The sequence below is a fragment of the Diachasma alloeum genome, unplaced genomic scaffold, assembly GCF_001412515.2.
Source record: "Diachasma alloeum isolate Michigan unplaced genomic scaffold, Dall2.0 Dall_scaffold_00213, whole genome shotgun sequence".
Lineage (NCBI taxonomy): Eukaryota > Metazoa > Arthropoda > Insecta > Hymenoptera > Braconidae > Diachasma > Diachasma alloeum.
Genome location: NW_021680378.1, coordinates 1,342,116 through 1,400,589, shown reverse-complemented (window position 1 = coordinate 1,400,589; position 58,474 = coordinate 1,342,116). Strand labels below are relative to the sequence as shown.

The window sequence follows — 58,474 nt, the reverse complement described above, 5'->3', positions numbered from 1 at the left end:
AATATAAAAATTTTTATAAGCAAAGAGAACCTCCAAATTTATCAAGAGCAATGGAATTAGTCTTTCCAAGAACGGAAAATATTATCGGTTACATTCTAAAAATATTACCGAAGGATGAAATTATTGAGACATAATTTTCGGAGTTTGAAAATTTCCCGCACTGTGACGCTATACCTGCTCAGTTCCCTCCTTCCCCCTCTTGGCTACTCCAGACCGGGAACAATGAGGCCCAGGTACTGTTAATACTAATGCGACTAATTGGGGTCGGGAGTAGCAGTTACTCAGAAAGTAACCGATGCCCATCCCTGCTCTCTACTAACTGGATGGCTGATCCCCTGAAGTACGGTTGAGGCAAATTGAAGCGCCCCTATTACCGGATAGGATACTAAGTTTGATGTTCATGCGCATGCGGGGCTCTGGTGGTGCGGAGTGGAGCGTGGTCATTTTACTATCAGGATTGAGAAATGTTCGTCATATTTTATTTTGTGTCAGTATTTTACTATTTCAATACTGTACGAAATTTAAAAGAAAATAGATATTCTTTATTTCATTAATGTACAATATGTGTTTGGAGACGAAAAGCAGATATGAGGATTGGAGATTGCTTAAATCTATTAGTATAGAGATCAGTGGTTCCATGGATAGCTCGGAGATCTCTGTCCAACTAATGTGCGCGTAATGTACCAGAGATTCTCTTGCGGCGCGAGTAAAGGTTCTCGGTGAAATAGCGCGAGTGCTGACGAGTTCAAGATTAAAGATCGTTGATATTTAATGAAAAAATAGTCTACGAGTATTGAGTCGGTTTCGATTAAAGGACAATCCGCAACCGATGATAAACTCGCCGATTTTCAGCCATGTTGCATGTATCTGCATGAGAGGCAAAACCTGATCGGGGCCCGATGCTTCATTCAACAACATTTTTCACTCGACATACTTTGTTCAAGGGCAAGGACGGTGATCACACTGATTCCGTAGTTGCAGTAGAATTCTTGATTCCAGTCATACTTCAATTACTAACATTGTGCTGGGGTGGTAATCTCTCTCTTATTGAGAGTGACAAATCGAGCAATTCACTTTATGAAGCACATTGTTACGAGAGAGACAAAGAATTTCGGGACAATGCGAAAATATTTCTCGGCGCTGTAAAGAATTCACTGATAATCAGCGCTGGTGGTCTCTATGATTTGTCAGCTGTTACTTTCAAAAATGTATGGAATTATTTATTCATTCCTTTCCTCATCAATAGGTATTATATTTTTCATATTCACGATTATCTATGATTACAGCTGCTCAGCAAAGCTTACTCAGGAGTGGCAGTTCTAAAAAATTTGAATGAATGAGAATTCGGTTGTGAGACAGGTCTGCCATACCATTTATACTTCTGTATACTGGATTGCTTAAACGATTCTAGTTGCGAATAATTGTAGAATTACATTCACCTAGCAATTGTATCACTTAAAATTTGTACTGAATGGACTTGGTTATTCAACTTTTCATTACATTGCATTTTGGAATTTATTCGAATTTTTACATTTATCGAATTTGTAAAATAGGGGAGAGGACGATAAGAAGAAATTATTCATCATCCTTCGAGTTTTAATTATGAGATGAAGTGGATTTATTTTCTATATGTACAGACTACGTTCAATTTCTAATTGGATTAACCCTCTGTGGTAAATCGGCATTTCGTCCATTACCCATGTTACGACACACACGAGGAACAGGGATAGAGGAAAAACGTCGTAGATGGCTTTAATATCGTCTCTTCAATCTTTTAATCACGCACTTATTTATGGAAATTTAATCGAGCTCCTTACGTACATTTGCACTGTTAAAAAATTACTCCTGAAATTTTAAGTAAAAAATCTTAAAATTTTTAACAATCACTCATTCACGTGAAACTTTCATGCATTTTGTTATTGGAAAATCAATTGAATTCTGCAGTATTCATGAAATTGCAATTTTCAGGTCCACATGATAATGAAAATGATTAAATGATTTGAAAATTCGAGCAACAATTTTCCTGAATTTTCAATCCACTGAAAATTCAGTTCGATGTGATGTTTAATTTCCGTGATGGATTCTAAAAATTCAGATGTCATTGAAAAATCAGTGATAATGGAACGTGGAAAACTCACTTATTTTGAATTTCTGACCTGAATGAGAGATTCCATGAACGAGTTGATCTTAAATTGAACACAAATTCACAACATTGAGAATTCAAATGCAATCATTGCTTAATTTTCAAAACATTTCTAACAGTGTGGGCAAACTGCGATGGATATTAATCATGTGGTGTGGGACTGTGACAAATCCATTTAAATTTTCAATATTCTGAACGTGAATTCAATTTCGGACTAAATTGGTCATGGAATTCAGGATTAATCTTGGAAATTCAATAAAATTAAGTTTTTCATGATGACTGATCATTGAATTTTCAATGACAAATTTGATTTTCAAACCTATCACGAAAATTAAGCAACAGATTGAAAATTCTCAAGACAAATTACCTGAATTTTTACGATTTTCAGTAATTTTCATTGTCGTATGAATCTGAAAAATCAAATTTCATTGAATATTGAAGAACATAGACTGATTTATCAATAACAAGATCGAAATTTCATGTAAATTATTCGTTATTAAAAATTTCAAAATTTTTTACTTTAAATTTCAAGAGTAATTTTCTAACAGTGTTCTATTCAACTATCATAAAGTAAGGTATGCAAATGGGCAGTGATGGGTTATTACGTGAGTTCCAATAATTCCTTAAAATGATATTCAAGTGTTTCAGAAGATCCAACTTGCTCACCACAACTGTAGTTTCATAGTTCATCAGCTCACAACAGATAGCTTCATAATAACGTCAAATCCATATCAAAGTGGTAGAGCACATACCATCAGATGCATTATTAAGCATTGCTATAAATGATGAAGTATCTTTATTCTCTATTCATAAGGATCCCATATTATATTCATAGGACTGTTACAGTAGCATGATTTCTATAGTGATGACGCAGAGTCCATATCACATCACATGTCTCAGTATTTCTGCGCATTTCGACAGCACAAGATCTCTCTGAAATTCGTCATGAGGAAAACAAATTCCTTTCCGCTGGGGAAAAGTTACTTGCACTTTAATTTTCAGTGTTTGAGCTGGCTTGGTAGAGAAATTACGACCGATTCTGAATGTTTGTGACGTGAATGTTGGAGTGGTTCAAGACAGGCACGCAATCATTTTTTTATCATGGAGTCATCCATGATTATTATGATGTGACATGTCGATTTGAATCATTCCACATTCTCATTCTGCTATTGGCAATTCAATGAATTTTTATAATATTCAGGGATATGGAACCCGTACGAAGGAGGACTGAAGTACTGGCTTTATCAAGTTTATTGGGTGTACGTTATTAGTGTAATAATGGCAATGAGACTAATGAACATATTGGTGCGAGGAATTAATGCCGAGAATTCAGCCCAATTTCTTCAAGAATTTTCAATGCTGGCCGTGGAAACAGCTGACACCATCAAGTATATCGCATTTTTATTTCATCGAGCTGAAGTATTGGAGTTGTCCGAGGCATTCAATTGGGAGAGACACTTGTTAGGGACTAATGAAATTAGTGAGGAAATTACCAAGGGCAAATTAACTTAATTGAAAAAGAGCTGACGTAACTGGAATATTTGAGGTGTAATAGGGTTCGTGAAAAAAAATTTCCATTTCTTCAGAGTGTCAACCTTTTCAGAATCCAAAGTCATGAATCACATGAACAATCAAATGAACCTTTGACCCCTGTGTTTGGCCCTTCAATTTTCGCTTCATTTATTTGACCCATCATATTCAATCCGTCGCATTTGGCCCTTCATATTTTTTCATGAAATTCGAAGTCTTCAGGACACTACATCCACTATACGTGTTTCGTCGGCCCTGGAACTCTATTCTTGAATCGGTGAGTGGTCAAGCATAGAGATGCGAGGTGACGTAACGAATGGGAAACCGTCCGATCACAAAAATATGACCGTCATTGACAATAAAAAAAAAAAGTCCATTCAAAGAGAATTAAAATTTAGAGAGAAAAAAATCCCGATCCGCCCAGCCGGGATTCGAACCCGGGTCTCCCAGTTACGCGCCGGGCACTCTTCCAACTAAGCTACCGGGAACCACGGAAACTCTTTCACTCCAAATTCAACTCAGCACGCCGCCTAACCACCTTTAGGCATTAAATAAATTCAAAGAGAATTAAAATTTAGAGAGTGTCATGTCTTCTCTTGTCAATAAAACGATGAGATAAAATTTTGTCATTGACAAATTATCTATATACATGCGATATGAAGGTCATTTTTTTTTCCGTGTCACAAAATTTTGTCATGTTTTGCCATGTTTCGTCACGTGATTATCCATCAGTTCATTCGCTCAGAGACAGGAGAGGTTTATTCAATGAAAAGAGTAGATTTATCAAAGACAATTAAAGAATAAATGATCAGAAATCAACATTGTCGCCATTTTCTAACTACTTCGGGGTGACATGGGATTACAGCTTCGCCAACTTTCAGACAAAATCGGAAAAGAAAATTTGGACATCTGAAGTGGCGCCACCACTTCGATGCGATATGACCGTCATAACGTAAGTCGGTCACATTTTTGTCATGTGACAGTAATTGGTGATTCGTGAGTCGGTAATGTGACATGTCACATACCCGTCATGTGACATGCTATGAAATTTGCTCGCACCTCTAACGGAGCGTATACGTTTGACTCGTATACACAATTGTGAGCGTATACGTTAGGTCGCGTTTGCTCACGCCATCACTCATGAGCACGTTCGTAACGGCATTCAAATGCCGCCAAATGAATGGTCATGTGTCTGTCATTCGTAAATCAGTTATTAGCTACTTAGTTAAAGTAGCTCTACCCCTACGGCTGGAGTCATTGAGTCTATTTCACAAAAAATACATTCTAAAAATCAGTATTTCTAGCTCTAAATTATTAAAATAAATCATAGAGGTCATGAGCATAAGTATTATCTTATATCAATTTTTTTAAAATAAAGTGCACATAAGCAGTTTTTCAATTGACTAGCTTGCAAATAACTGTGGCAACGCCGTACGATCATATGGGAAGTTGGAGACGAGCGGAGCGGGCGCCATCACATGGTCACTGTTGTCATTTCTATTCCTGTTGCCAGTATTATTAATAATAAAAAAACTAAACGATAAATCGTTATCCAACAGGTGCCAATATTTTTTATTATTTTTTTCTCGTTTTCAGAAAAAAAAATTGTATTTTAATCTTTGTTTTAACCGGAGTTGTGGTAAATTCTGCGTTTTTCACATAAGACCCTGTGTTAAATAATGGATTGTCAACATTTCCTTTTAGAAAAACTTGAACGACAATTAAATGAGGAAAAAAATTACGATTCCGAATCACACCGAGTTTTTAGGCGATTTGTTGTAGTTTTTAAAAATCTTTGAATTGAAATATAACCCCAAAAGGGTAGAGCTACTTTAATAATAACAGTGAGTTGGGAGTGAGTAACGACAGTATATAGTAATTGGCGATTATCAGGAGTCAGACGATTTATCCTGAATGACGATGGCTTATTTGCCGTTCATGTTGGAGCATATGGATGCAACAATAGAAAAGCCGGAAAACGAGACATGCCTTTGAGTGAATGAACTACTGAATCTGCCAGTTTTTAACTCAGTCCACCATCAATTTTTTTGCTGGGAGGTCATAACCTCTCGAGATTTCTTCTCTTCTCCTTCTTTGTTCATTTTGTTTTTTGCATCTCTTGGCATTCTATTACTTGTTCATCGATAATAGTATAGTGTGCCCCTAGGGAGTAAAAGTATTTTCTGACGAATGGAACGTTATAACCCGAGCCGAAGGCGAGGGTTATAATCACATGAGTCAGAAAATACTTTTACTGCCATGTGGCACACGATATTTTACGCCTCGAGGACTGAAAACCGCGATTTAACCGAGCGAAGCGAGGTTAGAATCGCGGTTTTCCGTCCCTAGAGGCAAAAAAGGAATTACGCTACACATATTCGTAGTAATTATGACATCAGGTAGCACAAATTTGGAAGGAGGAGACGACTAACCAGCGTATACGTTCACAGTTGCGTATACGAGTCGACCGGATACGCTCAACCACTCACCGATTCGCAAATAGGTTTCCTGATCAGGCAAATACTTGGCTGAGAAAAAAAATCACATTGATTATAAATTTTTCTCTTGCAGCACAGTACCGAAACACAGTGCTCACTAGTTCATTGAGTTCTTCCAAAACATTCACCATTACCATCATGATCACTCTCATCCAATACTTCACGTTTTCGTTCTACTCCGCATTCTGTGAGGCTGATTATAAAGCGGAAAGACTTCCCATAAGGTAATACAGATTAATTTCATTTAGAATAATAACTTGGATGAAATATTCATGTTTTTCCTTTTATTTTCAGTGTTGCACCGATGAAATACTGTTTCGTACTAACGAATTTCTGGGTTGCTTTCATCAGTGACTACCTAACATTCACTCTACTGGGCCTGATTGCCGTTGCTCATGATGCATTCATCATGGCTGTGATGATAAATGTCGAGGCGCAATTGAAGATACTTAATTTTCGGTTGGAACGATGTCATCTGACAAATCATCACAATCATGATGCCACCAGAAATGATGTCGATCCAGTTGTCATTCATTTCGAGTGCGTTGAAAGGTGCACTCAAAATGCACTCAATCTAAATGCAGAACTTATCAATTGTATCAAATTTCATCAACAAATTGTGAGGTAATTATCACGCTTGTGTACTTCAGAACATGAAAATTATTTTAAAATTTTTCTTTCAGGATATTGCGAATATTCAAAAAAATTTATGACAACGCCCTCCTACCCCAGCTATTCATCAGTTTATTACTAATCACCGCACTTCTATTACAGATGATTCTGGTCAGTGACCAGATAGCATTGTTCATAGCAAAAAATCGTTCTTCCACCATTATTTCAACTAGATATTTTTGTTCAAGGGCAGGGAAAGTAATAATACTGATGCCGTAGTCGCGCTAGGATTCTTGATTCCGGTTATACTGCAATTACTGACATTCTGCTGGGGTGGCAACATCATCTTGGTTGAGAGTGACAGGTCAAGCAATTCACTTTACGTGTCTCATTGGTACACCAGAGACAGAGAATTTCGAGATAATGTGAAAATATTTCTCGGTGCTATCAGAAATCCGTTGATTGTCAGGGCTGGTGGTTTGTGTGACTTGTCAGCAGTTACTTTCAAAAATGTATAGAATCATTCGATTCCTCGTTCTTTTCCCAATCTGTATTACATTTTTGTCGCACTAATGATGAGTATTTGTCATTCCAGATCATCAGCAAAGCTTATTCTGGAGTGGCAGTTCTACAAAATATGCAGAATGAATGAATGAGGATTTCCTAGTTCTCAGGAGTTACAATAGTCTCCGAGAATTGATTACGCTTCATCATTCGAACATGATAGTCTCTGAATAGAAGTGGTTGTGAGAGATATTGACTTATGCAGTTTTCAAGAGAATTTTTACTCGTTAGAAATGTTGAATAAATAGAAGATAAAGACATGGGCCTCTTTGATGACTAGACATTCAAGCTTAGTGCAAATTTGGTCTTCGTTAAAACATGGGAGGTCGTCTCGTTTTCTCGTTTAACCACCATTGAGCATTATTTTGATAGATGATAAAACATACAGGGGTTCGAGGCTATTCGACAGAAGACATGTGGCCGTTACTTTTTGGATCTTTAGTCTCTTCCTTTTTTTTTATTTCTATCAATTCCATTGATAGTAAGCTTCCGAATGGATCCGTAGCAGTTCTTTACCGTTGTGACAGGCATGCAGACATGCAGATAGGCCGTAACCACATACAAAAGGTATGAATATCTCCGATATTGCTCGCGCAATCTCCGATTGCGCCTATTCCAAATGCCAACTTTCAATATTGTAAGAGCAATAATCATACCAAATCTCAACTTGCTATCTCCATTTTTTCTCAAGTTATCGTGCGTACAAGAATGAAAACATTTTACGACGACATAACGGCAATATTTCGAAAATTTGGTATCAATGGGTATAGATATTTTTATTGATTTTGGTAGAAGCCGCCGAGACGAGTATTTTGAAACGAGAAAAAAGCAAATCCGTTGAATGGTTTCTGAGATATTTATCAAAATATATTTACACAAAAGGGTGCATATCTCAGTAACCGCTTGGCCGATTGCGCCCATCCAAAATACTAACCTTTAGTATTATAAGAGCTAGAATCGTACCAAATTTCAACTTGCTGTCTCCTTTTTTTCTCAAATTATCGTGCGTATCAAATTTTTCATGAAAAACAGAAAAACGGCAATGTCTCCAAACTCTTTTTTTTAATTGTCATTTTCCATCGCTGCGATAAGGTTGAGTATCTATCCGTCGGGCTATCTCCAAGCTCTGTATTAAAGAGTCTATATATTCTGATTAACGTACATACAGTCCATCGAGACGAGTATTTGGAAAAAAAATTGAAATCGGTGCAGTAGTTTTTGAGATATTGAGAAAAAAACGAAATTTAAACAAGTGGTTATTGGGGACGCTTAATAACAAGACGCCCTCTATGAATGCCTGCGTTAAGGGTGCACATCTACGATACACAAGCAAATGGGGGCTTGTGTGAGCGCGTGTGTGAATACCTCTTTGACGGCCATATTGGCAAAAAACAGCGCCCTCAACGATATTTCCTGTTCCCAATATCTCAGGACCTCCTGGACCGATCGGGCTGAAATAGCGCGCAAAGTTGAGCTCAATAATAGCTACAATGAGCCAAAACTTCAGATTTTTATCTACAAAATTCACCGCAGTTATGTTGAATTTTCTAAAAATTAATCACCAAAAACCCAAGTTGTCGGATACATACATACAGACATGGCCCTAAAAACATTATTCGTTCACGTTTCATAATATTCTAGACCATCTGCAATCAAAATGAGAAACTCGAAAGATCGATCAAAAACAAGTCGTCCATTCAGAAGCAAAGAAACATGGTTTGCATGTTTGAATCCAAGCCTGATTGAAATATCATAGCATTGACGGAGAAGCATTCAGAGGCAATTGCTGTAATTCCCTTCACCTTCATCATTGACCCACTGATACATTTACGTTTAGCTATACCATCTGCGATCGATGATGTGTAAGGGTACCTACGGCCGGCGACCCTTCCGATACAAAGTCATCCCCCTGTTCAAGAGATCAATCGCCTCTGATCGGCGCCAGAATTTTCATCGTCCTGTCATCGCTAGACATTTTTTCATGAATAATGAAAAAGTTGCGATCGCTAGAAAATGATGGATCACGTGCGTTCGGATATTGTCCCTCAGGTAGATACAACAACTTTTTCTCAGTTAGAGAACTTTTCATTTCCAGGCGGTGGGTAATGACAGGGAGCGATTGATCGTGAATACTCGATGATATTGGGGGATTCCCCGGGGGTCGGCACGCTGGCGGTGGATCAGCCGTGGACAGTAGCCATTGAACTGCCGCGCGGAACAGTAGTCTCTTGGAGGCTTGATACAGCTTTCACAATAATCACTTGGAGCACTGATAAAAAGGATTAGTTATTGTTAACAAATGGCTTTGGTTGAAGTATAGGGGCTACTCGGTTTCACCAAATCTTCATTCGTTAATAGTCAACAAATACACATTTGAGGAGCCTTGTTTGACTTGACTTTCACCTTTCAAGTGAACCAGTCGTTAACTATTAACGAATATTTATTTGGTCATATTCATCTCTACTATTCATTAACAGTTAACGAATCTCGTTTGAAATAAATGAATCATTCTATCAGTAAGTATAGTCTCTTGTGATTATACGATCGTTCCGATATTGACTACTTATAGACATGTTGATCAACTCATTTTGTGCGCGACGTGTCAACCATCACAGAATTGTGGAATATGAGGAAACTTTGATGTGATTATGAGCGGGCGGAAGATAGAGGCGCTCACAATGCTTTTGACTGACTCCTCCGGAATTGTGGGGTCAAATTCTCATTGATGATTGATCAATTGAGAGTTTACTTCAATTCTCCAATATTTTTAGCATCTCTTTTTTCTAAGATCTTCTGCGTCGAGGTTCATTAAGAAATGAAAATTAGTTCAATGAACAAAAAGGTGACAAGGCTTCTCTACGATTCCTTTGACGACTTCTACCATGGAAGATGTCCCCTGGAGTTCACCAGACTGAAAATGTAAGTGAGAATGGTGAATTCACATACGAGATACTTGATCATCACCGGTATCCTTTACCAATCCGATCCTTCGCAATTATGTACCTTCTGTCTCCAATTTCCTAACGAAAGCCTTGCCCACATCCTCTTCTCATCTGGAATCATTCTTTTCCTTAACAGCAATGAGTTTCCTGATACGAGATTTCTGTATTTTTTTGCAAAAAAGTGCTTTCAACTGCGTGCCCTGCAATTGAATGACTAGGACTGCCCGACCTAGTTATGATTGAAGGGGATGGTCTTTTGGCTTTTTGTAACGTAGCTCCAGCTAACCACTGTCGTATCGCCTCTGGCTTACTGCTTATCACTAAGTTCCTGATTGGTCTTCTCAAAACTTAATCTAACTTAATTTCGACTTATTTGGCATATTTTGTTATTTTTATTTCAAAATCTTATTCTCTTTCTTTTCGTATATTATTTTTCTTTTTCGACACTTGCTGCACACGATATCTCATACAATGTATTATGAATTCCCCTATAATAATAGTACCATGTACCAAAGGCAGTAATATATATATATATATATATATATATATATATATATAAAACTAGCTTAGCGATTGATTTTAATAGGAGGTGAGGTAGAGTAACATTACACGTGAGAATTCAATGTTTTGATTTCAGAGGAGCTAGAGGGAAAATTCTGTCGAAGGCTTCCATCCTTGCTCCGTTCACATTTCTCTTCATTGTGAGTGTTCCATTGATTTCGAGGTACTTCTTGTTTTCAGGTGTAAATCTGTCCCACTTAATGCCCCTGAACAACGGATTATCCCGAGGGATGGGATTCCCAGTTTTTGCGAAACTCGCCCACATGGCTGTCAGGTGTTTGACCGTAGGAATTTCTGGTGCATCGGGCTCGAGGTAGGGGAAGAAGACTTTCATGAAGAAGAGATACATCAGCTCGTCATGATGACCAACACCTGGAACCAAGAAGATTGCTCGTTCCAATTTCTTCATTTTATTTTATACTCGATCATGGATACAGTCTCGCGTCAAGTGTTTTGATAGAAGACACTTTGATGTGAGCACTCCGAAAATTAAAGTCTCGAGCCAAATTCTGATTGAAGTCTCTTGAATTGAGTGTATCTTACCCATAGGTTTCCTTGTGTCAGTCCAAACGTAATAACTCCTTCGGCCTTGGTACACAAAATGGTAATAATATACCGGTTGATCCGAGTGCGCAGCGACCAAATTCACCATGCGATTTACTGGAAATTTCACGATGGAGTCGGAAAACAACTGAATTCAGGAAAAAAGTAATTAATTCTTGCCGGAATGGATTGCATTGATGAATCCTCTTCGTTCATTTCACCTGTCCTAATTTTTCCCAATTAGCCAATCCAATCTTCTCTCCCTTGAAGTAAAAATCCCTCAGCTCTTTACTGATCTGTTTCGACTTAGTTGTATTTCTCTCGTAACTGAAGATGATTGGAGCTATGTCATCCCAATTCTCATTCAAATCATCGAATATGGAATTGTTACCTTTTCTTGCTTCAACAACAGGTACTACGAAACCAAGACAAAACAATGAAATGGAGAATATAATTCAATGGGAGGCCCTAACTCTAGAAATAGACTGCGGTCAGGTGGTAAATATTGAAATAGACATGGATAATAATGCTTTGTTACGTTCTTTGTTTTTCAAATAGACGCCGAGAATAACCGAATTTAGCGAAGCGGTAAACCGGGTCAAGTCGATTTTGACTTTTGGTCAGTTTTTGAGGAATATCTCACAATCTAAGAGAGATAGCAAAATTTTTCTCATGACCTTTTTTATAACCCTCGATTGACCCAACAAGAAAGGTCATGACAAAAATTTTTTTATCTCTTAGATTTCGAGATATTCGTCAAAAACTAGCCAACAGTCAAAATCGACTTGATCCGGTTTACCGCTTCGCTACTGAATTGCCCTGATGAGGCGTGAGATTTACCACTCGAGATATTGGCAAAAGTAAATGGATTTTCTGTTTTGAATCATTGTGGAAGTTAAAATAGCCGCACGGAGAGAAATGTTCCGTAAAAATTACGGAACTCACAGTTCGCTCACCGATTACGGAATCGACTTAGAAAATTGAAGTGACGTTATCGTAATTTTTCACAGGAGATTCAGGTAAAAATTACGGAAGGCTCTGGAACAATTCCGTGATTTTAGTTAAAAATTACGTGACAGTTCCGTAAAATTTCCTAAAACCACATTTCGCTCTGGAATTACGGAAAAGATACGTAATTTTTATTCAATATTTCTCTCCGTGCGAGAGCCGCGGAATGGTCTGGAGAAGGATTAGGAACTTCAAGTAATAGACAATTGAAAAAATGCTCACATCTGGCCAAACTTGCAAATTCATCCCGCGTAGTACCCGCCATATACGGCACCTTGTGAAATTTTCCCTGCCTGATCAATTCATCAGGCTGTCCAACAATGAACCTCTCGACTCCAGGAATATCAGGCTCAACAACCGGACCCCAGACGCGAATGGGATTATCATGCCACTCCATGAACTGCCCAAAGGTCGAGACCATTTTCTCGTGTGGAACCTTCTCCATGCACGAGAGAATCCTCTCAGTACTGTCATTAGGACATCCAACCAGAGTCGCCTGTTTCTTAGCGATTTCCGTTTGCTCATAAGGCATAGGTGCTGGCTTGGTGGGGGAACCACTCATGGAGACTGCCCGATGAAACAGACCTTTTGACATTGGTGAGAGCATGTGAAGAGCTGTGCTCCACGCGCCTGCACTGTATCCAACGATTGTTACTGAATCGTGATCGCCACCGAATGGAGCGATGTTTTTTTGGATCCAGCGCAGGGCCTCAACTTGATCCTTCAGGCCCAAATTACCGGGAGATAAGGCGTCACCAGTGGCTGTGAATCCTGCAGAAAATTGAAAAAGTACAGTCAACTCTTTATTTAAGATACTTACAGTAGACGAGTAGAATTATGGCTTGCATACATTTTATATAAGACTAGGGGGCTATGACTCCCAGTAGGACGCCGATATAACCTCATATGACTCCCATGACCCTTATTTGCACCCCCTTGACCATTCTGACCCTTGTAACCCTTAATTTGACCCTCCTGACCCTTATATGAACCGATATAACCTCATATGATGCCCATATGAGTCACATATGTCCCCCACATGACCTTCATATAGCCTCATATGACTCCCATGACCCTCCTTGACCCTTCTCACACTTGTAAACCTTAATCTGACCTTCGTGACCCTTATTCTGACGTTTGCGACCCTTAATCTGACTCTTATTTGTTGACCCTTAATTTTGGAGTCTTAATTTTGACTACCAAATTTTCATCACCAGCAGTCGATTTGGATTTTTATATTATAGAGAGAAACAATTTTAAATGGAATGACGTCACGATCTGGTAACACTGTTTTCTTATTTTTTTGTGAGACCTGCCTCAAAAGTGAACTTTTCGAAACGGTTTAGTATGCGTAAAGCTGTTATTTTCTGCACGGCGTGCATAAAGTTCACTTTAGGCATGCTCTTGACGCACTCATGTACAAAAAATGAGCACATTACTCCCATTACCGTTCCGAGCAGCGAACTCGGTAGGTACCACACAACATAGAACGTGTTACACGTGCGTGTGAAAAAGTGGACCTTTACGCACTAGTAGCACAATATACTATTTTAACATGACCAGATGTGATAGAAACACTGGTCCTTTGACCCTTATCACTTTGTTCGTCCCTCTTGCATGACCCTTAAATCCGTTTGACCCGTGCGATTACCCTTTCTTTAAAAAAAAACCTGGGCCGTCAATTTCTTATAAAATTGCAGGCAGCTGTGTTTTCGATACAGCAGTAATTGTACGTGGATACGGCCATGGTCTTTCCTTCTTTCTCGAATTTCCTAGAAACTCCTTGCATTCCCTCGAATTTTCTGGAAATTGCTTGAATTCTCTCGAATTTTCTAGATACTCTTAGAATTCCCTCGAATTTTCTAGAAACTTCCTGAATTTCCTCGAAATTTCTAGATACTCCTTGAAATTTTCCGAAATTTGAAGAAATTTCTCGAATTACCTCGAAATGTCTAGAACTTTCTAGACTTCCGATGGATAGTGCTGCACATAAGGACCGTTTCGCAAAATGATCCCTGATATTGAAACCATAGACGTATCCACGACAAAAAGGACACTGAAATGAAGAGAATTTTATGGCCTAGGATGTGAAAAACTTCTGAAGCTTCGAAGTAAGAATTTAATTGCACTCGACTAAAGAAATATATGTCTCTGTTTCTTCTACCTATTGCACCAAGGCGAAAATTCACGGTGACCAGAACAATATCTTCGTCCATTAGATACTGAGGCCCAAAAACATAACTCTGTCCAGAGAATCCAACAAATGCACCAGGATGGAAGAATACTATGACTGGTCTTTTTGTTTCAGGTCCCAGCTGGAAAATACCTCAATCGAATCAGTTGTATAAAAGGCTCCAAACATGGTGATCTCCACAATAAATATCTTCTGTTGAAAATTCCTCTAACAAACAAATGCGCGGGGAAGGTGCGAAATTTTCCAATGGCATCGACGAAAAACTCAGAATTTTTAATGGATGTCCATTTGTCTCACAAAAGCGCTCGGGTTTTTTCATTTTTTTTACACCTAGATATGTGAAGGGTACCTTGGTGCTGTAGACATTCAAGCGGAGGCAGTCATCGCTCTTGTTTTGTCCGCCCTGTCTGGGGCAGGATGGACCCTCTTCAGAGGCATCAAAAACGTTGGTCCAGGGTTTAGCTGGTACTGCAAGCTACGGAAATTCATATGATTCTCAATGAAACTCATATCCATTCACTACTTGACGTAGAAATCCGTATCCGTAGAAAAGGTTCACATGTAATGTAAAAAACGATTTATTTCATCTTTTCTTTGCGTTTAGTCTAGTAAAATTGATCTAGACAATTACAATTTGAGCTCCCCTAGAAGAATTGTATTCCAGAAATATCAAGATGTTTCATACCTCGTATTTTTCCATTTTCATGTCCACTTGACTCTAAATGTCAATTTTTCAGAATTATATTCATTAAGCAGAAGTATTTTTGTCTTTAAGTAGTTAATAGATTAGGTAGTTTACATAAATGTGTCTGCTTTAGAAAAGGAACCACAGCTTAATACATCTCGTACGTTAATCTAGGCTGATATTCGTATGTATTCAACGAATTCATATTTTGAGAAAATTATTTACTAGTCTACTGTCTGCATATCACTTATCAATTGATTGGATGGGTCTAGTTTATTGTCTACATTTAATTTGAGAAGTAGAAGTTGAGGGTCCACTATCTCCCATATATCCACGATAGAAATTACCTTGAATCCACGGGAAAACGTCCCGTATATCCGCGGTCAATGTTACTGTGGAGCGTGCAATTCAGTGGTGAAGTGGTAAACCGGTTTAAGTCGACTCATCTCCCAGTTGAGTTCTTGAGGAATATTTCCGAATCTAACGGAGATAGCGAACTTTTCGTTATTACATTTCTTATAGCACTCAATCGGCTCTATAAAAAAGGTTATAACAAAAATGTTGCCATCTCTCTTAGATTCCGAGATATTGATTGAAAACTGGTCAGTACTCCAAATTGATTTATCTCCTTTTACCACTCTTCAAGAGAACAATAGATTCCTCTCCGTCCCACCTCCCACATGCCCATCCCGTCATAAATACCTTAACTCACTCGTAAAACTCTTAATTTTTTTTAATCTCGTGCTGAAGTGTAAACCCCCCTGCAAAAAGGTACCATCTACCTCGTACAGTAACAAATCAATCAATCAACAGAAAAATCTGGCACTTTCTTGAAGAATAGACGCAATAAACAGATAGGATTTTCGAATAGAATTCAAATCAAAATTCAATAAAATTTCTTAGAGAAAGCGTAAGAATTTTCTATCATATTTTTCGTACGTTTTGACTCATCAGAATTGTCTGATTGGATCATAAGATATTGATTATTCAAGAAGGAATATTTTACCTCATTTTACTCTAAAATTTAAAAACTGTCACCTTGAATCGAAGAGGCCCAATCGGTCCCTCAGCATATCTGAGTCCTCTGAAGGCGTAAATTTTCTTGCCTAATCGAGACTCGAGTAGCGAGCCCTTGACCTTGCCCAAGCTAAAGGTCACTTCAGGGTTTGCAGACGCATCCTCACAATTTACTGACCCCAACGCGAGCACGGAAATACACCCGAGAATAGCAATGAATTGACGAGCCATTGTGCCTACAGACTGAAGAAATCTGGCGACAACAAGCCAGCTATATAGCCAGCTCCATGAGGAAAACCTCAGGGATATTGCGATAAAAGTATCATTATGTATATTTGTGACGTTATTTCAGTGAATGTAACTCAGCCATTATCTGAGTTTAGTGGAAACTTTTAATTACGAGTCCGATTATCTCTCATTCTATAAATCAATTTTTTACGAACCGCAGAAATGATTTTGTCGTCCCAATTAAGAGGAAAAAGAGGTTTCTCTTCTTCATCGTTGAAGAATGAGAAATGTCTCGAACTCGAGAGACGAAGCCTCGTTTGTTATTGTGGAGTTTTTATCATCGATAACAGATATTTATACTCTTCAGGAATGGCAAAAATTCCGCGAACATTTTTTTTTAAGACTCATCAATTTAAAAATTTAAAAAACATCATGAATATTCAGCGTCATTCAAATAACATTTTGCACAGAATTATTATTTTTTTTAACATTCGTCGTGTATAAATAAATAATTGAAATTGTTTGAACTTTCGGAAACCTTATTAACTTCCCGATCTGAAGGGAGGAGGTTATTGTAATGATCCCAAAAATCGATTGTGGAAATTTCATGATTTCTCCACGTTTCATGACCCCTAGAAACTCTCCCGACACTTTTTAGAGACTGGTCTGTAAGCATGTGTGTATATGTAACCAAAATTTTGTGCTACGATTTCTCTCGAACAAACGATGCGATTCAATTTTTTTTCACGAAATCGATGCGTTTTCATGTAACTTAGAACTGGTTAGATTCTGAACAACATCGCCTCAGCGGTTCAGCGGTTCTCAGATTTGGCAATAAAACTTGTGAAAAAACGTCGAAAAACGACATTTTTTTACAAATTTTAGGATTCCTCTCGGAGAAGCGACGAGATTGATTTCTTGTCATCATAATTGATGTAACTTTGTATAATTAAGACTGCAGTGAAATTTCAGCAAATTCGTCTCAGCGGTTTCGGAGTAATTCGAACATGATTCTTCGATATAGGTCAATTTTTTCATTATTATTTTTTTTTTCATTCTATTTTTCTGTTTTTTCATTAAGAAAATCAAACAAAAAAACTTGAAAAAATTTGAGCCGAGGAATTTCAATGGAGAATATCTCAACAGAATAAGTTGTATAGAAAAATCTAATTCTAATGGATGAAGGAAAGGTAATTGGTCGGGAAGTTATTGGTTCGACCCGTCATGGGTCACATCCACTTTAACCCACTCGCAATAGGAGCGAGCGAAGCGAGCAACCAACAACCCAGTCGAATTTTTTTAGGCATGAAATCGTTTCCTGGTAAAATTATGGACATGAATAAATTTGTTACAAATAATTTTTATGATGGAAAATTGATTGTTTATAAATTATTTATAGCAACCGCAGGTAGTTATCAAAACGTGCAATTTTTTAATTATTTCATCAACTTTCCTTCAAATGTAAACTTTCTGATTTTTTTCTGATTTTTTACATGTTTTCTAACGATTCACTATCGCGATTCAAATTCAGACCTGCAATGTTGAAATAAAAATTTCAATGAAAAATAAATTTTTCGATAATATACAAAATTATTTGATCATTTTTCAATAGAAATTTGACTGAAAAGTGCCCTAATACGTTGAGTTGTGGAGCCCAGTCTTGATTTTTCATTGAAAAAAATTCATTCATGCCCTCAATAACAAATGACACCTGACCCACGCAATTTGACTTGTGTCGCAATTCACATGCTACAAGTCAAAAAATTTTACCAAATATTCTTAATTATCACATCGTACAATTTATTTCTTACCGATATACTATTTTAATGAGGAATTCCTGACTGACAGAAGTTTCATCCTTGATAATCTCCCAACCCATCCAGCCAGTGATTGCTAAGTGTCAAAAAATCGTGAAGTGCCCAGGATAACCCTTATTCACCCATACTATGACGTCTGGAACCAGTCACAAGTTCAAATGCGATATTACGTAATTTACTGGTAAATATTCAATCAAAAAAAACTTGCCAACGCTTCGAGTTTTCCATTTCACGGGATTCTACTGCCCAAAAAAGCCAATGGAAAAATTAAAAAACTTCAATGGAACGAGTTCAATATTATGACACATATCATATATAGCAAATATGAAGGGTCTAACGTAAGGGCTGAATTTTGAAAGTTGAATATTAATTGTTGAAACCCCTAAAGCGAATATGAAAGTTCACACACGTATGAACAAATTTAATAGAAAAACCTAGCGAATTCGCTAGACAGTTCTATTGGATTTCTATTGATCTTTCTATTTGCTTTTGGCCGAATCTATTGAAATATTCAATAGAAAAAGCTAATAGATGGTGAGTTTTACACAAGTCATTTTATTCAGATATTTCCTACAGATTTTCCTCGGCTCCAATTTTCCAAGTTTTTTTCATTCTATTTTTCTTGTCTTTTCATTGAAAAAAATCAAGGAAAAAACGTGGCAAATTTGAGCCGCGGAAAATCTGTAGACAATATCTCAATAGAATAAGTTGTATAGAAAAATCAAATTCTATTGACTTTTTCTATGGAACATTTTCTATTGATTAGTTCAATAGAATGGGCCACAAACTAATAGAAGTTCACACTGTAGATTCAACCATTTTCAATTATGAAACTTGTCAATTAAATTGCGTGAGAAATATTTTGAAAAAAATCATAAATATTCAGTGGCATTAAATTTTGCACAGAATTATCATTTTTTAAACACTCATTGTTTATAAATAAATAATTAGAATTGTTTAAACTTTCGGAAACCTAATTTTTTTAGACGTGAAATCGATTCCTGATAAAATTATGAATATCAATAAAATTGTTACAAATGATTTTTATAGTGGAAAATTAATTGTTTATAAATCATTTATAGAAAATTCTCGTAATTTTCGGAAATTACAATTTTAAAACTATTTCCTTCAAAAATATAATCATTTTTCCTTCAAAAATCAACATTCTAATTTTTTTTCAGATTTTTAAAATGTTTCCTAACAATTCAATATCGAGATTCAAATTCAGACCTGCAAAGTTTAAATAATAAAATCCTCGTAAAATGTCCGGAAACTGAGGCTCAAAGGGGTTCAAATGAAAGCTCTGATGTTCGATTACAGTAGAAAACCATTTCAGTGGAGAAAAAATGGCCAATAGTACTTGGATATCCTTAAAATTAATATCAGAAACGAATTGATAATCAAGTTGACTCCACATTTGGCATTGGCCTCGCCAAAGAAATCCTAAAATTTCTATTTTTCGCAAAATGCTGCCATTCCCCATCAATGATTTTTATCATAATTTCCAGCCTCTTCTGTACTGTCATGTACACATCCAGAGGCTCCTGCGAAATTCCAAATGTCCCTGCGAGCTCCCAGAATCCTTCATCAGTGTCGTCAGTCCCCCCAAAATCCCCTCATCACCGATTCCTCCTGCAATACCGGCCGAGTGAGTACCTCAACCCTTGGAGTGCCTACCAGAGCCCCCACCGTTCCCTCATGACCCCGCAAAGACGACAAGTCAACAATAGAAGCTATCTCCGCCGCCAAAACAACGGGGATTCCCCGTACTATCCTCCCAACATTCGGAGCCAGGGGTCCCACCCCACTCTCATGAAAAGATGGAACTTATTCCACCACGCGACCGAGGCGCCGGCCAATTCTTCATCAAGCCCTCCTCCAAGTACTCCAACCACCCCTGAACACCCCCAAAACGTCACGAATGCTTCAAGCACCGAAAATTACCTGAACACGTCGACGAGTGTTCCCCTGACCCCTGCCAACGAGGACTACAATATCCTGAATATCCAGAGTCGAGATGTCCCAGCCTGGCAAGTGCCTGAAGACTCAAGACTGCAAGAGCCCCTCCCCCTCTACCCAAATTACGGAATGAGTTCATTGGACTCTCCGGATGATCAGCAGCTAAACCTCAATTCAGACGAAAATGCAAATTTCAAAAAATTGGAAATGCCGAATTCCTTGGATTCTCCCTCGAAATTTAAGCGTGGATTCAGATTGCTCCCGGTTTCCAATAATTTATACGTCTTGAAACAAGACCCCGTGGTACTGGGATCTGAGAATACCAACGACAATCAGAAAACTGGAGATCTGAAGCGTTCAAATCCGCAATTTGATGATGGAACAGCGGATTTATTGGCATTCAAAGCTCACATGCATCACAGAGTTGAAGACATTGGGAAGACATTCTTGAACAGGGAAATGAAGAAGGATGTATTGTCTTCTGGAGGTGAATCGATTGGAGACAGTTTGGATTCATTAGACCCAGGAGTAGATAGTTCATGGGGGCCAGTGGGTGACTCTCCAGCCCTCGGGCAGTTTCTGGAGGATAGTAACGCTGGTCTTCAGGGGTTAAATCGCCCTGTTGATGCTCTTCAGAGTCAAGATCCACTCCTGAATCCCCTAGAGTCTAACCCCGAGGGCCTAAAGTTGTACGAGAATTCGTACGGTTCTGTGGACGCTCCAGGGTCCTACTCGGGGGTCGACCTGTACCAGCCACACTCGATGCTCACCAAGAACCTCTACCAATTCGACCCAAACCTTCAATCCAATTTTTATCCTCCACCAGCCAACCAATGGCCTCAAAGCTACCTGAATCCAGCTGGTCTGAATCCCCTCGAAGACACTAATCAGCAAAACCTCGCTGAAGAATACAACAGCGTCATGGAGAACAGCCCCGATGACCTCGACAGAGGGCCCCGAGGTGACTCTGAAGAAGGTCATCTGGGATATCTGGATAATTACGCCAGAGCGGTGGAAGCCATCAACGACAACTGGAATCTAGCTCAGGAAGCTGGTGATGGGGGTGGCTCTCGACCTGGAGACATTATCAAAGAGACTCTAGCGCCAGTCAGTGAACAGTTGGTGACATCAGAGGCACCGAAACCTGAGGAAAATTCTGATAAGACCAACGGGACGTCATTGGCAATGGTGATAGAGCCCTTGACGGCGCAACTCCAGAAACTGCTCTCGTCAATTCAACAGGTCAACGAAAAACTGATGAGCGATCAGGACAGTCGTGAGACGCCTAGCGCAGCAGACTCTCTCCGGAGAAAACGAGGGATTGACAAAGTCTCTGTCCCTGAGGGTGAATTCTATGATGATCTTGATGATGACCTGGATGATGAAGAGGAGATACGTGAGGAACGATCAGACGATGACGATCAGGATGAGGACATGTCGTGTCCACCTGGCTCGCCAAGAAATGGGAAGAGATGCTCCCTGCAGAGACCGGAGTACGTGAGACCTGCGAAGAGCGACGAGAAATTCGACGCCTCAGCTGATGACTTGCAAAATGATTCAGTCAATACCTCTCGCCCTTTGAGTCCTCAAAAGAATAAGAAGGAATCGAATAGTTCCATCGTCTCATTCTTCCAAAAGACCTTTGGCACGGAGAAGGGTCAATCAACTCAAGTCCCATCAAGAACCACCTGGAACTCAATGGGACTGGCTACAGACCCCGAAGAGACGACTCTTGACACCGCTTATCGAGAGCACTTCGTCAACCCTGGCTTCTTGAATGATGTTGGTGAAGCTGTTGTGGTGCAATCCACAATGGCAGTGACACATGATAACACACAGCCACCCATAACCCTCAAAATTTCTCTCTACCCCAATGAGGAGCAGACCAGACAGCCAGAAGTCCAAGAAAAACTAAAATCTACTCCTGAGGTCACGAATCTTCCAACAACGTTGCCTCAACAATCAGAAGCAACAAAAGAAAATTTCCAAAAAGTTCCAACAGCCCAGATAACTCAGGGAATTCCCGGAGGCGAGAAAAAAATGGCGGGATATTTGAATTATGAATCGATAAAATCTGTGGAGTCTCCTGCGGGTGTCAGGGGTCAGGGGTTGATTGATTCCACAGTATCTCCAGCGAGTGATCTGGAGACAATCAAAGTTGCTATAGAACCTCTCCCAGAGTCTCCAAATGATAATAACAGAATTTCGAATCAATTGCTTAGAACAAGCTCGAAGGATTTACTAATAAAATTATTACCCCCCGAGATAATTCAGAACATAACAGATACCGGAATTATTGTCCGAGTTCCGGGAGAAGGGAATCTTAAAAAAACATGGCTCTCTACCTTACCGACATCCAAGTCACCAGATGACCTCCAAGGGAACTCGTTGTGGCTTTTTGAGGGTCAAGGCCACATAAACCAGCCCCAAGATAAAAAAGCTGTGGAGAGCCGCTCAAATGGAGATGTTGGTGACAAGCCCAGGGGAAGTGATGCGATGGTAGCAGTTGGAGATGATGATGAAGAGGCAGGCGACACGAAATTAACCATTAAACTGCGATTGCCAGCTCGGAGTCATCCGTCTAGTCACAGTGTCCAGAAGGCACAGAGAAGCATAGATGATAAATTGGATCAGAAAGCTGGGGAATTTTCCCAGAAGACCTTGACGAAGAGGTCAGAACCAGTGGAAAATTCGGATGAAGAGTATGAGGAAGACTACCAGAATCTTGAGAAACGAAATATCGACAAGATTGGGAACGATTATCTAGATGATTTGGAGGAAGACGAGGCGGAGTTTGAGGACTATGACGATGAGGAGCCTGAGGAGGACTACAAAAACGAAGTGAAGAGGTCTGGGGAGGTTTCGGGGGTGAATCAGAGCTCTCCGGCGAGTGTTCCGAAGATAGTTCTTCGGTTGAGATTCCCAGAGTCCTCGGCGGCGCCATCAGCTATCCTCAAACGGTCCTCTTCGAGAGATAAGAAGAAGAAGAGGCAACAGGTGATTAAGAAATCACCAAAGCAAAACGTCAGGATTGGGAGGTCCCTGAAGTGGGTGACGGATGAGCCTGAAGAAAGTGAGGGTCGCTTCGCACGTGAAACGGATCTTCTGCAGCTGACTAGTGCGATGAGACCGGAAGATGAAGATGTCTCGGTGACTGAAGAACAGATTGCAGCTATTCCGATTGAAGCTACGGCTTACAGTCATCTTCTAGGAATGATGGGGACTTTTCCAGACTCGGAACGTCAGTTGATGAGTTCAACAGAGGCCTTGCCTACAGGTTCATTCAGCGAAACTTCTTCGGATGAGAACTTGAAGGGGGAAGCTAGCACTGAGGAGAGCACCTCTCCTATTACAGAGAGTGAGATGACGTCATTAGCTGGAACGTCTGAAGCGGTTTCTACAACAACAGAAGTCGTTGGAACCTCCACAGAGACGTCATTGACTTCTGAAACGTCTGAATCATCAATAGAAGCTTCAGGAATGACGAAAACGTCCACAAAAACGAAGCCAAAGACAAAATCAGGGGTAAACACTTCGAGTACTGAAACTGGATCTCTGTCAACATCAACTGATGAAGAAACAACGAGTGAATCGACCACCGATTTTTTCTTCTCCGTTTCTACTCCAGAAAGTTCAAGTACCAAATTCTCCTCAACATCATCCAGTTTTCTTCCTGGAGAAAGTATGGAAAATGAGAAACTGCCGACCGATTTTTTTGTTACATCTAAAATTCCCAAGGATGTAATGAAAGAACTAGAATTAATGCCAACGAGGGAAGAAACATTTGGGACTGATCAGTTTCCCTCGACACCTGAGACAACAGTCCTCTCCACAATTTTGGGAACCCTCTCCGATATTTTTTCAGCGCTCACGACTTCATCTTTGACATCAACGGAATCTTTTTTAGGGAATAGTTCCTTGCAAGGTCAAGGCACTTCTGAATTTATGTTATCAACGAGCGAAACTGTGGAGTCTGGACAATCTGGAATCGAGTCAACTTCAGAAACGACTTGGGAAGTTTCTGAGACAGAAAATAGCGAGAAGACTTCATCAGTTAAAGGCAAAACAACGAAGAAAACTTCTGACAAAAAAACAACTTCATTTCAAACTTCAGAATATTCGGAAGGTGCTTCACTTGAAAAAGAAGATGTTTTGGAATCATCGTCAATGTCGTTAGAAGCAGAACCAACTACGTTGCAAGGAGGAAAACAAACGAAGTGGAAAAAAGGAACATCAGTGAAGTCAAAAATCAAACCTACAGCTCCATCAGCTCCTGCTTCCAAGGGATTTTCAGAAGGCAGTGAGGAAACATCGGAATATAGTTCAACCGAAACATCTACAGAAAAGAGTATCTCCTCTGAAAAAAATTCCGAGTCAGCTTCCACTTCATCATCCAGCAAAGCTAAAGTCTCTCGAACTGAAAAGTCACGAAAAACTTCAGAGAAATCAAAATCTTCATCGGCCTCGTTTTCATATTCAACTTCTGCAGTCACTGAAAAGATGGCGGAAACAAGTAGCTCTGAAACTTCACGAGAAATGATCAATTTCACGGAAAGATCAGAATCATCAACAACTACTTCAACTTCAGAAGAAGCATCTGAAACACCGACAGGCGAAATCACTTCGCCTGAAGAGGCTTCTGCGCCAATTTCCAGTTTTCCATCCACAAAAGAAAAAATGACGAAAACAAAGAAGCCACAAAATACCTCTGGGAAGTTCAAATTTTCATCGGATTTATACTCATCTTCAACTACTGAAGTTCCTCTGGAGTCAACGGAAGTCAGAAGTCTGTCTTCATTTGAAAGCAAAGAGACTTCTGAAGTCACTGAAGAGACGATGGGGTCTATTACCACTTCAACTTCAGAAGAAATGACTAATGTCTCGGGAAGTTCTGAATCATCCTCCATTTCTTCATCGATCAAAGGAAAAATAAGTAAAACTAGGAAGCCACAAAAAACTCCGAGCAAATCAACATTTTTTCCAAATCTTTTTTTATCTTCAACTTCTGAATTTTCGTCGAAGTCAACGGAACATGGAACTCTATCTTCAGCTGGAGGCGAAGAAACTACTATTACTACTTCAACTTCAGAAGAAGTGACGAATTTCACAGGAAGTTCTGAACCATCCGCCATTTCTTCACTGAATGAAAATACAATTTCAAGTACAGAAGAATCATCTGAAACAGCTACAGTTGGAGTCATTTCAACTGAAGAAATGACTGAATCAGCTTCCACTTTTTTATCCGGCACAGCAAAAATGACGAGAACAAAGGAGCCACCAAAAGTTTCAGGAAAATCAAAATCTTCATCAGTTTCATTAGCTGAAGTCACTAAAGAGATGACAAAGGAAGTTATTTCAACTGAGGAAACACCAAAGTTAACTTCCACTTCTTCATCCACCAAAGTAAAATTTCCAAAAACTAAGAAGCCACAACAATCTTCAGGGAAATCGAAATCTTCGTCATTTTCACCCCTATCTTCAACTTCTGAATTTCCTCCGGAAATTGATCTTTCATCTTCAACTGGAGGCGAAGAAATTTCCGAAGTTACTGAAGATACTATTAGGACTTCAACTTCAGTAGATGTGACGAATTTCACGGGCAGTTCTGAATTATCCTCCATTTCTTCACTGAATGAAAATACAATTTCAAGTACAGAAGAATCATCTGAAACAGCTACAGGTGAAGTCATTTCAACTGAAGAAATAACTCAGTCAACTTCCACTTTTTTATCCGGCAAAGTAAAAATGACTAAAACAAAGAAGCCACCAAAAGGTTCAGGGAAATCAAAATCTTCATCAGTTTCATTGACTGAAGTCACTAAAGAGATGACAGAGGGAGTTATGTCAACTGAAGAAACACCTAAGTCAACTACCACTTCATCATCCGCCCAAGTAAAAATTCCAAAAACTAAAAAGCCCAAACAATTTTCAGGGAAATCGAAATCTTCGTCAGTTTCACTCTTATCTTTAACTTCTGAATTTCCTCCGGAAACTGGACTTTCGCCTTCAACTGGTGGAGAAGAAACTTCTGAAGTTACTGAAAATACTATTACAATTCCAACTTCAGAAGAAGTGACAAATTTTCCAGGAAGTTCTGAATCATCCTCCATTTCTTCACTGAATGAACAGACCATTTCAACTACAGAAGAATCATTTCAACCGTCAGGAAAATTAAATTCTTCGTCAGTTTCATCCTTATCTCCTACTGCTGAAGTTCCTACAGGGTCTACGAAAATTGAAGTTTCGTCTTCAACTGGCGGCGAAGAAACATCTGAAGTCACCGAAGAGACGACGCAGACCAATACTACCGAAACTTCAGAAAAAATGACTAATTCTACAGAAAGTTCAGGCTCGTCCTCCACTTCATCTGTCACTTCAGAAAAAACAACTGGAACAGAAGAATCTTCTGAAACAAGTGCAGTAACTTCTGAGATTACTTCAACTTCAGGAATGGGTTCTGACGAAAACACTACAGTAACGAAACTTGGTGAACGTCACCCAAAAAAATCAACAGCAATGAAACCGACAGAAAAAACAAAAATATCATTAGCTGCAGAAGAAACATCCGAGTCCTCAGAATCGTCATCTTCTCTAACCAGTAAAACTGCGAAGAAAACGACGAAAACTGCTGGAAAAAAATCACAATCGACTCCAACAATTCCAGAAGAAGAAATTTCTACAAGTCCATTTCATTCTTCAGTGACTCCTGAAATACTTTCATCAAATGAAGCAGTATCAACTTCAGAGTATTCTTCCGAGTTGACTTCAGCCACGCTATCCTCAGAGACAGAGAAATCTACTTCATCAACATCAGGATTATTGAACGACAATACTTCTGAATTTATTTCACCTTCAGAAGTGGCAGTAGAATTTGGCAGCTCAGAAGTCACTTCATCAATATCAGAAGAAATAGCGACGCAACTCAACACTTCTGGAACATCGATTTCAACTGAAGTAGGAGAAGAAGAAATGAGCAGTACTGAAGAAATCACTACAGTAACAAAAGTTGTGAAACTTCAACCGAAAAAATTCACTCCATCAAAAACAACAAAAATGTCAAAGTCTGCTGAAGCTACTGAAGATACAGCCGAGTCCTTCAATTCATCTTCATCTTTTTCGAAGTCGCATAAAAAAACGACCAAATTGTCAAAAAAAACTTCAAAATTTCCTGAAACTACAGAAGAAACATCACAGCCCTCAGCATGGTCTTCATCTTCTTCAAAATCCCGTACAAAAACGCCCAAAAAACCTATAAAAACTTCAGAAGAAATGTCTGAATCCAGTCCCTCTTCAACATCCCCAAGAGAAATCTCCGCTTCATCAATGCCTTCAACCGAAGAAATATCTACAACTTCAGAGGAATTGCGAACGATTATTGAGTTCACTAGAACAACAATTTTCGAAGGTACCCCAGAGTTTCCAATGGAATCCTCAACAATAGTTGATAGGACTACTTCGACAAAAGCCACTCATGCATCAAGTGCATTTCCGGAAGTGACGTTAATGTCAATAATCACCCCGTACTCAACCAAATCAACCGAAGAAACTGAAGAAACTTCATCAAATACTTCAGGTGTCGGAGAACTGTCTTTGACGCAATCCTCTGTAACCACAGAGAAAGTTGAAATAATTTCAGAGCCAACGTCAGAATTATCCTCCACCGCAACAGAGTCTGAAGAATTTGAAACTGAATTTTTTTTCAGCGAAACCCCAGCCGAATTTGAAGTATCCGCTTTAACCGAAGAAGACATTTTCGAAGATTATGAGGATACTTCCACTACTCATGAAGGGAAAGAGACATCAAAGAGTACCTCCTTTTCTCCCACTTCGGAAAAGCCTTCAAAGTCTTTTTTATCCTCCACTGATTCATCCGCTCGAGCAAAAATGACTAAAACTAAGGGGCCACAAAAAACCTCAAAAGAGTTGGCAAATTTCACACGAAGTTCAAAATCATCTTCCACTTCATTGAGTGAAACGACCATGTCAATTACGGAAGAGTCAACTCAAACTTTTACAGGAGGATTCATTTCAAGTGAAGAAACTTATGAGCCAGCTTTCACTTTCTCAACCGCTAAAATAAACATCTCAAAAACTACGACGCCAGCAAAAACTTCATCAGTTTTATTCTCATCTCCAACTTCTGAAGTTTTTCCGGAGTCTACCGATATTTGGAGTTCGTCTTCATCTGAAACTTTGCAAGTAACTGGAGAGATGACAGAGACCATCACCACTGAAACTTCGGGAGAAATGACGAACTTCACAGGAAGCTCAGAATTATCTTCCACTTCATTGAGTGAAACGTCCATGTTAATTACGGAAGAATCAACTCAAACTTCCACAGCCGCCAAAGCAAAGATATCAACGACTACAAAGTCACCAAAAACATCGGAAAAATCAAAAACCTCATCAGGTTTATTCTCATCTCCAACTTCTGAAGTTCCTTCGGAGTCTACGGAAGTTTGGAGTTCGTCTTCAGCTGAAACTTCGGAAGTAACTGGAGAGACGACGGAGACCATCACCACTGAAACTTCGGAAGAAATAACGAAATTTACAGGAAGTTCAGAATTATTTTCCACTTCAGTGAGTGTAACGACCATGCTAATTACGAAAGAATCAACTCAAACTTCTACAGAAAGATTCGTTTCAAGTGAAGAAACTTCTGAATCAGCATCTACTTCTCAAACTACCAAAGCAAAGATGTCAAAAACTAAAAAGCCACCACAAACGTCGGGAAAATCTACGCCTCCATCAGTTTTATTTTCATTCCTAACTTCGGAAGTTTCTCCGGAGTCCAGCGAAGTTTGGAGTTCGTCTTCAGCTGAATCTTCGGAAGTTACTGAAGAAACGACAGAACCCATTACCAGTAGCACTTCAGAAGAAATGGCGAACTTCACCGGAAGTTCAGAATTATCTTCTGCTTCATTGAGTGAAACATCCATGTTAATTACGGAAGAATCAACTCAAACTTCTACGGGAGGATCCATTTCAAATGAAGAATCTTCTGAGTTAGCTTCCACTTCTTTAACTGCCGAAACTAAGATGTCAAAAACTGAGAAGCCACCAAAAACTTCGGAAAAATCAAAATCTTCATCAGTTTCATTCTCATCTCCAACCTCTGAAGTTTCTCCGGAATCTACGGAAGTTTGGAGTCCATCTGAACCTTCGGAAATACCTGGAGAGATAACAGAGACCATCACTAGTGAAACTTCCACTTCTTCATCGTTTGGAACTGATGTTTCAATTACAGAAGAATCAAACCAAACTTCTACAAAAGAATTCATTTCAAATGAAGAAACTTCTGAGTCAGCTTCGACTTCTTTAACTGCCAAAGGAAAGATGTCAAAAACTGCGAAGCCACTAAATACTTCGGGAAAATCAAAATCTTCATCAGTCTTATCCTCATCTCCAACTTCTGCAGTTTCTTCGGAGTCTACGCAAGTTTGGAGTTCGTCTTCAGCTGAAACATCGGAAGTAGCTGAAGAGATGACGGGGACCATCACCACTGAAACTTCCGAAGAAATGACGAATTTCACAAGAAATTTAGAATTCTCTTCCACTTCTTCTTCCTTTGGAACTTCTATTTCAATTATAGAAGAATCAAGCCAAATGTCTACAGAAGAATTCATTTTAAGTGAAGAAACTTCTGAGTCAGCTTCCACTTCTTCAACCGCCAAAGGGAAGATGTCAAAAACTAAGAAGCCACCAAAAACATCGGAAAAATCAAAATCGTCTACAGAACTTGGAACTTCATCATCGGCTGGAGGTGAAGAAAATTTTGAAGTTAGTGGAAGAATGACAGAGACCATGACCACTCAAACTTCAGAAGAAATGATGAATTCCACAAGAAGTTTAGAATCAACTTCAACTTCGTCATTGATTGAGATGACCATCTCAACTTCAACTACAGAAGAATCTACAGGAGAATTTACTTCGAAGGAAGAAACTTCTGAAGTTGCTTCCACTTCTTCATCTACCAAGGAGATAAGGCCGAAAACTAAAAAGCCTGAAAAAACTTCGGAGAAATCAACATCTTCATCCGTTTCATTCTCGTCTTCAACTTCTGAAGTTACTCCGGAGTTTACGGAAGTCAGAACTTCATTTTCAGATGAGAGCGAAGAGACTTCTGAAGTCACCACCCCTCAAACTTCAGAAGAAAAGACTAAATTCACAGAAAGTTTAGAATCCTCGCCCACTTCTTTACTGAATGAAACGGTTATTTCAACCTCGGAAGAATCATCCCAACTACCTACAGGAGAATTTATTTCGAATGAAGGAACTTCCGAGTCAGCTGCCACTTATTTTTCCACTAAAGCGAAAACGGCTAAAACTAGAAAGTCACAAAAAACGACAGCGAAATCAAAATCATCAACAGTTCCGTTCTCGTCTTCAACTACTGAAGTTTCTCCGGAGTCTAAAAAAATCAGCAAGTTCTTCCCTTCACTTCAAACAATTTCAAGTACGCCCGCAACTTCAATCATCACCGAGGAAAAATTCGGAATCGAAACTTCTGCAGCAGCTGAAATATCTACTCCTCTTGAGAAGACCACTCAAAAGCGAGTGACGACCGAAAAGACAGGAATCGAAGATTATGAAACAGAAATTGAGACTGAAGCAGGTCCTGCTGAAGAATACGACTTTGAAGAAGAATATGGAAGTGGACAGCTGACCGATTTTTTCGAGTACACGGAGGAAGGTGTCACTCAACCTTGGGGAACCTCATCTTCGGGGACTGTTAGTACTCAGTTCTTTGAAACATCAACTCAGACTTCTCGAACAACTTCTGAGTTTGTCCAAAGCTCAGAAATAGTTTTAGAAGTCTCGGAGGCACCATCCACGAGTCCTAAAAGTTTCCTGACATCGTCAGAACCACCTGAGACGACTTCCGAACTTTTTACGCCTGCTGCATCAACATCTGAGCTTCTTCAGAGTTCTGGAACTACTCAACAGGCACTCACAACCTTGAAAAGCAGCTCGGAAACCTCCAAGACGACTTTCGAACTTTTCACAACTGCTGGATCAACAGCTGAGTTCTCTCAGAGTTCTGAAACCACTCAGGAGGCACTCACAACCTTGGAAAGCAGTTTGGAAACCTCGAAAACCACTTCCGAACTTTTTACAACTGCTGGATCAACACCTGAGTACTCTCAGAGTTCTAAAACCACTCAGGAGGCACTCACAACCCTGGAAAGCAGCTCCAAAATGTCTCTTATGACTTTAGAATTTTTTATAACATCGTTACCAACTTCTGACTTTACTCACAGTTCGGAAACAACCCTTGAAGCACTCACGTCTCCGGAAATCTCCTTAAAAACTTCGGAATCTTCAAGTTCCTCATTTTCAGCCCCAGAAATATCAACATCACCCTTACCATGGGAAACGCCAGGCTCAACGGAACAACTAACCAGTATCATAACCGAATACGAATCGACACCTTCCGTGATGACTCTAGCACCCAAAGAAGCGATAACTGAACGAACAACCGAGTTCATCACTTTAAGAGATACGGAAGGCTTCGAGTTCCCTGAATCTTTTCCCGACTTCGAGGAGGGATCAACCACTCCAGGGTTTGGAGAAAAACAGATTATGGTTGAGTCAACCACGGAATTTGTGATGAACGTCAGCATGCCGAAGTTTCTGGAACGGCCTGAAGAGTCTGCCGAGGATTATAACGAAGAAATTTCGACACCAGAGTCTGAGACGATCATTTCGTTAGCCAGCTCAACGGAGACCATCATCCCTCACGAATTTTCAACAGAAAGTGAACCCCCACTGGGAACATCTTCGAAAGAACTAGAGGCATCTTCAAAATTTGGTCCAGGAACAGAAATCATTCTGTCTTCTGTATTTCCAAGCGAGACTTCGGGACCATTAACAACTCCGGCGGAATTTTTTTCGTCGGGAACAACAGCTTCAGGGTTCATTCAGGAAACTCAGTTCACGTCTTCATTAGGGCTTCTTCGAACAAGCACTGAAGAACATCTTGCGATCCGCCCTGAGACGCCGATGACCATCATCAGCTCGATGCAGACAATCCCTGGCATTCCCACCCTGTCTTCAAGTGAAGAATATGAAACGACATCTTCAGGATTCTTGGAAACTCTAGTGACGGCGTCTCACAAGCTTTCAACACTGTTTCCAATGTTCTCTTCAGCATCAGCATCAGAAATCACTGAAGAAAAATCATCTCACCATGGAAAAGGAATGACAAAAACTCCAGAGACATCGATGGATGATGAAGAGGAGTTGGAGAATGCGGAGCAAGAGCAGTTAAACCGTCGCAGGAAGCTGGAAAAAAAGATGAAGGAACTGGAGGACAGAGAGAAAGCTCTACTAGAACGAGAAGCCGAGTTGCGACGTCGCCAGGAGGAGTGGGAGCGTGAGAAGTTGCGTCGCCAGCGAGAGAAAGAACGTCTCGAAGAGGAAAAACGTCGGAAAATGATGACGACAATCAGAACAACTACAACCACCACTGAAATCCCCACCACGACGATTGACTACGAGAAATTGAAGGAACTCGAGGAAATGAGGCGGAAACAGGCGGAGTTGGAAGACGAACTTGACCAGATGGAGAAGGAGATAGCTGATAAAGAGAAGGAGCTTGAGGAGAAGGAGAGGGCCTTGGAGGAGGAGGAGAAGAAGCACGAGAAGGAGAGGAGGGAATTCGAGGATATGTGGAATGAAGAGAGTGAGCTCGAGGAGAAAGAGAGGAGACTGAAAGATAAGGAGAAAAAATTGCTGGAAAAATCATCATCAACTCCGAGCGAATTGCTGTCAACCAGCGAGGAAGATGAGTCAACTGCGGAAGAGCTCTCCACAACTGAAGAAACTGCAGCGTTTGAGCAACCTGAGACATCACTTCCACGTGGCGAAGGCGATGAAGAGACGAACGAGTCATCAGGTGACTATGTCTTCGACGAAAACGAAGAAGTGTGGAAAGAGAAGCCGCCTTCCGACAACGACCGAAAAACCACGGAAGACTACGTGGACGGTTGTTCAAGTCCAGAGTCAACAGATGCTCCAAGATCGAGAATTGCTGAAAACGATGAAGTAGAGTCTGATAAGGAAACGGACGCCGAAGAGAGCAAACAGCTTGACGAGTCGTCTGACTCAGTTACGAAAAAAGTTTGTCTTCACGTGTTGGACGAGGCAATTGATCCTGCGAATATTGACTCCGACAAATACGTGACTGAAGTCATGTGTATGCCTAATTACAAGCACCTTCGGCTTCAACGGAGACGAGCACGAAACCGGAATTCCCGACGGAGAAGATTGATGAACGTAGAGGAGGCATCAACGGTTCCAACAGATCTTGTCAAGGTTGAGGTGGAGAAAAGATCCAAGGACGTCGTTCATGACTTGAAGATCAGGCCGATCGCTTCTCTTGATCTGATGCATGGCGAATGGCTGCACAACGACACGACAATGCGTCTCCACACACCTATTGGCTTCACCAGGGTCTATGAAAGCTGGTCAAGAGTGCCAATCGAACCATTCACCTTCATGGAGGACTTCACCAGGAAAGGATTTCCTGTCAGGGACGAGACCTTCATGCGGAACAATTTTAAGGTCAACAAGTTTGATCAGAGGATTCAACCGACGCAGGTCAACAGATTGGCGAATGATGAGTGGACGGAAGTTCCAGTTAAAGGACCTCGAGGTGAAGGTACATCTGGACCTGATAAGGAAAAAGAACAGGGTGATCAATCAGATAATGAAGAGGATGAAGACCAGCGGAAGCGGAAGAGACGGTCACGAGAGGACGACGAAGACGATGACTCCGGAGTACCAACTGAATTTCCCCCAGAGTACGAAGAGAACTGCCTTCTTCAGCAGCATGGCCGTAGCAAAAGTGAACGCTCGGATCTTGAGGATGACGACGAAGATCGGAATGATGAAGAGCAAGTCTTCGTAGAGCCGGAGGGGAAAGCCGGAGGAGACGATGCAGACGAAGATGTAGTTAACGTTGAAGATGAGAATGATGAGAGGACTATTCCACCCCCAGGTGATCAAGATGATTCTGGGAATGCAAACAGCGAAGATGAGTCACAAAATCATGGAGGAACTACAGAAGTCTCCCAGAACACTGAAGAACCAGATGGTCATGAGAAAAATCTTTCTGATGACAGTCACAGCGAGAAAGGACTAGATGACACGAGTAATGGTAACACTAATGGTTCCAAAAATGCAGAAGAAATATCTGGAACGAATTCTCCCGCTGTTCAAGATGGAAAAACATCACCCAAGTTTTCCACGACTACCCTAGAGCCGACATCGTCATCGTATTCCTCAAAAGCCTCTCAAAAACCCCAGACGATCCAGTCCCTTCCAAAAACCACAGCAGGTGATTACGGGGATATTGAGTACGTCACGGATGACACCCTTGAGCCCTCTGACGACTACCCAGATGACGACGAAGGTATGGCCGAAGACAATTGGCAGGATTACACCGATCAACCTGAAAGCAAAGGTGACATGAAAAAACGGGAGGGAAAACTCCGGAGCTCTCTGCGATCCCTAATCAACACCAAGAAAATGCTCATGGATAAAAAAAAATCCTTATTGCGGCGTGAAAACATGTTAAAGCAGAAGGAGAAGATCCTCAAGCAGTCGGAGGCCGGTCTTGAGCACTTGAAAGCGAAGAGATCAAGACGAAAGACGAGGAAAACTCGCAAACAGGTGACATCATGGCCGACAGAGGGTACCGGCAGGTATCACCTGGGAGGCTACGACAAGTGGCAGTCGGGACTTCTTGAAGACATACCCCAGGAATTTCAGAAGAACAGACAAGCCTTCACAGTTAATGTTCTCCGATTGGACTATGACGAGGAAGAGGAGAACCACAAGCTAAGGTGTGATGAGCCTGATAAGAACGATCTCATTATCAACCAGGGACTGGTGACCAGAAAGATTGAGGAGACAACGTTGAAGAGGACTTCAGGGAATCTTGAATCCACGACCAAAGAGTACAAGCTCTACTATGATCCGAATGCCGAGGCGGAAGTGGTCGCTGATGAGAAATCGTTCGATGTTCATGTGGCAGATGGAGAACTAGGGAAACGAAGGAAGGAATCCAAGAGGACCACCAGGAGTCGAAATCCACCTGGTACAGAGTGGCCGACGGAGATGACGACGGTATATCATGTGGGCGGGACAAAATTTTGGGACAAAGAACGGACTGCTACTCCCGACAACGGGAATTACAGACGAAGGAATGTCAGAGGCTTGAGTTACTACGAAAACGATGAAGAGGGTGAGGCGCTTGAAGACGGAGATGAACGCGAGGAATACGTTGATGACGTCGGAACCACCTGTATGAGATTGCTTCTCAGAAAAGAGGATGCTAAAGTCTGGGAGGAGAAAAGAAGCGCCGAGGAGCAGATCCAAGCACCTGAGGATGTTGAGGATGATTATGACGAGGATCTGATGCCCCTGAAGCCTAAATTGAGGACCATCAAATCGATAATTCAACTGGCGGCTGAGTCTCCAAAGAATGTTGATGAAAACGATAGGAAAGTTCGGAGATCTGACGACGTGGGTCTCCAGGTAGATTCACCTAAGCTGGTGACTCCTCCGGGACATCAGGAAGCTACGAAACATGAGGAGAAATATCTTCAGCCTAAAGAGCCTGACCAGGACGCCAGAAATCTACCGGTGCTAATCAAAGTGAACAACACGAAAGTGATCAGAATGGCCAATTTTGATCGCCCACCGAAGGAACTCTACGTCATGTACAGATGTGGACCTCCGGAGATAGTCGCCGTGTTCGATCCAAAAGCAGAGGGTTCTAATAGAGAAAAGTTTGAAGACTCCTTTGTGACGCCATCAACCGCGGCCAATCATATCAAGAACAAAGAAAATTATGAGCCAAAATACAAAACAATTTTTCCCTTCAATCGCGCCCAAATTTCTGAAGTTACTGCCGCCCCGATTGAGGCGCATGTTCACGGAGAGCTGAATCCCTCCGCGAACTTATTCAAAAGAAACTCGAGGAAGAAAAAGAAAAGGAGAAAAGGAAAGAGAAAGGGACACAAACGGCGGAGGAAACCCCGCAAATATTGGAGGAGAAGGATCTTCAGTCTACCTGATGATCTGCTCCATGATAACCCTCTGAACACTTCGGAACAAGCATCTCGATTCCAAACCCATCACGAGGGGTTTGGAAGGTCCTTGCTATCCTTGAAGCACTCCAAAAGAAGAGCAAAAGTTTTGAAGCACCACAAGAAGCCTCACCCCCCCAGAAAGCCGAAGCCGAAGAGGCAGCAAGCCAAGAAAGTCCACAAGCGAGAGACGCTTCCCTCGGAGAATATTCCTAGAACCCCTGGACACTTTCAAAACACGCCTCAGCTGATGAACAAAGTCCTCAGGATCATCAAGACCCCGGATGAAGACCTTCACCACAAGTCGAAAAGCCCTAGAAGCATCCTCGACAAGATGAAGCAGGTCATCAACAATGTCATCGGCAACGACAGCTCGAGCATTCCTGAGCCACGTGTCAATATCAACCCAGATGAGGAGGAGGTGAATGACGGCTACACCGAGATTGTCCACCAGTCAGCGGCCAGGTTCATGCCGACAGAAGACGTCCCACCGACCCATCATCATGGCGGTCGAAGACGCCACAGGAAGAAACATCGGCATCATCAGGAGGCTCATTCCCCACATCATCGTCCGCACGCTTCTCACCACCACCATCAACGCCATCACGACCACAAGCTCAATCACCCCCAGAAAACCCACTCGAAATCTCATCACACAAGTCACGCACATCTTTCAAGAGAGACGGCTCATGCTCAACCCTCGGAAACCAAAAGAGCTGATGTCCCTCACGTTAACCATAAGTCATCAAGATCCCCCGTTAAACCTAAACTGTTATCATCCCGGAAGATCCCCGTCATTAAACACAAACCATCATCCCCGAAGCTCTCCATTACCAAACATAAGCCGTCATCACTTCCGAATGCGCTCAAACCTTTGGAGATCGCTCAGAACGACCAAAAACCTCTGAACATCAGTAGCATAATTCCAACGGTGAAAAATTTGGTGGAGAATCAGAATCTAGGGAGTTTGGAGAAGATAATTGTTTACGTGGATAAGACGGAGGGATTGAGGAAGAAGAAACGCACAACTGACAATTTTCCCGTCAAGATGAGACCCGAACATGAGAAGCAGAAGAGAGGTGCGAAGAGGTCAAAATCATTGAACAAGTCGAATCTGGAGGAAGTCTCCTTCGATGGTGAGAGTCTGGACGAGATGATCTCCCACGTGGCTGATAAAATTCTAACCTCAGTATCTGGATCATCTCTTCATGATCTAGATCCTCATCTATCCGTCAAGGTCATCCAGGAGGTGCCAGATGGCGCGGGAGAGCCGCACGAGGAGACGAAATCCGAGTTCTCGATCAACTTATTGGATTCTAACCTGAAAAAGCCGGAGATATCGCGGAAGGAGAAGAAATCAAGATCAAAGAAGACATCTTCCTCGAATCGATTGACTTCAGGCTCCAGCAGACGGAAGATGAATCTGAGAGGGGCTCCAGGGAAGAAGCGAAACCTCTGGAAGAGTAAAATCAAGAGGGAGAACATTGTTGAGGAGATCAGGAAGAAATTGGAGGGGGAGTTGAGGAAGAAGTTGAGTAGAACGAGAAGAAGAGTGCCGGTGGAGAGTACGGAGGACTCGGAGAAGCCCCTGCCCCATCATCTAGATGATTTGGACGAGAAGATCCGGATTCTCTACGCGATGCATCACAAGAAGGAGGCGAAGGGCGGAGGGGACAATAAGAAGAAGAGGGGACAGAAGAATCACAAAAGATCGAAGAGGGAAGACGACTGGAGGCTGGACTACCTCGAGTCCAATATTTTTGCCACTGAGAATGACAAAAAATCGTTGAGGGGTCTGATAGAGCAGATCATCAATCTCCAGAAGAACGTCAACACAACCCTGCAGATCATCAGGCGACAACTGGACGAGTCCTCCAATATTATCGCTCGCAATCTGACACGAAGAATGATCCCAGACTCGTCTTCTTCAGGAGAAATCGATCAGCAATCGAATAAAAAATCTAAGAAACAAAATCCAAAGAAAAATAAGGGGAAGAAGAAATCCCCCAAGACCAAGCCGACGAAGAAACCCACGCCCAAGCCGGAGAAGAAAGCTGTCAAGCCGAAAAACAAGAAGCACCAGAAATCGAAGGCCAAGAGTTCAAAAAAAAAACTTGAAATGAGTTACGGCGACGAGCAGGTTGACAAAATCGGTAACGAGATTCAGGAGATTTTGAAGGAGGAGGGGGAGGGAAAAATTTCGAATAAAAAAAAGAGAACGAATCGGCGGAAAACTCGAACGCTGAAGGCATTCGGTGGGGACGACTCAGATACCCTTAAAATTGGTCGGCACCTTTGTTCGAAGAATATCCATGATCGGCAAAAGAAATCGGCCGCAAAAAAGTCTAAAAAACCTAAATCATCTTCTAGAAAAAAAAAATTGACTCGGAAAAAAAAATCTAATGCCAAAAAATCGAGATTAGCATCGAAGAAGACGACTAGAAAGGCTAAACTGATCGTTGGAAATCAAAATAAAAAAATCCGACAGGCGGTGCATGAGAATTCATCCCGAAGCAATCACGTATCGGACAGAAATGCGTCATTGACCAGTCATTTCCGGTCAAATCGTTCTGAAAATTGTGAGGGATGTCTCTGTGACCTTGGGAATGTTGTCTCGAACCTTCGGAAGATGCTTCTGATGAGGAATGATCTCCTGGATCGAATATCGACGTATACCTGCCAGAAATTCGTCGGAATCGGTGATGAGTTAATTCTGACGTCTTCTGGAGTCCTTGGAGATGTTCTTCCGAGGTCTCGCAGGCAGATCGCTGAAGCGAGGGGCCTAAAGTACATCAGACCTGGGGACCTAGAGGATCTACTTGAAGGCGACGAGGTCAGGGGCCATGGTAAGGGCTAATTCTGGGCCTGAGAGACATTAAATTGATTTTGTTGCCTTCCGACAGAACATGAGATCCTGTCCTTTCCCGGATCAGACCTGAATATTCCCTGCAATCATGAGGGCAAGGAAATTACCTGGGTCATGAGCATTAGCCGACCTAATTATACGTGGACAAGAGTCGATAGTTCTCCTATTTCTGGTAATTGAGAATTATTCTCATTCTCTGAGCAGCTCGAGCCATGCGCAAACATCATGTCTTGTGTTTCCCATGAAATATTGCACTCGACATATCTGAGATTCGAAGGTAATTTCGTGACGAATGAAATGATTTTTAATTCATGTCTGTACAATTTATAATCGTCGAATCGTTGACGCGTAAGTCAGCCGCTCAAAAACTTGAGTTTCTGAGCGAGCGCGGACCGGGCGGGGCGCTTCTGTCGACAAACGCCCATATCACGAGAACTATAAGTCGTAGCGTCGGGAGTAAAAAATCATTTTGTTTGACATGAAATTCCGCACATTTCGTATGTCCACGAATTCTCAATAGTTATTTAAATATGAAAAAAAACTGATCCCATTTTTTCCCATCTGTCATATTCAATTTTTGCGTTCTCTCATTCTCAACTCTTTGGACGTGGATAGCGCCATCTGTCGAAATTCTAGAAAATTCTAGATTTTTCAAGAAAATTTTCCGGCTTTACAGAACAATTGTGAAAATTATCGGATTTCCTATAACATCACACATTTTCCAAAAAAAAATATATTCAGTTCACAAGACACGGACACGTCGACGCAGCCGCTTGTAATTTTTCTCATCGTTTATTTCTATTTAATATATTTGTCAATCGATTGTGAATGGACGATGCAGGAACTATTCGGAAAAACGGAAACCTAGAATTATACGATGTTGATGCAAAAGACGCTGGGAATTACTCTTGTATCGTGACGTACGTCGACCCAGACAACGAGGAGCTCGTGGAGAATATTTACCAACACAGTATCCAAATTGTGACCCTTCCTCGTTATTCCCTACGAGGTGGAAACCGTTACAAAATGGATATCTGTGAAGATCCAGAGCTCGACATTTTGTCCGTCTATTTACCCTCTAAACTCAACGAAGTCCTCTGTAAGAACTCCATTTGCGATGCGTTCATCTTCGCCCCCCACTGTCACAGTCATCAAGTGAGCGAAAAAATGAGTTCGCCGAAAATGATGAAAAAGGAAAGATGGAGCAAAGTATCAAATTAATCCCAACAATTTTTTATTTTGCTTCAATTCCCCTAATTTAAAAAATGAATTAAAAATTTCAAAGTCCTCTTTAGGTGTCCATAAGAGTGCTCGTCGTCCCTACAAATCCCTCAAAATTATTCCCTATTAGTTCATCCCAATGTGGCTTGAGATGTCGCAAAGCTGTGCAGGACAAACTCGCTTTTCTACTGACCCAGAATCTACGAATTATTCTAAGAAAAACGAGTGAGTTCATGTGGCTGCGTGTCAGGGAGATTCTCAGACGATTTTCTCTATAGAAAACTTTAACCACAGTTGTTTTTAGGTTGCCGAATCGTGCCCAGGACAGGCTCGTACCAATTGAGAATAGATTTGTGGATTTTGGAGGTGGAAGAGGCAGAAGAGCTTATGAACGGACCAAAAGAAGGGACAGGGGTGATGCTGATGGTGAAGTTGGACTTCTTGTTGGGTGTCCTGCGGGATATGGTCTTGATAACAGTCATTGTGGTATTAATAATTTTTTCGTAATTTTGATTATGTGACCTATGAATTTCATATGATCTTCATTGGTCATTCACATGACCTTCACGTGACCTTATGATCCTCTTATGACCTTCATATGAACCTCAAATAAACTTATGACATCCAGACTAAGATTACATGACCATATGATCCCTTTATGATCCTCATCCGGCCTCCATGTAACACTCAAATGACCTTGTCATCCTCTTCTGGCCTTCATATGAACTTCATATGACCCTCAAATGACCGTATGATCCCCTTTCATAACCTTCATCCTGCTTTCATATGACCTAATGATCCTTTTATAACTTTTCTTTGAAAATTATACGATTTTATCATTTTCTTATGACCTTAAGATCCTCTTACGACTTTTTTCAGAACCTCAAATGACCTAATGATCCTTTTATGACCTTCTTGGGAACCTTCTACGATTTTATGACCTTATGACGTTTATATGGCCTCCATACGACCCTCAAAGGACCTCACGATTCTCTTATGACCTTCATATGACTCTCACATGACCTTATGATCCCATTTTATGACCTAATAATCCTTTTATGACCTTATGAACCTTATATGATTTTATTACCTCCTAATGACCATTATATATCCTCCATACGACCTTCAAAAGACCTTACGATCCTCTTATGGCCTTCATATGATCCTCAAATGACCTTATGATCCCATTTTATGACCTAATGATATTTGTATGACCTTCTTATGAACCTTCTATAATTTTATGACCTTATGACGCGTATACCACCTCCGTGCGATCCTCAAAGGACCTTATGATCCTCTGATGTCCTCCAAAAGAACCTCATTTGACCTCATGATCCCCTTATGACCCCCATACAGCCTTCATATGACCTCCCTATGACCTTATGATCCCCATATGACTCATATGACCTCCTCACGACCCGCATAATTTTCCTGGCCCTTATTAAAAATAAACGATTTCGAATGTTTCTTCCCATTTTAGTTCCTTGCTCCCCTCATTACCACAGTCAAGACCTATCGGCGAGGTGCAAGAGGTGTCCTCTGGGGACCCATCAGCCTAGCACTGGTTCCAGGGTGTGCAAATCTTGCACGAATCCTTTTGTAGATGGATGCTATGATATGGTAAATAATAGATGACAATGAACGCATTCGAAAAAATTTCATAGAAAAATCTATCAAATTTCCTAAAAAATTCTATTGGATTTCTACTGAATTTCATTGAAAATTCTACTTTCCAACGTTTTGTCACCGTTTTTCGCGGCATAGCTTAGCTTATCATCTGATGAACATGATAAAATAATATATGAAAATAAAAATATTAAAAAAAAATTAATTATGTGTAAAAAAAATTCAAAGGTCTAAAACTTCCTGTCGTCTTCCTTTATCGTGTCGGATCTCATTGGAATTTTGAAATGGCATTCTTTATCCCTCAAAATTCTAGCTCTGGACGACATCATCAGTCCTCCTGGCAGTCCTCGCTTCCCTCCTCGCAGTGATCCTAGTCTGTCTGATAGTTCTCTGGACCATTTGCTGTGGAAAACCTCGGAAGCCCGAGGATTCCTTGAAACAAGAGACAGGAGACTCCATCAAACAGCCCCTGATTCCACCCCTGGACAGCCAATCAGATCTCGAGGAGCTGATCTGGGAGAGGCCCAAGAAGAAGAAGAAAAAGAAATTGATGAAACGATTCCTGAAGGCGAAGGAGGAGGAACAGCCCCTCGTCTACGGAATCAATCTCTTGCCGAGGAAGAAAAATGAGAGGGAGCGGGAGAGGGTCAAGACAATTCCCGTTTGCTGCATCGACTCGTACAGATCCCATGGGGGCCACTGTCCCGAGTGCAAACATCCTTACGTGACTAATCATGGAACTAGAAGGGCCCATGGGAGGCCACCAGTGCCTTTTCCTGATTTCGATAGATGACACGAAATTAATCGAGAGTTGAAGAAAAAATATTTCTCAGTGAGAAAAATCTGTGAATGACTCTCAGAATTTTAATCATGATGTTTGACATTCTGAAGGAAATTGCGACGTTTCACATATCTTTGGGTATTTTTAGAGTAGTTTTTACGTGAAGGAAAATATTTCAAGTGGAAGTGGATCCGGGGGGGGCTCGAGGAGTTTATTGAGGATTATTTTATAGGCTAGAATTTTCGTTTAAAATATTTTTTATGTAGGTGTTCAGTGGATGAGGTACCGAGGGGACTATTTTTATGAAATTGTGGCAATGTACTTTTTGTAAGAATATTAGGAGATAGTGACATTTTTTTATTGAATAAAGAGATCGAGATTTATTATTTTTGAGAGTTTATGGTTGTCCCTGTGACACTGTTTTATTTAGTATCTAGGTATATACATGGTAAGGGAATTTGCTGATCTAAGGGCACGTTCTTATGGACTACTCCAGTGGGGCTCACCTGGAAGAAAAGAGAAAAGTGACTGGAGATTATTTAATAGATTTGGTGAGAATAAATTAGGGACAAGAATGATAACGAATAAAATTATTGTGATAAAAAAAATTGAAAATACTATTTTATTCGTAATTTTTCACTCGGAGAGGCTAGTTCATTGGAAATATTTTGAATGAAGATTTAAATCGTCAAGAAAAAATTGTAGATTTCAGAAAAATCTACTTCGAATCAATAAAAATAAATTGCTCCCTTGAGGTCGAAACAAATGATTGAAAAAATAATGAAAAAAAATTCTTGTATTAATTCTCCTAAAATTTTAACAAAAACACTAATAAAAATAACGTAATTTTATATTCCTCCATAAGAATCTTCATTCGTAATATTCTAATGTAAAAAATGTCGATTTAGTTATTATAAATTGAGGATAAAAATGATTCCGAATAAAATTTTTGTCATGAAAAAACTGAAAATACTAGCTCATCATGAATATTTAAAATAAAGATTCAAATCGTCAAGAAACGATTGTAGATTTCAGAAAAATCTGCTCCAAATCAAGAAAAAAAATTAAAAATTAAAAAATTTATAAAAAATACACAAATAACTTCCCGTGTGAAAATATTTATTCGTAATATTGAAATGTAAAAAATATCGAACTTACAAATTACTTAAGCAGTTGGTGGCGAACGACGAGGAAAGGTGTAGCAAATGCACTCCCAAAGTACAAGATGAAGTACACCGTCAACTTGTACCTGTTTCCAAGTGTGAAGGGCAGATTCTAAAACACAAAAATCCAAATAAAAAACAATCACCTCCAATTAACAATAAAAAAATTGTTCCCAAATTGTTTAACTTCGCAAATCGACAACGAAAAATGGGTTATGCAACAGAGAATTCTCCGGGACACTCACATGTCCGGGTTTCGCTCCGACTTCCGGGTTTCCTGACCTGCGAAGGGCACTGGTGGCGAATCTCCTCACCAATTGTTGTGACAGCATTTTTAAAATTCAATTTTTCCGAATGAATCAATTGTTCCTTCAAAAATACGTTCGACACTGTCGGAATAAAATGCGACGATCGATCGAAGATGGCGTCGACAAAACCTAGGGAATTATCTGGTAACCCTAGCACGACCTGGCGATTAAATAGCATTCTACTTCACCATCAACAACGAGAGGAATTTGTCCTACCGATCGTCAATCGAGGACGTGAAAAGAAATTTCTACCTTATCTAGTGCTGATGAAAATATCTGGAATTTCCAATAAAATTAAATTCAATTTTTTTTTAGAACATTCTTTTATTTTGATTTTTAGAAAATTATAACAATTATACCGGGATTTATTGCTGCATTTTAACCAGGGTTGGCCATCTGTCGATAACCGCAGTTTTTTACATGAAATTGTAAAAACCCGTAATTTGCGTAATAAATTTAAACAATATAAAAAAACCGTCGAGGTAATTTACATAAATTACGTCGATAAAAAACGGTGCAATTTATCAACATAATTTACATGCGCATCCGTGATTTTAATGCATGGTATTATTATTTATAAAATTGTTTAATATTATTATTTATAACATATTCTTTTTTTTCAAACGAAAAAAACTATAGACTTATTAATTGAAAAAAATTGTGTAATAGTAATTCATACAATTACATGACATCACGAAAAATTGTTATATTTATTAATGAAAAAATCCATGACAATAAAACGCAAAATAATCACAAATTCCCCAAGAATTCAATAAGATCTAGGGGATTATCGGGCAACCCTAGCAAGACCTATCGATAAAATATCAATTCACCTTACCATCAACAGCTAGAGAAATTTGTGTTACTGATCGTCAAACTAGAAATTGGTATAAAATTCTTTTTTACCTAGTGCTGACAAAATATCATATTTTGAATTTTCAAATAAAATTAAATGAATTTTTCTTTTCTGCAAACAAAAAATTTTTTTATTTCAATTTTTATAAAATTATAACAATAATATACTGAGTTATTGCTGCAATTTAATACACGATATAATTACTCATAAAATTGTTTTTATAATAATAATCATAATAATTATTATTATTATTATCATTATCATTATTATTATTTATAACATATTCCTTTATTTTTCAAATGAAAAAAATGGTATAGACGTTTTTGATAAAAAAAAATTGTGTAACAATAATTCGTATAATCAGATGATATCGTGAAAAATGGTCATATTTGTTAACAAAAAAAATCCATAACAATAAACCGCAAAATAATAAAAGATTCCCGAAGAATTCATTAGTATTAGTTGCACTAGTGAACGTCCGTGGTACTGACGTAATCTAAATCGATTTACAGCCCGTAGCTGTCGCCCACAGTTATCGTAAGTGCAAAGTGAGGTATATCCGAACGCTGGAGTTCCGTTACTCTGGTTGTTCCCGTGGCCACCCACGAGGACCATAGGAAATGAAGCTAAAAACAGAGAAAGAAAAAAGTGGATGAGAAAGTGTTTGACGGGGCGGAGAGGGAGGGGGGGCGAGCGTTGGAAAAAGAGAGAGAGGGAGAGAAAACGATATAGTTGGGGTGAAAAGCCTGGTCTCACAGTTGCGGAAACGTAAAAGTCCTCCACCTCCGTTGTGGCACTTGAAAAGTGACGGAAAAAGGACGAAACTGTAGAACTAGAGGGCGCACTTTTCTCTAAAAGTAACGAACACCGAAGAAAGCATAAAGAGAGGAAAAAAAAGGTGTAAAATTTCGCCCGTCGACTTTTATTTGAAATTCTCCCGAGAAAAAAAAATCATATTTCAGGAGTCGAGGGATAAGGATCTGGGGTTCAGCAAGTTCACTGACACGTGAACCTCCAAAATGCAAATTAGCGAAGTGGACAATGTCTCTCTCACGGCTTGACGTGAACAGTTTTCCATTTCTGCAATTTTTTCCTCCGTGATTTCCACCCCTTCCCCTCCACATTTTCCATCACGCCTGTCAGAATTGTATATATATAATTTTTTTTTTCATATTTTATTTTTCACAGCGGCTATTGCGTCACAGAAATGCCACTGGGCTGATTCTACATTTATGTATTCTATTATGCTGCAACCCGTCCAAACGATTCAAGCGCGTTCCTTCCCAATGTTATTGCTGGGTTGAAGATTTTACCATAACAATGAAACAAGAAACTGTGGTCATTGTTACATCGGAAAATATGCTTTGCGAGTGAAAAGAATAATGAAGGTGAAAAAAGATTTTAATGTCTAGCTTCAACGGTATTATGAGGAAAATTATCAATTTTTCATTTTCTGAAAGGATTGAGAAACATTCGAAATGAGAATCTTGTGCATACTTATAAGCAGAGTTGGGCAAGTAGAGTAACACCAGTATTTTATCAAGTTTTCTACATGTAAAAAAACAAGTAATTTACCAAGGAGGTTTTAGAGCTGTTCTGGCGCGAGAACAACCCCGGCGACAGGGTTGCAAGGGCCATGCCTTACAACGGTCAAACATCGCAATGGTTATACCTTGCTGAGGGTCAAACGTTGTGACGGTTAAACAACAGAGGTAGGCAGACGACAATCTCAAAGGACAAAGGTCAGAAACTACAATCTCAACGGATGAAATTATTTTTTGTATTTATGACCGTCGCAAGTTATATATTTTTTGTGCCACATGACCGCCATTTTGTCGGCACATGACGCAGTCTGAAAAAAACGGTGATTGTGCATTTCTTCCAATTCCAAATTACCAACGCATTAGTCTCCGAGATATAGTGATGCCGCGAGCCATTTCACGAGTACACGGAGAGAAATTTTTGATAAAAATTATCCTACCGTTCTATAAAAGTGTATTATGAGTCATCGTTTCCTCATTTCTATCTCGAAATTTAGTAAAAATTAATATATGATGATCAAATTTTATTCTACGTTAGAGAAATTTTATCCTGATAAAAAGAAAAATTACCGTGCCGGTAGAGTAAAAATTACTGTACCGGTAGGGTAAAATTTACCAACCGTTCTAGAATTTTCGTTGTTATCTACATAAAAATTATTGGACTGGAAGGGTAAAATTTATTATGCGTCAGGATAAAATTTCTTAGTGATGCCGCGAGAGACTTTACGAGACAATATGTTGGGGAGATGGTCTTGGTCTCAAATTTTCCGTATTTTTAATGTAGAATCTTGGTTTATGTCTCGATTTGTCTCGTCTCGATTTTCTACATAAAAAAACGTGAAAAACTGGAAACCAAGGTGAGATAAATTGACTCGGTGTCATCACGAAAGGAGTCGATACTGCGCATTTTGAGACTGAGACGAGACCAAAAATTTCTGCGTTCACTGCGACCGAGACAATCCCTCCAAAGTATTGTCTCGTAAAGTCTCTCGCGCCATCACCATTCACGAGACAATACTTTGGAGGGGTTGTCTCAGTCTCAGTGAACACGGAAATTTCGGTCTCTCAGTCTTGAAATGCGCAGTATCGACTTCTCCTGTGATGACTCTGAGTCAATTTATCTCATCTTGGTTTCCAGTTCTTCGCGTTTTTTATATGTAGAAAACCGAGATGAGACGACTGAGACAAAAAACGAGATTTTACATTGAAAAAAACACGAAAAAACTTGAGACCGAGATGAGATAAATTGACTCGGACTCATCACGAGAGGCGTCGCTACTGCCTATTTCGACACTGAGACGAGGGCAAAGATTATCATGTTCACTGAGACCGAGATCATCTCTCCAAAGTCTTGTCTCGTAAAGTGTCTGGCAGCATCACTACTGAGATATTATTCTCCGTGTCACCATTTTGAAAAATTGATAATCCCCCACCTCCCAATCTCCATAACAACGAATATTATCAAACTTTCAATCAAAACTTGGAACAAAACTTTCCAATATCCCAGCAAGATTATTCATTAATCCCCCATAATCGATGAAGAGAAAATTACAGTTGAAAGTTTCAGGTTAGTCTCCTTGTAATACTTTCATCGTCCATTTTATCCCGGAAGACAGTCCTACCAACTTTGCCCACCGATTGCCGAATGAGCTCCTTAAATCCGCTTGAATTACTTCAATAACCTAAAAAGCCTTCAACCAATAGATGTATTATTCCCGATTCATCTTAAAAAGTGGAGGAGGGAAAAGGACGCTGGAGGAAGAGAAGATGGCGTGGATGATGAAGGGCGCTGGGCATTCGATTTTCCTATCACCAATTGTCAACTTGAAACTGCCATTACTAATTTATAGATGAAAAAGGCACTTTGCAAAATTTAACGATTAAATTTCCTCCCAGGTTAAATTTATCTTCATAGCCTTTCTACGACTGTACTTCTAACTGTTCTGTGATCGTTCCCCATTAAAGCATTTCAACAATTAATTCATCTTCACCCATTCCGCCCCCTCGTCCCGCGGCCGCTCTTAACCAAGTATCACTGTCTCGCTCTATCCCCCTCAGCCATTCTCGCTTTCGCAGTACGTAATTAACGATGCCATCCATAAATTGGAATTTATTCGAGTATACGGGCGGGAGGGGGGTTTTGTTCACGTATAACCACAAAAACCGCAGTTTCAACAAATTTCATGTCTTTTTCACAGTTTAATTAAAATTACGAGAATGAGTCTGTTCGAGGTCAGAGAGGATGGAGATGTGACGAGGTAAAATGAATGCTATTGTTGAGGGGGTGAAATTAAATAATAAAAAAATTTCCTTGGTGGAATTGAAATAAATGTTTAGAGGTATGGTTGAATTAATTGGGGGCATGATGTCCAGAGATGGTTCCGGAGTTCGCGTTTTGAAAAAATTGATATTTTGGAAAATTATTTTATAAATGAAAACAAAACAGGTGGGAAATTGATCTTTTATTGCATGTAGTATAGTTATTTTTGCTAATACATTAGCAATATGCTTTCGAAATTAATTGTTCACTTCATTTTATTAAATTGAATGTGATCACTTTTTAACTAACTTTGTCAGATTTTCAACTTAGTTAAACGTTATCATCATTATCCTTATTATGCTTCCCCTCAGCCCTTCGATAAAACGTTAATGGAAAAATTTTATTTATACATACTTGAATGAATTTGAAACATCACATTTGAAGAAACCATCAAAAAGTTCCCTTTCAGGGAAATTAAAAAGAAAAATCGAAATTTCTGCAAATTTTCAAATAAATCAAAAAACGATTATTGCTATCGCTTTCATCTTCGACCTCGGTCAAAAGGACATCCAAACAAATTTTTTAAGCCATCATTCAATCAATTCAGAACATTTTTTTTTAATTATCGTGAAACAACCGATTTTCGAAAAAATTAAAAAATTGAAAAAACTAATGGATGAATTAAATTTTAATTAATGGCGATCGATGGGGCTCAACAATACCTACATTTGAAAGAAATAATTTAATACCATCCATTCATTAGCGAACAATGGGAGAAAAACTTTGTTACATACGCACACACATGCACACACGAACGGACGAGATCTAAAATATGTATTTTCGTACTTTTTGAATAATACTGGGTCGATATAATACAAAAAATCCAAAACTTAAATTTGAACAATGACAAAGTTTCCATTCGGAAGCAAAAACTCCATCCAAACTTGATCCTCGGTCAATCCATTTTCAATCATTTTTCAATTAAATGCTATCAGTAAATAAAATGTTTATTCTTTAACAAATAAATGAATTTCTTATTCAATTTCATTTGATTGATTTATCATGAAAAAAAAAAATCTCGTCACGCAGAACATCTCGATGAGTTTTGAATAGTTATCGAGATATTTAAATTGAGAATGCGGCATTTCTCTGGAGGAGAAATTTACGATGATAACGCATGTATAACCCAGGACTCTGGCATTAGTATTTTTCCTTGAGGTTATGGAAATGACCTCGAGAAACTCCGATGAAGTAATTTACGTTTAAAGTAATAAAAATTAATATTGAATTTAAATTAAGTTGAATTCACTCAGTTTTTATCATTTTCTCGCGGCTGTTCATATTTCCAGTGGAAGTAGACAAAATATTCATACGACAAAACTTGTTCCATATTTATTCATAAGCCCCACACTTTTGATGACAGTACAACGGGTTGTCTCCCTGGTATACGGAAGGTATATCTGTAGCTGTACGTGGAAGCTTTGCATTTTCACAATTTATTTTCCAGATGCAGTTTTACGTGTTGAAAAGAGTCGGGTAAACTGTCTGAGCATTTCTCAGAGTCCAGCGAGGCCATTTAAAACTCTACCCCTCACTACTCTTCAATTCTACAGTCGTTAGGTTGAGTTTTTTTCGTCTCTTCAGCTTTTGTGAAGTTTCTGGCGACATCTTAGTTTCGCCATTTGCATTTTTACTGGTATTTCAAAATGGAAATAAGTCCTTGAATGAGGGAAGTGAATAACAGGCTAGTTTTTTCAAAGCTTTGGGGGATTCCCCGGGGCCTCATGGCGCAGAATTTTGGGGTTATGTGAGATACAATGCACTGGAAATTCCAATTAATTAATTGATGGATTGAGACGGCAGATACCAGCCGACATCTTTTGAGTAATTCTGAGAAAAATTTTCAAATATCGCGCAGTGTCCGACCTATTACTGTTGGAGCTGAAACGGCGGGAATTTTAAACGAGTCTTAACGCCATTACCCAACTCTTAGATACTGCGATGAAAATTTTTTATCGATACTCGTGCGAGAATAATGCAGCTTGATCGAAATTGCATCTAACAGAGGAGTTGCGATATTTTTATCGTCATAACGAATGAGTGGAATCGAGTGAACAGTCGAATGGATTAATTTTGTAAAGTTCCTGGTGACATTTTAGTTTCGCCATTTACATTTTTACTGATATTTCAAAGTGGAAATAAGTCCTTGAATGAGGGAAGTGAATAACATGCTAGTTTTTTCAAAGCTTTGGGGGATTCCCTGGGGCGCCACAGCGCAAAATTTTGGGGTTATGTGAAATACATTGCACTGGAAATTCCAGTCAATTTATTGATGGATTGAGACGGCAGACACCGGCCGACATCTTTTATGAGCAATTTTGAGAAAAATATCTCAAATATCCTGCAGTGTCGACCTATTACTGTTGGAGTTGAAACGGCGGGAATTTTAAACGAGTCTTAACGTCATTACCCAGCTCTGAGATATCTCGATGACAATTTTTTATCGATACCCGTACGAAAATAATGGAGTTTGATCCAAATTGAGTCTAATAGAGAAGTTGGGATATTTTTATCGTCATAACGAATGAGTGGAATCGAGTGAACAGTCGAATGGATTACTTTCCTCGTTCGTTTAACTTTAATGGTACTCCGGGGCTCGGGCAAGATGGCTGATTTGCCTGGAAATATCTTCGGCAAGGAGTTCAGAAGGGGGTTATAGTTGGGTTGCAGGACTAGTGGGGCTTGGGGGTGGAGGGATGAGGTGGAGTTGGTCTGGGAGTTGCGAGTCAATCGATAGCCTCAGTAATTTTCCTTGAGCGCGTGCTGTGGAGTGAAGTGAGGACTGAGAAAAATCACGTTTAGATTGATCCCGGGTGAAAAGTCGAGAAGCTCGGGAAAAATTGAAGACAAAAAAACTCAGAATCAATTCACCCAACAAAAAAATTAACAATATAAATTCAATTACTCATGATTATGCAAATCGTCGAGATAACTAGCCCGTGAAAAAATACTGATATGAATCATCTGAACTGGAATGAATCATATTTTTCTATTACAACGTTCACCTCAAAATTTCTCATACATTGGGATTTATTTATCCCCGTTGAATTTTATTTCATTCAAGCCCTGGGAAAAATGTAAATCAAAGATGTGATTACATATTTCCCTGCGGACATCAAAGGAAAAAAAGAACGCAAGAGAGAAACACGTATAACCTAGAAGTTACATAACAATTATCCAGTGGAAACTAAACCGTGGTAGTTTGAGTTAGAAAAAGCACACTGTAAAGACTTCAATGAGGTCGATGGTGAAAAAAAAATGGGAGAGGAAAAGAGTTATGATGAAAAAGGACATGCTATGATTGAAGAAAAGATATATGAGAGATATGAGACTGCGGTTGAGGCGGAGGCACGGCTCTAAGGTCACGCAGTTTTGCGTGCGAAGGGGGGAGGTTGTGAAAAAAATATGTCAAAAAAAAAAAACAAGGAGGTGTCACTGTTACGCTGACCTATTTATGGATATCGCATAACGTGAATTCGTGCGTTCTCATATGACAACATGGATTACGTAAAGTACTCGATAGACCTCGTTACCTCTAGACAAATGATGAGGGATTTTCTTACATACCTTCGGCATCAGCTGAATCCCCATATTTTACTTCATTTCCCGAGATCAACTCTGCGCTTGGTATTAATTTTATGTGCGTACCTGCGGTGAGGATAATCATTCGTTCTCACGGAGGTAATTTTTATGCAGTGGATATTGAAAGGGAGTGTATCAACTGAAACAGCCTTGAAATCGGTGACAATTTTTCTGAAATATCATTGTTCAGGCGGAAATACACGAAACGACAAGCATAAAGTCACAGCTACGCACTTGTGAAGCCAACAAAATGCAATTGACTTGATTGAATTAAGTGTTGACTTCAAGGATTTCAATAAAACGCATGACTTCAGGCATTATCCGCACGACTGCAGCCATGATTTCATCCGTGACGATACACTGTGATCACCAACCGAGAGACAAACATTCATTTCAAACTGAAGTCGCAATAAAAACTTTGACAATGTGACATTTTAATTATAACAATTTTGCAAATAAAGTTGAGTCCTTCATCACCAGCTGCTGCTGTCCCCAACTTTTCACGCCTAATTTCTTTTTTTTCACCCTGCTGCCGCCCTGATTAACTCACACACCTGAAACTTTGCTCACCTTTTTATTAAATAACCCCACAATGAGGGAGCCAATTTGGCCAGGTAAAAAGCAAATTTCAGGCGTAAGAGTATCATCATGGTCCTCCATCTTGAAGAAATCCTAAGGATATGAAAAAAAAGTGGAAAAAACCTCACCTATTCTTTCCATTCTTTCATTCGAATGAAAAAGATGGTCGTGAATAGCACTTGAAGAAGAAAGGACCAGTTTAAGGATTTGGAGTTGGTGAAGAGGAAAAGTCAATAATACAGAGGCCGTTGTTTCAGCGGATCGACCAATTGTCTCATTCCCCTCGAACGAATCGGTGGCCATTAGCAGAAAATGTTGGATAAAAGAGGGTAGAAATGAAGAAAAAATGAAAAAAAAAAAATTGGTCAAGTACGCTGAGCCCAACATCAATAATTCTTCATACTCCACTGACTCCATCTTTCTTGGACTCCTAATTCCTTATTTCTATCCTCTTGATTCATGTTACAGCTGACATTAAGTGTCACAAACACACCTGAAACTTTGCTCACCCAGAATTTTAAAATACACGGGTAGGAGCAAGGAGTCAGGCACGTTCGTGACACTCAAAACATCATTCTTCTTTTTCTCCTGTGGTTCCATAAGTGGATTATCCCTGACTCGTTGGATTTTCCTTTATTGTCATTTCTATGGTTCTCGACATGTCTGAGCTACCAAATTTGACGTTAAAAAAGTATACAGCATCAATCTTATTTTATCCAGTCATTGTAAGTTGGAAAATTCATCACTCATGAGAATCGAGAGTGAGAAGCCTTGCCTTGGGCAATGGCCAATTGTAAACAGGGGAGCCAACATTACAAAGAATCCCGTTAAATAAGAATGATGTCTTTGAACGTGTACTTGAAGGACTCAACGTCTACTCTAAAATTCCCGAGACGATCTCTCCATCGTCTTCTTTGTACACACTCAAAGCATCTATTCATAAGCAATAAATAACAAATGATGATTCTCAAAACGTTTTATTGGATAAATTCAACAACTTTCCATAAATATATGAATACATCCTACAAAAGCTACCGTAAATAACTTGGATAAAGGTATTTCACTGACTGAAGAAGGCGGTAGTTTCACAACTCCAATTAGGAGTTTGGTACTAACGATAAGTATGGTTTAAGGCGACAGTGGCAAAGGCACCTTTTGATGCTTTTGACGACCTCCACTCTCAAACAGTTTCTGTTTCTCCTTCATTCCCAGTGACAGCAGCGACCTCCTTGAGCCCTACAAACTCAAAAACCCACCCAATGTATATAACACCGGCCTGATCTCGATTCAACCGGTGCTAGTCGTTCCGTCAAGGCGGATTATCCTTCTTCATCGCCGTTCTCTACCTGTCTTATGCGAGGGCTTCTAGCATTGCATCTCGATGGAAACAAACGATGGGAAAAGCCCTTGAGTAAAAAAGGATCTGCAAAAAAAATGAGGCTACTTTTCCGCATTATCCAGACTTTTTTACACTGGAAATTCCTCTTGGCTTTACCTTTGATGTGATTCCAGGGTAGAGAAGTCATTGAGAGATCATGGAAATTGCATGCATTTTGATGTTCCGCTGGTATCTGCAAATTATTTTTTGTATTTTAGTCCATTCACTGATGAATTTATTCCTTCTGGAGATATTGCTAGAACAATATAACTTGGTAACTGTCAAAGCGTTTAGTCCCACCGAAACCTTTCAATTAATTTCTTGTCAAGATTAACCCAAGAATGATCATGTCGAAATTGTTGGAATGACCTAACCACGTTAAACCGCAGCCATCAAAACTTCCCCGTCTTATCTCCAAACTCAGTAGTATCCAAAACTCTCAACTAGCTGAGTAACAGTCTAGTTTGACATGACGAAAAGTACTCCATCGATAATAACAAAACAAGGCGATTCCTCAGCATCATCTTCCTACAAAAGAGGCATCCTGATGAACGTCTCTAAATCTTTTTCTCCCGGAAATATTGCTTAGGGAACACCTTGGCAACAGTCAAATCCCACCAAAACCTTCAAATTCATCTCTTGTCAAGACTAACCCAAGAATGTTCATGTCGAAATTGTTGGAATGGCCTAACCACGTTAAACCACAGCCATCAAAACTTCCCCGTTTTATCTCCAAACTCAGTAGCATCAAAAACTCTCAACTAGCTGAGTAACAATCTAGTTTGACATGACGAAAACTACTCCATCGATAATGACAAAACAAGGCGATTCCTCAGCATCATCTTCCTACAAAAGAGGCATCCTGATGAACGTCTCTAAATCTTTTCCTCCCGGAAATATTGCTTAGGGAACACCTTGGCAACAGTCAAATCCCACCAAAACCTTCAAATTCATCTCTTGTCAAGACTAACCCAAGAATGTTCATATCGAAATTGTTGGAATGGCCTAACCACGTTAAACCACAGCCATAAAAACTTCCCCGTCTTATCTCCAAACTCAGTAGCATCAAAAACTCTCAACTAGCTGAGTAACAATCTAGTTTGACACGACGAAAACTACTCCATCGATAATGACAAAACAAGACGATTCCTCGGCATCATCTTCCTACAAAAGAAGCATTTTGACGAACGTCTCTAAACCTCTTCCTCTCGGAAATATTGCTGAGAGAATACCTTGGCAACAGTCAAATCCAACCAAAACCTTCGAATTCATCTCTTGTCAAGACTAACCCAAGAATGATCATGTCGAAATTGTTGGAATGACCTAACCACGTTAAACCACAGCCATCAAAACTTCCCCGGTTATCTCCACAAACTCAGTTGTACCAAAAACTCTTAACTAACTGGGTAACAGTCTAGTTTGACAGCGGAAGCTGCTCCATCGATTATGAAACCACAATTTCGGTTTTGAACCACAACTCTGAGCTCATCTCCACATACAACCAAATGCTCCACTTCTAGTTTAGACTTTTTCCAGGCAGCGGCCCTCTGCAAAATGACCCTCAACAGCGTGAATGACCAGAAAGGAGAAGGGCAAAGTTGGGTTTCCCATGCCAAATGCCAGAAGAACGAGTGAAAAGGATGGAGAGAAAGAGTTATTCCTTCTTTTCTTTGACCAGCGTGGAGGGCAACGTTGGAGATGTCAGTGACCGGAGCATGACCCCGAGAGTCGTTGCACCACTGCCTTGACTCCTTCCCTCCTCCGCCTCGTGTTTTTACATCGTTACTGTATGCATCACAGACTCCTTCAAACATAACCTGAAACAAAAAAAGTCAAAATCACGTGTCAAATAAGTATACTCTATCCGAATGAATAGAACAAAGCATCTCATTATAGAATTTTTAGGTTACACCGAGGGATAATCAATCTCAGAGAATAATTCCTCGATTAACCCAGAAAGTAATCCAACCCAAAGTGGCTTCACCATCAAAACGAATCGGAAATGACTTGGCTGAGGTAATTCACTGGTGTTTTTTTTATTCACAGCCACGGACCTCATACGAAATTCAACAGATGAGAAATGTTTTCTCTCCCAGAAAATCAGATAAAAAAGGAGCCAACGAATTCGTCTCCTTTGTCCTGTCTGATATGGATCATTTAGTCTAACACGTGCTGTGGGTATCCGGAAGGCTAAAACGAAACACAAAAAGGATCGAGTGAAAAAGAAGAGTGAACGAGGGTGAAGCAGAAGAAAAGGAACGAAAAAAATGAGAATTGAGTGAAGGGGGACAACTCGTGGAATGCAGAAGTGTAGTCGCCAAAAGGGGGAGTTTATAGCCGTATGTGTGTTAGGTGGGAGGTTACGTCAGAGGAGGGACTCAATTTAAATGCCCGGCATTGCTGAAATTGGTTCGAGTTGACCTGCGACCCAAAACCCGGAGGCAACCGGTTATACATCCATCTCTCTCTCTCTCTATCACCTCTCTCGCTACAGTTGTCCCTTTGTACGTTTAACGGTTCAGGTCAAACTAGCATCATCTTCCTCTCTCTCATTTTACCCCCCTCCAATGTATCTTTACCTTGCTCACTGTACCCCGGAGCCTATGGTGTTGTTGGATTTTGTAATTTCACGTGACTAAGTCAATTTTACCGTATAAATACCTTCTGCAGTAATATGATAGTTGCACCCTCGGGCCACAGTGGAAACCCAGGGCTAATTTGGCCAGGCGATTTCTTGAATTTCCGCCTCCAATTAGCACGGGTAATACTTCCATTTTGGGGTTAGGAAATATTTCATCCAAAATTTATGTATAAAATTATGTAATTGTGAAAATAAAAATAATACAATTGCTCCTACTGTTTTTATTCTACAAATTGCCTGAGACGAGAGGAATTCTACCGCTGAACTACCGATGAATATTTGAAAAAACCTAGGGGAGACCGGGGCGAAATTAAATAATGTGAAAAACGCATCACTCCCAAGATAAGGGGATATTTTTTGCTCTATTTCACTTCGAAAATGATAGATTGAGGTTAGGTTACGCGGTTTATCTCTAGATTTGTCTATCTGCGAACCAAGTACTGATGATCTTTCTTTTGATACTGAATATACCCTCTTCAAGTATTTTTAACACGAAAAACCTCGCTAGCATGTGTTCGACTGTCATCCAGAATATAACAAACAACTCACAGCGGATATTTACATAAGCACAGCGCATGTGCGCTATTGCAAGTGTTACAGTTTACATTTGTTAATAAATTCATACATTAATTTGTTCGTAATATTGTCTGTTTGATAAATAATAAAGGAAATGAGTTGAAAATGTTATTAATTCTTTTTTGGATAAGGAAATACATGGAAAGGTTCGATGAGGTCACGAACGGAGAAATTCACAACTGTTTCGTTTTGCCCCGGTCTCCTCTACGGAATTAGAAATTTCGTTATATTTTGGACTCCCTTTGTCCATCAGAAAGAACGTGTAGGTGTCATCGATAAAAAAAATCCTACACACGAACAAGAGAAAGTGTCAAAGGAACAATGAAAAACTCTCATATGAAAAACAGGTTATGGGTACTTCTCTATATACAACAGCAAAACGGGTTCTCTGCGTGACGCACGCGACAAAGAAGACGATCCCGTTCCGCGCACGCGCTCCACACACACACACCAATAACAGCTGGGGATCCCTCCCCCCTCCTCGCCCTCTCGATATGGCGGAGAAATTCATGGACTGTTGCGTGACCAGTCAAATTGCCAGATTTATATATTCAGTTGTTATTAACGATTGATCAATGTGACTTTGAGTGGACAGGGTATGACGTCGATGTATTATGACGGCAGGACGAGAGGGGGGG

General features: G+C 39.9%; 5 protein-coding genes across 6 annotated transcripts in view; 3 read left to right on the top strand and 2 right to left on the bottom strand.

Annotated features, from left to right (window-relative positions):
- LOC107037058 (odorant receptor 59b-like) overlaps positions 1–1,340 on the top strand; it is a 6,152-nt gene extending 4,812 nt beyond the window's left edge. For both annotated transcript variants that reach the window (XM_015255378.1, XM_029126036.1), the window contains exons 6-7: positions 945–1,208; positions 1,287–1,340. In XM_015255378.1, the coding sequence (XP_015110864.1) occupies positions 945–1,208; positions 1,287–1,340 (318 nt within the window). The remainder of the gene's footprint in view (positions 1–944; positions 1,209–1,286) is intronic.
- A 1,736-nt stretch (positions 1,341–3,076) lies between these two features.
- On the top strand, positions 3,077–7,435 carry LOC107036994 (odorant receptor 33b). The gene is made up of 7 exons (XM_015255301.2): positions 3,077–3,161; positions 3,345–3,623; positions 6,245–6,395; positions 6,466–6,795; positions 6,855–6,954; positions 7,032–7,295; positions 7,379–7,435. The coding sequence occupies exons 1-7, from the start codon at positions 3,089–3,091 to the stop codon at positions 7,433–7,435; spliced, it is 1,254 nt and encodes a 417-aa protein (XP_015110787.2). The 5' UTR covers positions 3,077–3,088.
- Positions 7,436–10,845: 3,410 nt separating this feature from the next.
- Positions 10,846–16,528, bottom strand: LOC107037128 (esterase E4). Its single transcript, XM_015255511.1, has 7 exons — positions 16,319–16,528; positions 14,945–15,070; positions 14,566–14,716; positions 12,624–13,172; positions 11,615–11,808; positions 11,394–11,541; positions 10,846–11,222 (listed from the first exon to the last, which is right to left on the bottom strand). Exons 1-7 carry the CDS (start codon positions 16,526–16,528, stop codon positions 10,909–10,911), a joined length of 1,692 nt encoding a protein of 563 aa, XP_015110997.1. The 3' UTR covers positions 10,846–10,908.
- A 22,499-nt stretch (positions 16,529–39,027) lies between these two features.
- Positions 39,028–42,088, top strand: LOC107037038. Its single transcript, XM_015255356.1, has 6 exons — positions 39,028–39,244; positions 39,302–39,436; positions 40,106–40,419; positions 40,560–40,710; positions 40,790–40,971; positions 41,966–42,088. Exons 1-6 carry the CDS (start codon positions 39,028–39,030, stop codon positions 42,086–42,088), a joined length of 1,122 nt encoding a protein of 373 aa, XP_015110842.1.
- Positions 42,089–43,271: 1,183 nt separating this feature from the next.
- LOC107037036 (cytochrome c oxidase subunit 7C, mitochondrial) lies at positions 43,272–44,491 on the bottom strand. The gene is made up of 3 exons (XM_015255355.1): positions 44,301–44,491; positions 44,051–44,167; positions 43,272–43,398 (listed from the first exon to the last, which is right to left on the bottom strand). The coding sequence occupies exons 1-2, from the start codon at positions 44,385–44,387 to the stop codon at positions 44,054–44,056; spliced, it is 201 nt and encodes a 66-aa protein (XP_015110841.1). The 5' UTR covers positions 44,388–44,491; the 3' UTR covers positions 43,272–43,398; positions 44,051–44,053.
- Positions 44,492–58,474: the final 13,983 nt, after the last annotated feature.

Excerpts from the sequence above, each read along its gene's own strand:
- LOC107036994 (XM_015255301.2), top strand. The coding sequence starts at position 3,089 with ATGAGGAAAACAAATTCCTTTCCGCTGGGGAAAAGTTACTTGCACTTT. Across the intron at positions 3,624-6,244 it reads GTTAGGGACTAATGAAATTA|CACAGTACCGAAACACAGTG; the intron begins GTGAGGAAATTA and ends TTTCTCTTGCAG. Across the intron at positions 7,296-7,378 it reads CAGCAGTTACTTTCAAAAAT|ATCATCAGCAAAGCTTATTC; the intron begins GTATAGAATCAT and ends TTGTCATTCCAG.
- LOC107037128 (XM_015255511.1), bottom strand. The coding sequence starts at position 16,528 with ATGGCTCGTCAATTCATTGCTATTCTCGGGTGTATTTCCGTGCTCGCG. Across the intron at positions 15,071-16,318 it reads TTGGGCCTCTTCGATTCAAG|CTTGCAGTACCAGCTAAACC; the intron begins GTGACAGTTTTT and ends GAATTTCCGTAG. Across the intron at positions 11,809-12,623 it reads ATTTGCAAGTTTGGCCAGAT|TACCTGTTGTTGAAGCAAGA; the intron begins GTGAGCATTTTT and ends TTGGTTTCGTAG.
- LOC107037038 (XM_015255356.1), top strand. The coding sequence starts at position 39,028 with ATGCTTCTGATGAGGAATGATCTCCTGGATCGAATATCGACGTATACC. Across the intron at positions 39,245-39,301 it reads CGACGAGGTCAGGGGCCATG|AACATGAGATCCTGTCCTTT; the intron begins GTAAGGGCTAAT and ends GCCTTCCGACAG. Across the intron at positions 39,437-40,105 it reads CGATAGTTCTCCTATTTCTG|GAACTATTCGGAAAAACGGA; the intron begins GTAATTGAGAAT and ends TGGACGATGCAG.
- LOC107037036 (XM_015255355.1), bottom strand. The coding sequence starts at position 44,387 with ATGCTGTCACAACAATTGGTGAGGAGATTCGCCACCAGTGCCCTTCGC. Across the intron at positions 44,168-44,300 it reads TCGGAGCGAAACCCGGACAT|AATCTGCCCTTCACACTTGG; the intron begins GTGAGTGTCCCG and ends TTTGTGTTTTAG.